Source organism: Hevea brasiliensis, chromosome 12 (genome assembly GCF_030052815.1).
Source record: "Hevea brasiliensis isolate MT/VB/25A 57/8 chromosome 12, ASM3005281v1, whole genome shotgun sequence".
NCBI classification, from domain to species: Eukaryota; Viridiplantae; Streptophyta; class Magnoliopsida; order Malpighiales; family Euphorbiaceae; genus Hevea; species Hevea brasiliensis.
Genome location: NC_079504.1, coordinates 31,715,537 through 31,787,625, shown reverse-complemented (window position 1 = coordinate 31,787,625; position 72,089 = coordinate 31,715,537). Strand labels below are relative to the sequence as shown.

At 33.3% G+C, this 72,089-nt stretch overlaps 2 protein-coding genes and 1 pseudogene across 3 annotated transcripts; 1 reads left to right on the top strand and 2 right to left on the bottom strand.

Annotated features, from left to right (window-relative positions):
- The first annotated feature begins 46,837 nt into the window (after positions 1-46,837).
- On the top strand, positions 46,838-53,395 carry LOC131168810 (uncharacterized). Of its 2 annotated transcripts, none has more exons than XM_058131457.1 (11): positions 46,838-46,973; positions 47,068-47,237; positions 48,501-48,579; positions 49,044-49,118; positions 49,214-49,250; positions 51,377-51,460; positions 51,571-51,631; positions 51,874-51,980; positions 52,097-52,162; positions 52,821-52,978; positions 53,072-53,395. In XM_058131457.1, exons 2-10 carry the CDS (start codon positions 47,162-47,164, stop codon positions 52,914-52,916), a joined length of 681 nt encoding a protein of 226 aa, XP_057987440.1. In that variant the 5' UTR covers positions 46,838-46,973; positions 47,068-47,161; the 3' UTR covers positions 52,917-52,978; positions 53,072-53,395. The 2 variants fall into 2 exon arrangements, with proteins under 2 accessions (XP_057987440.1, XP_057987441.1); XM_058131458.1 differs by having other exon boundaries at positions 46,848-46,973; positions 47,151-47,237.
- A 4,041-nt stretch (positions 53,396-57,436) lies between these two features.
- LOC110651197 (class V chitinase CHIT5b) lies at positions 57,437-59,084 on the bottom strand. Its single transcript, XM_021806458.2, has 2 exons — positions 57,946-59,084; positions 57,437-57,847 (listed from the first exon to the last, which is right to left on the bottom strand). Exons 1-2 carry the CDS (start codon positions 59,051-59,053, stop codon positions 57,825-57,827), a joined length of 1,131 nt encoding a protein of 376 aa, XP_021662150.2. The 5' UTR covers positions 59,054-59,084; the 3' UTR covers positions 57,437-57,824.
- A 5,050-nt stretch (positions 59,085-64,134) lies between these two features.
- LOC110651198 (class V chitinase CHIT5b-like) lies at positions 64,135-67,954 on the bottom strand (annotated as a pseudogene).
- Positions 67,955-72,089: the final 4,135 nt, after the last annotated feature.

The following is a 72,089-nucleotide window of genomic DNA, read 5'->3' as shown; positions in this document are numbered from 1 at the left end:
TGTCCGACAACACTGTCACCTAACAAGAGAACGCACTACCGAACATAGGGTGTTACAATTCTCCCCTTAAATAAATTTCGTCCACTAAATTTTACCCAATAGCTATCTTACAATAGTCATACGCTTATTTCCTCCTTTCTATATGATCGTATAATCTTCTTTTCTCAAATTTGTATAAGACTTTTAACAATCTAATACAATGTTTAATTTGTTTGGATAACACCAATCTCCTCTTACTATTATGCTGTCTAATATTTTGGTTCACGTTCCTTCTTGAATGACCCTTGAGGTCATGTTAGAATCATTCATCAGTCATTGGTCCTCTGACCATTCTAGTCCATAGTCTTCCTCACATTCGTAATATTTCTTTGTTATATATGAATCAACTGTTCAAATCTCTACTTCCATAACTCTTTTATCTCACAATATTTTATAACTTACTTCTTTTTGTAATCGAACTATAACCTTCGATATTCTAACTTTTAAGTTTTAGATCCCTAAGTAGGATTTTCAAACTTATTTCTAACAATTAAATTCTGTCCTGGCATAACTATACCAAAACAGATGCCGTTGGCAACTATTCTCATCTAGGTGTACTATCGGGTAGTACGTAGCTCTACACAATAATCTCAAGTCAGTACTGTAATCTGCAGCTTACAGTATAAACATCAAGAACATTGCATAGTTACTACGATACATCCCAATAGATCAAATTTTCCTATCTTTTATCCTTTCGAATTCACTAATATCCCGAACTTATTATGATTACAATATCCATTAACAATTACTAATATGACATCCTTGCTCTCATCTAGAGCAAGTCCATTACTGAATCTTACTTTTACGACCTCTAGCCTTACATTATGTAGGATCCCAAATTAGCTTTATAATTTATATTGTGTTAGAAAATACTTTTCTACGATAAACTCTTCCAAAACTAATTTCACTTATTATCACAATCCTTATCTTAAGGACTAATCACTAATGCATCAATATTTATTCCTCAGAAGGAATAACAACTGAAAATGTAGTTATAAAAATAACTTAAAAGTATGCAAACTCTGTGTCAAACAATACATATATATATCTTAGTTGTTAATTGAGAAGGTACAGTAATAATGTCAAAAGTCTAAGCCTCTTCTCTCTGACAAACAGCGTATATTCCAGCTGAAGCATCACCTTGTTCTGGCTGATTCACAATACTTTGACTTCTAGGTGTACTACCCCTACCTCTACCTTTGCCTCTACTAACTGATGGTGAACTCTTTGGGGTAGAAACTTGGGTTGATCCCTTTGGTGTAGTAAATGATCCGGAATGACCTGGATTTACACAATCCCTAGCAAAATGGCCAGTCTCTCCATAGTTAAAACATGCTCCTACGGCTCTATAACATACCCCACTATGTGGTTTACCACAAGTTTCACAAAGTCGATCCGACACGCATTCCTTGGTTTCGTTGAGTTCTGATCGGATCGAGGTGGTTTCGTCCCAAAAGATCTATCTCTACCTGACTTCTTACTATCTCTGTCGTATCCCCAAAGTTTTTCCTCTTTCCAGAGGACCACTAGAACTCTGTCACGACTTTCCTCTTTTTCTGTCTTCTCTGATTTCTTTTTCTCAAGAGCCGCTTCAGATTCAATTCTTTCTAATTCTAGTGCTTGAGAAATAAGTTCAGAGAAGTTGTTATGTTTGAATCCGACCACTTGTAATCTGATACTAGGCTTCAAGCCGGTTTCAAACCTCTTACATCTCTCCCTACTGGTAGAAAGTAGACTTATCTGCATAATGGCTCAAAGTGAAAAATTCTCTTTCATACTACCACCGATCCGCCTGTTTGGACTTAGGAATTCTTACACTGGTCTACATAAGCATCAGGGACATATTTTTGCTGAATTCTCGAGGAAGTCATTCCATGTTAGCACTGCAGTTCTACTGTGATCAGGGGAATGGTTTTCCACCAGTCATAAGCATCTCCCTGTAGCAAAGATACTGAGTATTCAAATCTAAGCTCCTCTGTGCAGTGCAGTTTCTTGAATACCCTATCCATCCTCTCTAACCACTGTTCAGCTTCTAGAGGATCTACTGTCCTCTTGAACTCTGTAGCCCCATACTTCATCAATTTGTCATATTGTCTTGCAGAAGACTGTGGTTGTACCACTGGTGTCTGTATTGGGACTTGAGTAGGCACATTACCAGCCATTTGTTGGAACATTGCAGCCGTCACGAGCGAATCGAAAGTAGAATCGCAGATCGCAGGGGTGTGCTTGAACCATCGACATTATGTAGGGTCGCATCCCCTTGCACCTCACCTCTATAGATTGATCGATCAACGATCACCCTCTTCCATAGTCAATGCGAGGATTTTAGATCTCCTAAACAAATAACACAAGGAGATTTCCTCCCGTTAGTGCATATTTATAATGTAATATACTGTATGTATCAAACAATGATATTGAGCAGTTGTACTATGAGGAAGGAATATTCAAATAACATGTGAAAACAGAATTTAAAAACTTTGCTCGATACCAAAACATGTCACACCCTACCCTCTGTAAGGCATAACATGATCCGTAGTATACCTAATGAATTACCAACTCCGCTTCATCGATAACCCATTAAATATACTACAAGGGATTTTAAAAACTTTTCTTACTTCTTTTACGATGGTGAGCACTATTTACAGTGTTAAAAACCTTTTGATCCAAGTGATAGAACTAACACATTTGAATTATTTGGAATTTCTCAGAAAATTTTGGTGTAATGCCATCCGTATTTTGGATAAAACAGTTCTTCTAAAACTCGCAAAAAGCACTTCAATTATTTTCCAAATCTCAACTCCAACATTTTTCTCAATACAACATATTTCTCAACTCAAATCCACAGTGATTTTTCAAAAGCTGAGATATAGGAAATATAATACAATTTTTTTACAAGTCAAAATAACTCATAATTATTTTACAACCTCAAGTTACAATTTGAATTTACAAATCGCTCAAACCAAAACAATATGTACATACGGTGGTCATACATTACAAGATAAAATGCAAAAAGCGGTATACTCGTTATACAAAAATCTCTCATTGGAGGTACTAGCGACCTTAGTCTCACGCTCTGTCTGTCTGCCTACCATGATAAAGAATAAGCTATCACGAGACAATGTCTCAGCAGTGCACAACATTAACCAAATACAACTTTAAATCACAACTCATAAACCGTATAAATAGTGGATACGAAACCATAGTTAAATTCAAGACAATGAATGTCATAAGGAATTTAAACTCCAATTCACAAATTATCAAAATTCATAATAACACAATTTAGTCAAATAGTTTAAGAATACCGTATTGCCAATTCATACACAATTTGATCAAATTATCGAATAACATGATGTTGCCGATCAATATCACAATTTAAGCAAATAATCAATAATACGCTTTGCCAATCAAAACACAATTTGATCAAATAACTGAACAATACAGTTTTGCCAATCAATAATATCATTTGATCAAATAACTGAAGAATACAGTGTTGCCAATCGATAATACAATTTAGGCCATGACACAATTTTTCCACACATGCCGTGTTGTACACCACGACAAGACATACTCACCCCAATAATCGAAATCAATGAGGGAGGACGCTAGCTATATAATGAGTACTCATCCACACTCACCTCGCATCGGGAAGTCAAAGAGGAGGAACATAATCATACTCACCCTGTGATAAGTCAAAGAGGGAGGAATAATCACACTCAACCCATTAATGGAGGAGGAACATAGTAACAGTGTCATGCCAATTGTGAATCAAAACAATTCCAAACATTTTATTCAAATGATCCGTAAGAATCCAATAAATTTCCAAAGTTACAATTTTATTCACAAAATGGCAACACAATTCGTAATTCCCTTCAATTTCCACAAAAACCATATACAGTGCTTTTCAATCAATAAGTATCCACCAAATACCATTCAAACAGTTTCTCACAGTTTCAAATCATTTACAATGCTTTTCAAGCAATAAATACCCATTCAAGTACGTTTCCACAATTTAAAACAATAATATACAAGTAGTCATAATTTATTTCAATTGAAAATAATTCAAAAGAAATAATTATTGTGCACAAACACAATTTAAAATAATAACATACAATTAATCATATGAAATATTATTCAGAACAAAATCAGTTGAAAACTAGTTGTGCACAAACCTCTGATGACTGTCTCCCGGTCTGGACTCATTGTTTCCTTCCCTTTTCCTGAGTCTTTGGTAACTGAGAAACACAATTTGAAGTGTTTCAGTGCTAAATTAATTTGTCTCTAATGATAATGTTCGATAAATAATTCACTGAAAGCTATTATTTGCTTAATCACCTAATATACCGACCCTCGATGCGTTCTAGGTAAATTAGGTTTTAGTGTCATTAATATGTCACATTCGATAGGGTTTTAGGTTTGGTACACGCTACCAATTTCATTTCCTTGTTTAGTGCATTTTAATGCAACTTGCTGGATTCCGGAATACTAGTTTGACCTAGCCGGACGACCTAGTTCCCTCGGTTTTCGGGTTTCGGTCAAAACTACAAACTTGTAGATTTATGTCTTATGGAATGTGGTGCAAAATTTCAGGTCATTCTGAGTTAAGTAGACCAAGTTATGGTCATTATACTATTGCTGGTCAAATGGTATCAAATTAGGTCAATTTGGTCAACTCTGGTTCGGCCAGTTTTTGGACCCGAACTTGTGCAAGATTTTTGACTTGCTTATGGTCATTTCTGGGCTTTGGTGTCTTCATAAGACTTGTAGGTATGGGTCTTAACTATTCATGGTTAAAATTTCAGGTCAATTGGACCTGTTTTGAGTGAGTTATGGCCTAAACACTCACTGCTGCCCAATTGGTCATCTTTCAGGTCCTAATTGCACCTAATCCGAATTGGTCATTTTCTTAGGTCACCTTGCAAGCAGAATTTTGGTATGTTTTCTCAATGAAAGTTGGCACATTTTGTGCCTAGTTTCACCTCCAATTGGTCTCACACCAATTGAGGTTACACATTTAAACTTATTGGCTAAAATGTACACTGCCCTTAGTTACCTTGCTTAACACACATCAATTACACATTTACCTTGCAATATGTTTACTTCCCTACCAAATCTGTTTTGGTACATTACCAAAACCATATCCCACTTCACATTAACATCTCTTTGGGCAGATTACAATTATCTTCAATACACCAAACATAACTCTAATTCCCAAAGTCCAAATACAATTACACATACACATAACATTACTAGTTTTTACATACACTTTACACAACAAATTCATATACATATCCATCAATCCTTAATGCTACAATTCTGCCTATATCTTCATGAACACATACACTTATCCAAGAGTTCTAAGGCTGCCGAAAATCTTCCTCAATACCCAAGTGTCCTACAATTCATCAATTTCCATTCCAAGTGCAAAATCACCATATATATGTGAAATAATTCACTAGCATATTAAATCACCATAATCAACATCATTTCTCATCAAATATATGTATAATAAATCATTAAATACATGACTACATGGCTGCCCAAAAATGGATATCTCAATAACTCTTCAAACTAAAAAATTTCCTTCACAAAACCAACACCCATAACATGTACACAAAGTTTAACAAAGAAATCTTCAAAAATGTAAACTTACCTTATGGTTGGAACTTGCCAAACCTTGATTAAACTTCTTAAATTTGGTATCAAGCTCTTCCTTATGATGTGTAGACAATCTTTAATGAAGCCACTTAGGTGATTGGAGGTGAAATGAAGGTGGTTAATGGAGCTTTTTCAATTTGCGGCCATGGAAGTTTTTGGAGAAATTCATTCGGCCATGGCAATTCCCAAGCTTGAAGATGAAATGGCAGATTGTATAATGGGTGTACACCTGCCCCTTTAGTCCTTAATTAAATCCCTAGTGGTCCACTCACCACATTTAAATCATTTTATAAGCTTAAAGTGCTAATTACACAATTTTCACTCCACTTTTGGTTATTTGCATTAGGTACCACTAAACTAATTTTTTTATTTTATTTTCTAAGTGTAATATTATTTATTTTTAATGGACATTTAGGTCAAAAGACAATTCGGAATGTCGATTGACCATAATGCCCCTGTTCGGGTTACATTCCCGATTTTTCGGTAACACCGGGTTTTGTCTGTTTTTCGATTTCTCACTTTTCTTTGTACTAATTATTTAATTTTTCTTTGATATTTCTAATGATATTTATACTTCAATAAATATTTATTAGAGTCCTAAAAATAGTTTCCAGGGTTCCCCGTAGTCCAGGGCTAGTCAACGGTCCACGCCGTGACTTCCCGGTGCGGTCACCCATCGCTAGGTTTCCCGGCTCACTTAACTTGGTTACATTTCTTTGCTATTATTTTTCCTTTGTTTTTCTTGTATTTCCTTTTCTTGTGTTTCATTATTTTATGTCTCCTCACTCATATTGAAGTGTGGTTCTAGGCATCCTAGCTGTCCGGACAACACTGGTCAACGGAACAGCAGAACGCACTACCGAACATAGGGGTGTTACAAAGATTTCAAAGGACATGATCGGATGCTTGAGAATTAAAGAGAATCAAAATGAACGGCCGAGATCATTCTCAGGAAACTTGTCCTTTTCTTCTTCTAATCTGACGGCCCGAAACTTCGTTGACCTGGGCGATCCAAGGGCTGGGAATAAAAGGCGCCGGTCATGTCGTCTTCTCCCTTGATCTAAAGGCTCTGGACTCATCCTTACAAGTGAGATCAACGGTGATGATTGGGATGTACAGGAGTGTCCTGACATACCCTGGCACTTGTCAGCATTGTGGGCGATTCTCAGGCGTGCGGTAGGGATTTCGTCTGCAACGCTTTAACTACCTTGGTTCTGATTCTGACGACGGTTATTGGGATTTGTCTTATTCTCTTTGCCTTCCGACCTCTCTTCTCTTTTTTTGATCTTCTTAACACGCTCCTTTTTCGATCTTTCGTACCGGTCTCCCCTCTTTCCGATCTCTATCGTTCCGATCCTTTCCTTAGTCAGGGCCGATCCGGTCAAAGCATTAATTTCCCCCGATTCTCGAAGCGTTTTCCCCTCGGTTCTCGAAGCGCCCGCTTCGTTTTCTGCTTAGCAATAAATGCCTGACTTTCCCCCTATATATACCCCTGACAGAAGAAGCCTTCCCCATTCGATTTTCCTCTTTCCCTTCTCCCTTTCTGCTTTATTGCTCGCTACAAAGTTCCGCCACAATCGTGGCTTTTGATCCCTTTCCGATGGACTTCTTTATTCCCCGACTGAAAATTTACGATCCCGGTGACCGAATGGTCGTGATAACCTTATCTGATGATGGTGAGAGAATTGCTAAAGTTCTGCCGACCCTTGGCGGTTGCTCTTCCAAATTTATTCGGCTTTTCATCACATTGAGTGTTCCGACAGCGGCTTTCCTCCACATTGGGTGTTCCGACAGCGGCTTAGTTCGCTGTCGGTTACATCCTTTGGATCAGTCACAATGTTGGCTGTGGCATAGACCCCCTTTAGATAGGATGTTCTGCAGATCTTTAGAGGTCGACCTTTTGATGTAATCAGATTTTTAATGTAAACCGATCTTTGAGATCGCCCAAATGATGTAATCTGATCTTTTGGAAATAAAAATCTTATTTTGTCAATTATCATTTTATTGATTATTTTTCCGATCTTTAATGTGTTCGTCCGATCTGGTTCCTGACTGAACGACTCTTAACTGATCCTTTATTCAAAATATTCATCTTAATATGCCGATCTTCAGTTAACTGATCTCTTTATGTAATTTGGAATGTTCGAGAGACGTGTCAGAACAGCTGGCGAATCCCATTAACCGATGCATTGCCTGGGACATCGTGAGCATTAAATGCTCGGACGAGTATAAATAGGGGTGGGGGTTAGCCAGTTTCTTACTTATGCCATCGCAAGCAATTCCAAAACTCTCCCGATTTTCAAGCTCTTCTGACTCCGTTCAAGCTCCGGTAAGGGTTTTAATCCTTCTTTTAGCTTTAAGTTCTTTGTTTTCCTTAAAAATGAGCGGCGCCAAAGGTCAGAGAGCGGCAAGCCCACCTTCCGTCCATGTTTCATGGTCGTCCGACGAAGCGGAGGTGGTCGGACCAAACACGCAACCTGAACCTCCTAGGGCCTCAGTTCCAGTTCGGGGGGAGCAGAATCTTCAAAGCAAGTACATTCTTCATGGAGGGAAAGTCTTCCTATAGACGAGCCGCCGATCCTTCAAGAACCGACCTACAATCGTTTAGCCAAGAATACAACATTCGCCCGATTCGTGCAGTGATTAAGTGCTATGGCGATCTTCGTGCCGATCACTTCTTCGAAGAGAATGATATGATCATGGTCTACGAAGAACAATTAAAAGCCGGTCTGCGATTCCCTTTAGACAATTTCTTCAAAGAGGTCTTAAAATTTCACCAAGTGTGCATCGCCCAAGTTCACCGGAACTCGTGGTGGATCCTGGTGGCTTTCAGGGGGCTCTACCGTGCCAAGGGACTCTATCCTACAGCCAAAGTATTTGCCGAACTTCATAGACTGACCTGCCGAAAGTGTAACACCCTCCCGATAGCAACTCCGTACATTCTACTGTTCCGGTGACCGGTGTCGGTCCGGACAGCTAGAACGTCCGGAAAAAATATTTAAACTAAAGTGAGGAACCATAATTAACTCAAATATTAATGATAAAAATTTAGTATAAATTTTAGAAATAAAATCTGATTAAGTCAAATGAGCGGTGCCCAAGCGAGGGGTAAACCAGAGGGAAGTTGCGGTTCTCGCAACGAGGAGCCCTAGACCAGGGAAAAAAATTCATAAAATAATTTTTGGGACTCCAAAGAAGGGTTATTGAGGTTCCCATGGCATTAGAATGCCAAGAAAATATTTAGAAAAATTTATCAATCTGTAAAGACAATTTTGACCCGTTAAGCCAAACGGAGGGCATTTTGGTCATTTCGCCTTCAGAGACGATTTTTGGCCGACTTGTCCAGTCGAGTAAATAATTATTATGATCTATATTATGAATAAATATTAGTAAATATTTAATTAGAAATGAGTTAAAGAAAGACGAAAGAAAAATCAAATAAAAAGGCATTAATGACATAAGCTTGATGTAATTAGAACCCCTTAGCCAATCAAATTAAAGGAAGACATTTATAATACATAAATAGGCAGAAAAAGAAGACCATTTTAGAGAATTTTCTGCAGCTACTCTTCTTCCCCAATAAAACGTTTCATGCTTCTCTTTTCCCTTCTCCATTTTCATGCTTACAAAGCTTGAATCCCCACCCTTTCTCACCTCAAAACCCTAAGTTATCTTCACTAAAACTTGTCCCCACATCCTAAGCAACCTCTAGGCAGCCAAAAGAAGAAGAAAGAAGGAGTTTGAGTAGCTTGAAAAATCTGCCACCTAAAGGTTAGTGCCTATTTACACTTAAATCTCTTTTAATTCATGTTAAAGACTTAAAGTGAGTAAGGTTTTGTAAATTAAATGAATGGAATCTATGTATATGGACCCTATGAATTTCGGCTGCCCTAAGGAAGGAACAAAGGTGGAGTGTTTTTGATGGTTTTAATGGACTTAAAATGAATTAGAGATTATGTTTAAGGTGTATATACACATAAATAATGAATGGAAGTGCTTAATTAGGTGTATGTGTGAATCATAAGGGAAAACTAGGGTTTTGAAAAGTGAAAAATTGACTTGGCTTAGGAAATTGTTAGAGCACATTTTAATGGTCAATTAGTGACCATTTTAGGTAAGTTTACCACAATTTGGACTGAAAAATAGTATGGCAAAGTAAAGGTGTAGGCTGCCCTAGGACAGCAGTAATGGTGACTGAGATTTCAGTCCAATTACACTGCCATAACTTGGGCTGTGTTAGTCCAATTGGTGTTTGGCCAATTGGACATGAAACTAGGCTTATAATGGCACATTTTTGCTGAAGAAACCATGCCCAAAAGACCAAAGCAAGAGGACCAAAACTTGGTCCCAATCCGGATACCCTGCAAACAGCCCCTGCAGAAATGACCAAATGAAAGTAACTGTTCATTTGGCCATAACTCACTGTAGATATGGTCAATTGACCTGAAATTTTTACAGCAACAAGATAAGATATAGACAAACAACTTTCATGAAGGACACCAATCTAAATTATGCCATTAACCTAATCAAATCATTGAGCAAAGTGAAGTTTACTGTACTGAGATTTCCAGAATTTTCATTTGAGTAGTAATGTTTGGATGACTATAACTCCCTCTAGAAAACTCGGATTTAGGCGATTCTTGAACCGATGAAAACCTAAGGCATAGTAGAACATTTCATATGAAGAAAGTTAGGCCAAATTATGAACTTAACTTGATCAAATTACTGACCAAAGTTGGACCAAAATCACAAACCCAAAAGTACAGCATGAATGCACGTGAACAGTAAACTTATTTTGGCCATAACTTGAGCTACAAAACTCCAAATGGAGTGATTCAAAAAAGGAAATTCAACTAGACAGAATAAGGAACAACTTTCATGTTTACCATTTCCTCAAATTCCCACTGTAAAAATAACAAATGGAATAGTAAAGATGAAGCACCAAATCTGAAAATTTTGTTCAATTAGCATTAAGCTTAGAAATGGTATTGGCAACCAATACCAACAAGTTTTAAATACAAAATGTGGTATGTTTGGGGTGTTAAAACCAATACACCTATTTTCTATCCAAAAGTCAACATTTTTGTTGACCAATGAGGTGAATAGTGACACCAAAACCAAAAATTGGCAATTTTGCGAAAATGACCTAAGCTTTGAGAAAGTGACCAAAACCAACAAGTTTTGAATACAAAATGTGGTATGTTGGGAGTATTAAAACCAATGTACCTATTGTTTATGCAAAAGTCAACATTTTAGTTGACTAATGAAATGAATAGTGACATGAAAACTTGAAATTCAAAAATTGTGAAACTTAAAAGTGCAAAATGCCCTAGTAGGCCTAATGTGATTGGTTTGGATAGGTTAGCATGCCAATAGGGTATTGTTTTAGCGATCGCGAAAGGCTTTATGCGTATTCATGGCTTTATGCCCGTATTCATGGCTTTTATGCCCGTATTCATGGCTTTTATGCCAATTATGTGATATCATGGCTTTTTAGCCATACCGATCTATACGTGGTTGACGCTCAAGGCCCCATGGTATGACGGCCCGAGGCACCGCGGTGTCGGTGCCAACGACCGTTATCGATCCAATCGCCCAAAGATAGGTTACTTGGGCATGGAAAAGTATAAGCGTGATTGAACCGATTATTAAAGAAAATACGAAAATTAAGTATCGTGAATGATTACAAAAATACAAAGAAGCTCAATATCATGAAGAAAATAATTAACAAAATGCATGAAGAAGTTAATATCATGAAACATGATTAGCCCTCGACTACACAATAAGTTAGTAATTATTCATTTCTTATGAACACAATAGCAAGGAAATTATTATTTTTATTTGCATATTGTATTTTCTTGTATTATTGGCACCACTAAGCTTTATGCTTAGCGCCGCTTTGCAACGCTGTAGGTAATCAAGATTTGGACAGAGGGCCCAGTAGACCACAGATTCGGTAAGGCAGTTCACAGTTCTGCATAGTGTCCGTGTCACCTCACCATCCACAGTGCATTGGTAGGACACTAGGTCCCATTTTGTATTTTGAGATTTTTGTAAATTTTGTAATTAAACTCTCATTTTATCATGTGTATTTGAAACAACTGTAATATAATTTTATATTAATGTAAGTACTTGTAATTTGTGATTATAAATCACATGTGAGAATTTATTTTTGATTTGAGTCTAATGATGATGTGAAATGACAAATAGAGGAATCGTTAAGAAATTGTTGTAAATTGATGTGCTACAAAATGTGAATTGTATATGAGTACCATGAGATGAATGATTGAGAAATGAATGGTGAAAAATGTTGAGATTTTGATATTGAAGTTTGAGAGTGATGAGATGATTGAATATGATCATAGGAAGTGTTTTTCACAGGTTCCGAAGAACTGTTTTCTCTATTTTTAGCCAGATCACGGATTTTCTATAAAATTCTCGGAACCTCAAATAAATTATAATTTCGATAAATGGCTTAAATAAATTATATTTCACAAGTTATATTCAAAAGGAAGAAAAAAAAATGAATTAAGATAAAATAGAGTGCTCAGCACACTGAATGGCATAACTTGCTCGGCTACACTGTAGTCGGGTAAGGGGTGTCACATTTAGTGGTATCAGAGCGCGGTTTAGGCGTTTCTGGACCTAGATAGATTGCATATCATGCATTGCATTCATAAGAGTCGAGGTGACACTATTGCATATCTATATTTCCTGTTTATTTTAGGTTAAGGTATGGAATAAGAGAGTGAAGAGACAATGAGATAGCGAATAGAGATGAGAAGGAGACTGTATTTAAGATGAAAAAGGATGAGTACATAATTGTTTGAGGATAGGATTGAGACTAAGGAGAAAGTGAAGTAGGATAATACGGAAAGGTGAAGAAATAAAGAGGTAGTAGCTCCTCGGCTATTTACACTGGGTAAATTTCGAGGACGAAATTTAAATTAGAGGGGAAGAGTTGTAACACCCTCCCGAGCAACACCGTACATTACTGCTCGGTGACCTGTGGTCGGATAGCTAGAACGTCCGAAAAAAATATTTAAACTAAAGTGAGGAACCATAATTAACTCAAATATTAATGAGAAAAATTTAGTAAAAATTTTAGAAATAAAATACAGTTAAGTCAAATGAGCCGGTGCCCAAGCGAGGGGTAAACCAGAGGGAAGTTGCGGTTCTCGCAACGAGGAGCCCTAGACCCAGGAAAAAAATTCATAAAATAATTTTTGGGACTCCAGAGAAGGGTTATTGAGGTTCCCATGGCATTAGAATGCCAAGAAAATATTTAGAAAAATTTATCAATCGGTACAGACAATTTTGACCCGTTAAGCCAAACGGAGGGCATTTTGGTCATTTCGCCTTCAGAGACGATTTTTGGCCGACTTGTCCAGTCGAGTAAATAATTATTATGATCTAAAATATGAATAAATATTAGTAAAAATTTAATTAGAAATGAGTTAAAGAAAGAAGAAAGAAAAATCAAATAAAAAGGCATTAATGACATAAGCTTGATGTAATTAGAACCCCTTAGCCAATCAAATTAAAGGAAGACATTTATAATACATAAATGGGCAGAAAAAGAAGACCATTTTAGAGAATTTTCTGCAGCTACTCTTCTTCCCCAATAAAACGTTTCATGCTTCTCTTTTCCCTTCTCCATTTTCATGCTTACAAAGCTTGAATCCACACCCTTTCTCACCTCAAAACCCTAAGTTATCTTCACTAAAACTTGTCCCCACATCCTAAGCAACCTCTAGGCAGCCAAAAGAAGAAGAAAGAAGGAGTTTGGGTAGCTTGAAAAATCTGCCACCTAAAGGTTAGTGCCTATTTACACTTAAATCTCTTTTAATTCATGTTAAAGACTTAAAGTGAGTAAGGTTTTGTAAATTAAATGAATGGAATCTATGTATATGGACCCTATGAATTTCGGCTGCCCTAAGGAAGGAACAAAGGTGGAGTGTTTTTTATGGTTTTAATGGACTTAGAATGAATTAGAGATTATGTTTAAGGTGTATATACACATAAATAATGAATGGAAGTGCTTAATTAGGTGTATGTGTGAATCATAAGGGAAAACTAGGGTTTTGAAAAGTGAAAAATTGACTTGGCTTAGGAAATTGTTAGAGCACATTTTAATGGTCAATTAGTGACCATTTTAGGTAAGTTTACCACAATTTGGACTGAAAAATAGTATGGCAAAGTAAAGGTGTAGGCTACCCTAGACAAAGAGAATGGTGACTGAGATTTCACCAATTACACTGCCATAACTTAGGCTGTGTTAGTCCAATTGGTGTTTGGCCAATTGGACATGAAACTAGGCTTATAATGGCACATTTTTGCTGAAGAAACCATGCCTAAAAGACCAAAGCAAGAGGACCAAAACTTGGCCCCAATCCGGATACCCTGCAAACAGCCCCTGCAGAAATGACCAAATGAAAGTAACTGTTCATTTGGCCATAACTCACTGTAGATATGGTCAATTGACCTGAAGTTTTTACAGCAACAAGATAAGATATAGACAAACAACTTTCATGAAGGACACCAATCTAAATTATGCCATTAACCTAATCAAATCATTGAGCAAAGTGAAGTTTATCAGATCGAGATTTCCAGAATTTTCATTTGAGGAGTAATGTTTGGATGACTATAACTCCCTCTAGAAAACTCGGATTTAGGCGATTCTTGAACCGATGAAAACCTAAGGCATAGTAGAACATTTCATATGAAGAAATTTAGGCCAAATTATGAACTTAACTTGATCAAATTACTGACCAAAGTTGGACCAAAATCTGCCAAAACCCAAAAGTGCAAAGATGAATGCACGTAAACAAGAAACTTATTTTGGCCATAACTTGAGCTACAAAACTCCAAATGGAGTGATTCAAAAGAGGAAATTCAACTAGACAGAATAAGGAACAACTTTCATGTTTACCATTTCCTCAAATTTCCACTGTAAAAATAACAAATGGAACAGTAAAGATGAAGCATCAAATCTGAAAATTTTGTTCAATTAGCATTAAGCTTAGAAATGGTATTGGCAATCAATACCAACAAGTTTTAAATACAAAATGTGGTATGTTTGGGGTGTTAAAACCAATACACCTATTTTCTATCCAAAAGTCAACATTTTTGTTGACCAATGAGGTGAATAGTGACACCAAAACCAAAAATTGGCAATTTTGCCAAAATGACCTAAGCTTTGAGAAAGTAACCAAAACCAACAAGTTTTGAATACAAAATGTGGTATGTTGGGAGTACTAAAACCAATGTACCTATTGTTTATGCAAAATTCAACATTTTAGTTGACTAATGAAATGAATAGTGACATGAAAACTTGAAATTCAAAAATTGTGAAACTTAAAAGTGCAAAATGCCCTAGTAGGCCTAATGTGATTGGTTTGGATAGGTTGGCATGCCAATAGGGTATTGTTTTAGCAGTACTGCGAAAGGCTTTATGCCGTATTCATGGCTTTATGCCCGTATTCATGGCTTTTATGCCCGTATTCATGGCTTTTATGCCAATTATGTGATATCATGGCTTTTTAGCCATACATTTCGCATACGTGGTTGACGTCGCCCCATGGTATGACGCCCGAGGCACCGTGTCGGTGCCAACGACCGTTATCCATCCGGCCCAAAGATAGGTTACTTGGGCATGGAAAAGTATAACTGTGATTGAACTTATTATTAAAGAAAATACGAAAATTAAGTATCAGGAATGATTACAAAAATACAAAGAAGCTCAATATCATGAAGAAAATAATTAACGAAATGCATGAAGAAGTTAATATCATGAAACATGATTAGCCCTCGACTACACAATAAGTTAGTAATTATTCATTTCTTATGAACACAATAGCAAGGAAATTATTATTTTTATTTGCATATTGTATTTTCTTGTATTATTGGCACCACTAAGCTTTATGCTTAGCGTCGCTTTGCAACGCTGTAGGTACTGAAGATTTGGACAGAGGGCCCAGTAGACCACAGATTCGGTAAGGCAGTTCACAGTTCTGCATAGTGTCCGTGTCACCTCACCATCCACAGTGCATTGGTAGGACACTAGGTCCCATTTTGTATTTTGAGAATTTTGTAATTAAACTTTTATTTTATCATGTGTATTTGAAACAAATGTAATATAATTTTGTATTAATGTAAGTACTTGTAATTTGTGATTATAAATCACATGTGAGAATTTATTTATGATTTGAGTCTAATGATGATGTGAAATGACAAATAGAGGAATCTGTAACACCCTCCCGGTAACCACTCCGTACATTCTACTGTTCCGGTGATCGGTGTCGGTCCGGACAGCTAGAACGTCCGGAAAAATAATTAAACTTAAGTGAGGGACCAAAATTAACTCAAATATTAATAAGAAAAATTTAGTAAAAATTTTAGAAATAAAATACAACCAAATTAAACGAGCCGGTACCCTAGCGAGGGGTAACCGGAGGGAAGTTGCGGTTCTCGCAACGAGGAGCCCTAGACCCTGGGGAAAAATTATAAAATAATTTTTGGGACTCCCGAGAAGGGTCATTGAGGTTCCTATGGCATTAGAATGCCAAGAAAATACCTAGAAAAATTTTTCAATCGGTACAGACAATTTTGACCCGTTAAGCCAAACGGAGGGCATTTTGGTCATTTCGCCTTTCGAGGTGATTTTTGGCCGACTTGCCCAGTTGAGTAAATAATTAATATGACATAAAATATGAAGAAATATTACTAGAAATGAAATTTGAAATGAGTAGTGAGAGAAAAGAAAAGAAAATGCAAAATAATGCAAAAATGACATCACATGATGTCACTCACTTACTCACCAACCAATCACAATTGAGCTATCCTTTGACTAACAAATAAAAAGACAAATGAAGACCAAAAGAAACAAAAATGCAGCTGCCTTCTTCCTTATCCCAAACCAGCCGAAATCCCTAACCCACCTTCCTCCATTGATGTGCCATCCAAAAGCTTAATTTCTCCTTTGTTTCCACCATAAAATCATAGCCTAGCTTCACTAAAATTTGTCCTAGCACCTTGCATAGTCTTTTAGCAGCCAAGAAAAGGAAGAAAATTGAAGTTTAGGGCTTGGAAAAATTCTGTCACTTGAGGTTAGTGCATATATACACTTAAAACTTTTAATTTCTATGTTAAGGACTTGAAACCAACAAGTATTTGTGAATGAAATGAACCAAACTCATGTGTATATCCATTATAGAATTCGGCAGCCCTAATAGAGGAATGGTTTTGAATGTTTTTAATGGACTTAGCATGTATTGGAGATTATGCTTAAGTTATATATCTATATAGATGTTGAATTAGGGTGTTAATAGAGGTTTAGGGGTAAAATGGCATTGGACATTAGGGTTTTGGGCATGAAAAATTGACTTGGCTGACCAACCTATTAAAGAACACTCTAATGGTCAATAAGTGACCATTTTGGATATGTTGACCATAAATGGGACTGAAAAATGGTAGGGCAAAGTCAAGGTATAAACTGCCCTAGGACAGCAGCATAGGGACTAAAAATTCAGTCTCTTTGCACTGCCATAACTTGGGCTGTGTTAGTCCAATTGGTGTTTGGTCAATTGGACATGAAACTAGGCTTATAATGGCACATTTTTGCTGAAGAAACCATGCCCAAAAGACCAAAGCAAGATGACCAAAACTTGGCCCCAATCCGGATACCCTGCACTGAATTCTGCAGAATTGACCAAATGAACAGTAACTGTTCATTTGGCCATAACTCACAGTAGATTTGGTCAATTGGCCTGAAATTTTTACAGCAACAAGTTAAGACACAGACAAACAACTTTCATGAAGGAACCTACCCCAAATTATGGCCAGAACCCATCCAACCAAGTGACTCTAGTTACTGTTCATGCACTGTAGATATGGTAAATCTGCAGATTTGGCAATCCGGCCAGCTTGGGTTTTTGGGCCATATCTGGAGCTACAAAACTCCAAATGGAGTGATTCAAAAAAGGAAATTCAACTAGACAAAATAAGGAACAACTTTCATGTTTTACATTTCTTCAAATTCCAACAGTAACAGTGTCCAATGGAACAGTGAAGTTGACTCACCAAAACTGAAAATTCTGCTTGTGTGGGTTACACTTTGAAATGGTATTAACACTTAATGCCAACAACTTTTAAACACCAAATGTGGTATGTTGGGAGTGCCAAAGTCAATGTACACATTTTTATTCTAAAAGTCAACATTTTTGTTGACCAATGATGAATAGTGACACCAAAAAAGTTGAAATTCACAAATTGAAGAATTTAAAAGTTCCAAATGCCCTAGTATACCTAACAAGATTGGTTTGGATAGTTTGGCATGTCAATAGGGTTCGATTAGCGATCGCACATGGCAAAAACGCCATTCTGTGATTTCATGGCTTTTAGCCATTCTGACTTTGCATTGAGACTTGGCCTTGTGCCTGGGATTAATTATAGCTTAGTAGCTGTTCTGTTGCACACCGGGTGATGCATATGCGACCGATGGTGTGACGGCCCGAGGTATTAGATACCCAGTGCCAGTTTACCCGTTATCCAGTCCAGTCGTCTAATGTAGGTTACTTGGGGCAACCAGATGAATAAAAGTGAACAAAGTTAATGAATTAATGAATATACCAAGATCAAACAAAGAAAGCATACACATTGTATACACATTTATTTTCTTGCTATTTTCTTCTATTATATTATTGCACCACTAAGCATTATTGCTTAGCGCATTGCTTTGCCACGTAGGTACCGGAGATCCCGATCGTGAGCCCGTGAGACCACAGATCGGGTGAGTCCATCCGACGCTCGCTGTCCGTGTCACCTCACTACTGCAGTGCATTGGTAGGGGCACTAGGTGTCATTTTGTCATTTTGATATTTTGTAGCGATTTTTACTTTTCATATGTATTTGAACTCATGTAATAAATTTTGATGTTCATGTAAATAATGAAAGTTATGACTTTGAATGCAAAAATTTGAGCATGTATTTATTGCTTGTATATGAGAAATGGATGTTGAGAAATGAAAAGATTATTGAGAATTTGCTATTGAGAAATATTGTTGAGATATTGGATATTGGAGTTTGAGATGATGGAATAAAAATATTGGGAGTGTTTTTAACAGGTTCCGAAGAACGGTTTTCTCCATTTTTAGCCAGTACTCCGCCGGATTTTCTTTAAAATTTTCGGAACCTTATATGAATGATACTTTTGATAAATGGTTTAAATAAATTGTATTTCATAAATTATATGCAAAAGCATTGTCTAAATTAATTGAGGAATATTAGAGTGTGCCAGTACACCAGGTGGCATTACTTACTCGAGTATACTGTACACGGGTAAGGGGTGTCACATTTAGTGGTATCAGAGCACGGTTTAGGCGTTTCTGGGCCTAGATTGAGTCCATACCATGCATTGCATTTGTAAGAGTCGAGGTGACACTAACGCAGATCTGTTTATCTTTCTTATTTGAATAGGATATGGACCCTTCATCTCGGAGAGCCATTGAGGAGGAAGTGGAGAGTCATGCTCCACCTGCAGCAGCTGAGACTAGGGGCATGAGAGAATCTGCTCCACCAGCTCAAGCAGAGCCCGCCACCTCCACAGCCATGTTCCAACAAATGGCCGACTTCTTTAGACAAATGGTCGGGTAATGCCAAGACCACCACCACCACCACCACCACTCCACCAGTAAATCATACCTGGAAAGGCTAAGAAAGTTTGGAGCTGTGGACTTCTATGGCAAGAGAGAAGATGATTCTGTGGCAGCTGAGAATTGGTTGAACAGAACAGGCAGAGTTCTAAAACAACTCCACTGCACCCCAGAGCAAAATTTAGAAGCTGCCATCTCTTTGCTGCAAGACGATGCATATGAGTGGTGGGACACTGTGTCCAGTGAAGTGCAGATAGAAACTGTAACTTGGGACTTCTTTCTCTTTGAATTCAAGAAGAAGTATGTGGGTACTGTATATCTGGAAGAGAGAAGAAGAGAGTTTATTAACCTGAGGCAGAGACAGCTGTCAGTGGCCGAATATGAGAAGGAGTTTGTCCGATTGAGCCGTTATGGAAGGGAGATAGTCCCTAATGAAGCTGAAAGATGCAAGAGATTCGAAGAGGGACTAAATGACAACATCAAAATCCAGCTCACTGCCTTGGGAATCACAGAATTTACCAAGTTAGTGGAAGCTGCCATAAAGGTTGAAAAAGTGAGAATTAGTGAGTGGACTAGAAGAGAGAGGCAGCAGAAGAGGGGACCGGTCACGAGTTCAGCTCTGCATCGTGGAAGAAGTTCAAGGGTCCTCCCGCACAAAGTTCAGCTCACCACAGGCTGGTCACCTCAGGGGCCCAGGCCACAGTTTACCCCTAGGAGAGGTCAGTCCACACCATCAGTGGGCAGCTCTCCAGGGATGGGGTTCAGGGGACCAGCCCCAGCAACTTCTGCATGTCCACACTGTCAGAAATGGCATAAGGGGGAGTGTTGGAGAGTAACTGGTGCCTGCTTGAGGTGTGGGTCAACAGAGCATCAGTTGAGAAACTGTCCACGCAGAACTACTACAGCTACTCCAACACAAGCGCATGCACTGCTCCGCACTACGAGAGGTAGAAAATCGCAAGTCCGAGGTCGTAGGACCATCACGCAGGCTCGCATCTCGAGCCAGAGAGGCCCGACAGAGACCACCAGCAAGGGCTTATGCCATGAGAGCTCGGGAGGAGCAAGATGCCCTGCACGCCATCGTGGGTACGTTCTCCTCTACACCGCACTGTGCATGCATTGGTGGATCCAGATCCACTCACTCATACATCTGCATCAATCTACCGTAGAAAGGGGGATATCGGTAGGGAGAGTGACCAAGACATTCGGTCACTAATCCATTGGGCCACGGTGGTAGTGAATAAAGTGTACAAGGGTTGCGTTAAGGATTCAGAGTATGAATTCTTGGCAGACTGATTGAGTTGCCCTTCCATGAGTTTGACGTGATTTTGGGAATGGACTGTCACACGTCATCAGCAATAGTTGATTGCAAATTGAAGAGAATTTCTTTGAAAACTCCCGAGGGTAATGAAATTACAGTTGTGGTGAAAGGATGATTTCTTGTCCAATGTCATCTCACCATCATTGCAAGAAGAATGATGAGAAAGGCCGTGAAGCCTACCTAGCACATGTGGTGGATACTAGGCAGGTGCTAAGCCAAACTCGAGTGACATACCCACGTGAGAGACTTCCAGGTATTTCCTGAAGAGTTGCCTGGTTTGCCACCAGAAAGAGAAGTTTAATTTGCTATTGAGACAATGTAGTTTACAGCACCAATTTCCATTACTCCTTATAGGATTGCACCCATAGAATTGAGGGAGTTGAAAACTCGCTGCAAGAGTTGTTGGATAAGGGGTTCATACGCCCATGTGTCACCATGGGGAGCTCCGGTCTTTGTTGTGAAAAAGAAGGATGGGACCTTGAGGCTTTGTATTGATTCTGGCATTGAATAAAGTGACTGTGAATAACAAATATCCGTTGCCTATAATTGATGATCTGTTTGATCAGTTGAAGGGAGCAGGAGTATTTTCTAAGATTGATCTCAGATCAGGGTATCATCAGTTGAGGGTGAAGGATGCAGATGTGCCAAAGGCTGCATTCATGACCCGATATGGGCATTATGAGTTTCTGGTGATGCCCTTTGGCTTAACAAATGCACCAGCGGCATTCATGGACCTTATGAACCGTATCTTCCATCCACACTTAGATCGGTTCGTAGTGGTCTTTATTGATGATATTTTGGTGTATTCTAAGACCAGGGAAGAACATGATGAGCATTTGAGGATTGTTCTGCAAACCCTGAGAGAAAAGAAGCTGTATGCTAAGTTGTCCAAGTGTGACTTTTGGCTGAATGAGATTGCATTCCTTGGACACATAGTGTCAGCTGATGGGATTAGGGTGGATCCCAAGAAAATAGAAGCAGTGATGGAATGGAAGCCTCCCAGAAATACAACTGAGGTCAGAAGCTTCTTGGGGCTAGCTGGGTATTACAGGAGATTTGTGAAGGGATTTTCCCTAATAGCTGCTCCAATGACCAAGTTGTTACACAAGAATGTCAGATTTGACTGGAATGACAAGTGTCAGACCAGTTTTGAGAAGTTGAAGGCTATGTTGACAGAGGCACCAGCAGCACACAAACAAGGTCGTGGAAGGACTTTGTGGTCTACAAAGTGATGCCTCTCATAATGGGTTAGGGTGTGTGTTGATGCAAGAGGGGAAAGTGATTGCCTATGCTTCTAGACAGCTAAGGCCACATGAGCAGAACTACCCTACCCATGATCTAGAGCTTGTAGCAATTATCTTCGCACTGAAGATATGGAGGCACTACTTGTATGGTGAAAAGTGCTACATTTACACAGACCACAAAAGCCTGAAATACTTGCAACCCGTAAGGAGCTCAACCTGCAGAGGCGATGGATTGAGTTCTGAAGGATTATGACTGTAATTGACTACCATCCCGGGAAGGCAAATGTAGTTCTTGCGATGCTTTGAGCAGAAAGTCCATCACAGCTTTGAGATCATTGAATGCCCGTCTATCCTTGGTTCGAGATGGAGCTATTTTGGCTGAGTTGCAAGTGAGGCCAAACCTGCTATAGCAGATATTAGATGGGCAGAAGGCAGATGAGAAGCTAATGGCTATTATGAGCAAGATCTCAGAGGGAAAAGCAACTGACTATGAGGTGAAGACAGATGGGTGTTTGTATTACAAAGGAAGACTGTGTGTACCAGATGATAGGGAATTGAAAGCCAATATTCTAAAAGAGGCACACACCAGTGTATATGCTATGCACCCAGGACGTACAAAGATGTATCATGACCAAGCTTGTGATTGGTGGCTGGTATGAAGAAGGACATAGTGACTATGTGACTAAATGCTTGACATGTCGCAAGTCAAGGCAGAACATCAAGTTCCATCAGTTTGCTACACCTATACGCATACACGAATGGAAATGTTATCCGGTCACCATGGATTTTGTAATTGGTCTACCTATCACCCGTAAGAAACATGATGCAAAGATGGGTGATAGTTGATAGATTGACAAAGTCAAGACACACTTTCTCGCCGATTAGACCGACTACTCACCGGAGAAGTTAGCGTAATTGTATATCAATGAGATAGTTAGATCGCATGGAATTCCACTTTCCATCATATCTGATCGAGACCCAAGGTTTACATCGAGATTCTGGAAGAAGTTGCATGAATCCTTGGGTACACAACTCCATTTCAGCACAACTTTCCATCCTCAGACGGATGGACAATCAGAAAGAGTAATCCAGGTAAACAATTGAAACCAACGAAATTGATACAAATATTGAATTGAAATGATAACAATAACGTGAAATACTTGTCAGGTCCTTGAGGATATCTTTGAGGAGTTGTGTCATTGAGTTTGAGGAAGTTGGGATAGATATCTCCCACGCGTAACTCAGATACAACAATAGCTATCAAGCTAGCATCCAAATGGCCCCATATGAAGCAATCGTATGGGAGAAAATGTAGAACTCCAGCAGTCTGGACTGAATTGGGCGAAGACAACCGGTGGGGCTGACCGTGAAACAGACTGAGGAGAAAGTGAAACTAATCAAAGCAAATCTGAAGGTTGCCTCAGACAGATAGAAATCTTATGCCAACCTGAAGAGAAAAGAAATAGAATATGTGGTTGGCGACAAAGTGTTCCTCAAGGTGTCACCATGGAAGAAAGTGTTGAGGTTTGGAAGGAAAGGTAAGTTAAGCCCTAGGTTCATTGGCCCATATGAAGTCATTGAACGTGTGGGTCCAGTAGCCTATAGGCTAGCTTTACCTCCAGAGCTGGACAAGATTCACAATGTGTTCCACGTGTCCATGCTCAGAAGATACCGCTCAGATCCTTCACATGTCATCTCCAGAGAAGAAATTGAAATACAGCCGGATTTGACATATGAAGAAGAACCTCTACGGATCCTAGCTCGGGAAGTGAAAGAGTTGAGGAACAAGCAGATTCCACTGGTGAAAGTGCTTTGGAGGCACCACAACACCGAAGAGGCAACTTGGGAAGGTGAAGAGACGATGAGGCAACAGTTCCCTCAACTGTTTGCATCAGGTAAATTTCGAGGACGAAATTTAAATTAGAGGGGAAGAGTTGTAACACCCTCCCGGTAACCACTCCGTACATTCTACTGTTCCGGTGACCGGTGTCGGTCCGGACAGCTAGAACGTCCGGAAAAATAATTAAACTTAAGTGAGGGACCAAAATTAACTCAAATATTAATAAGAAAAATTTAGTAAAAATTTTAGAAATAAAATACAACCAATTCAAACGAGCTGCATTCTAGCGAGGGGTAACAGGAGGGAAGTTGCTTTCGCAACGAGGAGCCCTAGACTCGGGAAAAATTATAAAATAATTTTGGGACTCCAGAAGGGTCATTGAGGTTCCTATGGCATTAGAATGCCAAGAAAATACCTAGAAAAATTTTTCAATCGGTGCATAATTTTGACCGTTTAAGCGAATCGGAGGGGATTTTGGTCAGTTGGCCGTCCGTGGGGATTTTTGGCCGACTTGCGCAGTTGAGTAAATAATTAATATGACATAAAATATGAAGAAATATTACTAGAAATGAAATTTGAAATGAGTAGTGAGAGAAAAGAAAAGAAAATGCAAAATAATGCAAAAATGACATCACATGATGCCACTCACTTACTCACCAACCAATCACAATTGAGCTATCCTTTGACTAACAAATAAAAAGACAAATTAATACCAAAAGAAAAAAAAATGCAGATGCATTCTTACTTATCCCAAACCAGCCGAAATCCCTAACCCACCTTCCTCCATTGATGTTCCATCAAAAAGCTTAATTTCTCCTTTGTTTCCACCATAAAATCATAACCTATCTTCACTAACATTTGTCCTAGCACCTTGCATAGTCTTTTGGCAGCCAAGAAAAGGAAGAAAATTGAAGTTTAGGGCTTGGAAAAATTCTGCCACTTGAGGTTAGTGCATATATACACTTAAAACTTTTAATTTCTATGTTAAGGACTTGAAACCAACAAGTATTTGTGAATGAAATGAACCAAACTCATGTGTATATCCATTATAGAATTCGGCAGCCCTAATAGAGGAATGGTTTTGTATGTTTTTAATGGACTTAGCATGTATTGGAGATTATGCTTAAGTTATATATCTATATAGATGTTGAATTAGGGTGTTAATAGAGGTTTAGGGGTAAAATGGCATTGGACATTAGGGTTTTGGGCATGAAAAATTGACTTGGCTGACCAACCTATTAAAGAACACTCTAATGGTCAATAAGTGACCATTTTGGATATGTTGACCATAAATGGGACTGAAAAATGGTTGGGCAAAGTCAAGGTATAAACTGCCCTAGGACAGCAGCATAGGGACTGAAAATTCAGTCCCTTTGCACTGCCATAACTTGGGCTGTGTTAGTCCAATTTGGTGTTTGGCCAATTGGACATGAAACTAGGCTTATAATGGCACATTTTTGCTGAAGAAACCATGCCCAAAAGACCAAAGCAAGATGACCAAAACTTGGCCCCAATCCGGATACCCTGCACTGAATTCTGCAGAATTGACCAAATGAACAGTAACTGTTCATTTGGCCATAACTCACAGTAGATTTGGTCAATTGGCCTGAAATTTTTACAGCAATAAGTTAAGACATAGACAAACAACTTTCATGAAGGAACCTATCCCAAATTATGGCCAGAACCCATCCAACCAAGTGACTCTAGTTACTGTTCATGCACTGTAGATATGGTAAATCTGCAGATTTGGCAATCCGGCCAGCTTGGGTTTTTGGGCCATATCTGGAGCTACAAAACTCCAAATGGAGTGATTCAAAAAAGGAAATTCAACTAGACAAAATAAGGAACAACTTTCATGTTTTACATTTCTTCAAATGCTAACAGTAACAGTGTCCAATGGAACAGTGAAGTTGACTCACCAAAACTGAAAATTCTGCTTGTGTGGGTTGCACTTTGAAATGGTATTAACACTTAATGCCAACAAGTTTTAAACACCAAATGTGGTATGTTGGGAGTGCCAAAGTCAATGTACACATTTTTATTCTAAAAGTCAACATTTTTGTTGACCAATGATGAATAGTGACACCAAAAAAGTTGAAATTCACAAATTGAAGAATTTAAAAGTTCCAAATGCCCTAGTATACCTAACAAGATTGGTTTGGATAGTTTGGCATGCCAATAGGGTTCAGTTAGCAGTACTGGACATGGCAAAAATGCCATTCTGTGATTTCATGGCTTTTAGCCATTCTGACTTTGCATTGAAACTTGGCCTTGTGCTCGAGATTAATTACACTAGTAGTCGCTCGCTGCACACCGGTGATGCATATGCGATCGATGGTGTGACGGCCCGAGGTATTAGATACCCAGTGCGCTTTACCGTTATCCAAATTACTGCGTCTAGTGTAGGTTACTTGGGGCAACCAGATGAATAAAAGTGAACAAAGTTAATGAATTAATGAATATACCAAGATCAAACAAAGAAAGCATACACAATGTATACACATTTATTTTCTTGCTATTTTCTTCTATTATATTATTGCACCACTAAGCATTATTGCTTAGCGCGTTGCTTTGCCACGCTGAGGTACCGGAGATCCCGATCGTGAGCCCAGAGACCATAGATCGGGTGAGTCCATCCGGCGCTTCTGCTCGATGTCCGTGTCACCTCACTACTGCGCAGCATTGGTAGGGCACTAGGTGTCATTTTGTCATTTTGATATTTTGTAGCAGATTTTTACTTTTTCATATGTATTTGAACTCATGTAATATATTTTGATGTTCATGTAAATAATGAAAGTTATGACTATGAATGCAAAAATTTGAGCATGTATTTATTGCTTGTATATGAGAAATGGATGTTGAGAAATGAAAAGATTATTGAGAATTTGCTATTGAGAAATATTGTTGAGATATTGGATCTTGGAGTTTGAGATGATGGACTAAAAATATTGGGAGTGTTTTTAACAGTTCAAGAACAGTTTTCCATTTTTAGCCAGACTCACGGATTTTCTTTAAAATTTTTGGAACCTTAAATGAATGATACTTTTGATAAATGGTTTAAATAAATTGTATTTCATAAATTATATGCAAATGCATTGTCTAAATTAATTGAGGAATATTAGAGTGTGCCGGTACACCGGGTGGCATTACTTACTCGGGTATACTGTACACGGGTAAGGGGTGTCACAGAATCGTTAAGAAATTGCTGTAAATTGATGTGCTACAAAATGTGAATTGTATATGAGTACCATGAGATGAATGATTGAGAAATGAATGGTGAAAAATGTTGAGATTTTGATATTGAAGTTTGAGAGTGATGAGATGATTGAATATGATCATAGGAAGTGTTTTTCCACAGTTCCAAGAACTGCTTTTCTCTATTTTTAGCTTTGTACTACGGATTTTCTATAAAATTCTCGGAACCTCAAATAAATTATAATTTCGATAAATGGCTTAAATAAATTATATTTCACAAGTTATATGCACAAATTGAAGAATAAAAATGAATTAAGATAAAATAGAGTGCTCGGCACACTGAGTGGCATAACTTGCTCGGCTACACTGTAGTCGGGTAAGGGGTGTCACAGAAAGGACGATGAGTACTGGTTCTTTCAGGCGAAGCCTCATTGTGGGCTCTTTACCGATCTGCCCTCCTCCCTAAAGAATTGGAAGAACCGCTTCTTTATTCTGAGGAGCAAAATTCCGAACGGCTTCGAGGGCTTCCCTCGAAGCTGGCTACATCTGGGCCCCTCGCGTCCGAAGCATCTCGCCCTAAATAGAGAAGAGGGAGCCGTGGTGATGGAATTGAAAGATCAAGCGGCTAGGGAGAAGTTTTCTTGTTTGGATGCGGATGTGAATCGCATCATTGACGATGCACCGATCATCGCCAAGATCGCGAGCTTCCGCTTCGCCTTCGTTGGTATTTTCTAAATCTTAGATCTTGGGACCTTAGCGATCTCACTGACCTCTCTTTTGTGCAGGTATGGCAAGGGACGAAGCCTCCAAGGAGAGTCGGAAGCGAAAGAGGGAGATCTCCCGGAAGGTACGGGAGATGAAGCGGGCTGAAGAAATGCAGACACCCAGGCATGAGCCCGGGGAAATACAAGAAGGCCCACCTCAACCTTCGGGACCGCCGATCGTAGAAGCTGTCCGATCTCCTCCTCGCCGAGAAGAGCCGCCTCCACCTCCTCCAGCTGGTCCAAGCACAGAAGGGGATCCTTCTCAACCTACTGCGAGGCCCCTTCTTCGTGGCGCTCAAGTGCTGGCCGCTTCCTTAGAAAAGAACCGGACTGTTCGGGAGAACCCCGATTTTGCAAAGGTCCTGGCGTCTTCTATCTGCCTCCGGAAGACTGGATAGGCCGCTCTGATTCTCTTGATAACATTTTGACCAGATCCATGAGCCTGAATGTGGAGTGTTTGGTGAACCAGCACATAGTGCGAGAAAAGGCTCACCGCCTGAGTAAGGAGGTCGAGCTGAAGAGTCATGAAGTGTCTTCCCTTCGATCCCAGATTTTATCCGCTCAAAACTATATATCCGATATCGAGGGGCAGATGAAACTTTATGAGGATAAACTAGCCGAGCAGACTCGTGTTCTGGAAGAAGTTCAAGCACTTCGGGCCGATGAAGCCGCTCACCTCACTGAGGAGCTCAAGGCGAAAGAAGAAGAGATAGTGACTGGAGTGGCCGGCACTTATGTGAACGCCCACAGAGATCTCCTGGCTGAGCTCAAGAAGCGTTACCCTGAGGAGGACTTCTCCTGGATGGCCAACCTGGCTCCCGAGGATGAAGGTGAGGAGAGTGAGGAGGAGGCTGAGGGTGAGAGGGGGCACGGACAAAATGTAGATCAGGCTGGGGGTGATCCCCCAGCTGAGTAACTTGTACAAATTTTGAAATGAAATGAAACGGAATGCCTCTTTTGTTCGATGAATGGTTGTGATCGGAACACTTAATTGCCTGAGTATGTTGAGATAACTGAAAGTGATTATTAACCCAAGTGTGAGAGATCGGAAAACACAATGAGCATGAGATCGGTAGAGAACCAACGCTAAACAGAACTTAATTAAAATTGAAAATCTGGCTTGAACATTTAAGATCGGGGCATCATTAAACCGAAACGGAACCTTTGTTCTTAAACTTTTGAAATGGGAGATCGGCAATAAAACTGGTAACAAAGATTTAGTGTCAGTTCGATTTCATTTGTCAAAAAAAAATCAGGAACATACTTGACTGGTCAGGAGATTGGACAATGAGTTCGAGAGGTCGGTGAGTGATTTAATAGACCGGTGAGGCTTCATTGGATACGAGGGCTTAGCATTGATTCAACTCTCTCTGTGAAGAGAGGTCGGAAATGTGGTTAAATGGCAAAGAGAGATCGGAAATATAATTGGCTGGCAAAGGGAGACTTAGTGCTGGGGATCGGTTTCGAAGTTTATTGATTCTGGGGATCGGCCAAAATATGGTGTCGACAACCCTAATTCTCAAATGTCCATTTCATACAACCCATGCAAAATTAACATTCTAATCATATATACACACTAAACAACTCCAATAATCACAATTTATTACATTCAAATTCATCAACTCCCTTAACTCATAAGCTGGCCAAAATTTCTCTTGAATTAAACATGAATAATTTCTCTTGAATTTCTTTCCATTTTCCTACTCAAGTTCAAGTTTAAAGAAGAGAAAAGGAAAAAGGTAGCACTAATCTTTAAGCAGAATTTTTCCCAAGCTTAAACTTCACTTTTCTTGATTTTTTTGGCTGCCAAACACCTTCCCAAGAGGTAAGGACAATTTTTAATGAAGAGAACTTAGGGTTTAGTGGTGAAAAATCAAGGTTTGGAAAAGAGAGAGATGAAAGCTTCTTCAATGAAGGTGAGGAAAAGGGAGGCTGCTGGAAATGGGAAAGAAGATGAGTAGATATTTTGTCATTTTTATCTCAATTTATTGGTATTTATCTCCTTTTAAGTTGCTTGGTTAATTTCCATTGGTTAGAAATTTAATTTTATTCATTTATGACATCATGCTTATGTCATAAATCAAATTAAACTTCATTTTCTTTTCTCCTTTCCTTTATTCTTTTTTAATTATTTTCTCACCAATATTAATTCATATTTTAAGTCATATAAGTCACCCACTTAAATGGACAAGTCGATCAAAAATTATCTCTGAAGGCGAAATGACCAAAATGCCTTCCGTTTGGCTTAAGGAGCAAAAACTGTCTGTACCGATCTTAAAAATTCTCCTAACATTTTCTTAGCATTTTAATGCTACCTAGGGTACCGTAACTCTTCTCTGGCATCCCAAAAATTATTTCACAGAATTTCCCTCAAGTTTAGGGTTACTAGCTGTCTTCACCGCTACTTTCCGTTAGGTCACCCATCGCTAGGGCACTGGCTCATTTAACTTTGTTGTATTTCATTTCTAATATTTTTTATTAATTTTTCTTACTATTTTTTTGTCTATATATGACTCCTTACTCTAGTTTAATTATAGTTCTAGACATTCTGGCTCTCGGATGATACCATTGGTTACCTGGAATAGTAGAATGTACGTTACTACCGAAAGTAAGGGCGTTTCTTGTTATTTCATATTTTTAAATATTAATATTTATGTCTTCATGCTTATGTCACCTTGATGATGTCATAATGTTTTATTTTCATTTTCTTCTCTTTTCTTTCCATGACCTCTTCATTTTGAGTTTAATTTTCAATATTTTAATTTCCTATATTTTATTGGACATTTAGGCCAAGAGTCACCTCTAAGGGTGAATTGACCAAATTACCCCTCGCCGGTCTGATCCAATTTATCAATAATTCTGTATTTCTTCCGAAACCCTGATCTACTTATTTGATCTGGTTTTCTACCTTTTTCTGTGATTTTCACATTTCCCCTAGCTTCGCAATAATTCTGAGGTCTGCGGTGTCATAATGCCCCATACAAAAATAGAGTTATAACTGACCTCGCAGTCACTTCTCGATGCGATCACCCATCGCTGTGACCCCCAACTCATTTAACCCATCATGCTTTGTTTTCTTTATTTCCTTTTTACCTTCATGTAATTGCTATTTATTTTTGTTCAGGGCTTGTCTATATGACTTCAATATGGTTCTAATCCTCTTAATTGTCTGGACCGACACCGGTCACCGAAACAGTGAAATGCACAGAACTATGCATATAGGGGTGTTACATTTGAAGATCATCTCAAGCATCTAAGGGCTATTTTTGAAGTTCTACGCTAAGAAAAGTTGTATGCAAACATCAAGAAGTGCACTTTTTGTCATGATCAAGTCACATTCCTTAGCTTTGTGATATCCAAACATGGCATGGAGGTGGACAAAGGGAAGGTGCAAGTAATACAAGAATGGCTAGTACCAATTACAATCTCAGAGGTGAGAAGCTTTCATAGCCTAGTCTCTTTCTACCAGAGGCTTATAAAGAATTTCAGCACCATCATGGCCCCTATAACTGAATGCTTAAAAAAGGAAGGGAAATTTAATTGGAGTGAAGCTGCCCAAAAGAGCTTTAAACTCACAAAAGCAAAACTGACCTCTACTCTAATACTTGCATTGTTAGATTTTTTTAAGACCTTTGAAGTAAAATGTGATGTTTCCAGAGTGGGAATCAAGGTTATTCTAATGCAAGAAGGACGTCGCATTGCTTATTCCAGTGAAAAGCTGAATGGAGCTAGTTTGAGCTACTCAACCAATGACAAAGAGTTTTATGCTCTTGTTCGTGCCGTGGAGACTTAGCAACATTGCCTTTTGCCAAGAGAGTTTGTTATCCACACAGACCATGAGTCCTTGAAGTACCTAAAAGAATAAAGTAAGCTAAACAAGCGGCATGCCAAATGGGTGGAGTTTCTTGAATCATTCCCATATGTGATCAAGTATAAGAGGGGATAATCCAACATTGTTTCTGATGCATTATCCAGGAGATATGCCTTGATCTCTTTGCTAAATACTAAGCTATTGGGATTTGAATTGATGATTGCGTAATATAAGTTAGTTAGAGACTTTTCTTCTATCTCTGATTTTTGCAAAGAGAAAGCCTTTCAGGAATTCTACCAACATGATGGCTACCTCTTTAAAATGGAAAAGTTGTGTATTCCCAACTGTTCTATTAGAGAATCATTGGTAAGGGAGGCACATGGAGGGGGTCATGTTGGCCATTTCGGTGAAAAGAAGACTTTGGAAGTTTTAAAGAACTAATGGAAAAATAAATACAAAAGAAAAAGAAAATTGAAAAAGTTTATTACCTGATGCTTACCTCATTGGATGACATCATCATGATGTCAAAATACAATTTTAATTTGCCTACCTAAATTGACCAAGTCATAAGTATTTTTAAAGACTTAAAAATACATAAAATTGAAAAATTAAACCATTCTTCTTCTTCTTTTTTCAAGTGTGCCGGCTCCCATTTTCTTCTCTCTCTTTTTTCTCTCATCTCTTCCATCTTTCCACTATGAAAGCTTATTTTAAAGCTTTCTAAACTAAAAATTCAGCTATAGATTTTGATGTTTCCTTGGTTAAAACTTGTCCTGGGTCTTGATTTGAAGATTGAAAGTGAAAAAGAAAGGAAAATTGAAGAGTTGAGAAGATAGAAAAAGCTTCATTTGAGGTAAACTTTCTTTTAAGTTAATTTAGTTATGTATGCATGGAAGTGAACTTGAAGATGAGGATTTAAATTTAGGAATTACAAAAATTATGCATGTCTTGGTAAACCATGGAATTTTGGCCAGCCATGGTATTTAGGGTTTTGATTGTCACACCTTACCCCTCTATAAGGCATAACATGATCCCGTAGAATACCTAATGAACTACCGAACTTCACCTACCGATAACTCATTAAGTACCCTACAAGGGATTTTAAAACAATTTTCTTACTTTTGACAAGTGGTGAGCATTTTCTAATAGGTATTTAAAACATTTGATTAAAAGTAAATCTAGTTAATATTTTTTGTCCATTTTAGTTTTTCGCAAATTTTATAAAAATTTTGACAGAGTTCTGTCTGTATTTTGAGAAACCAGTTCTTCAAATACCTGTAAAAAAAACACTTCTAAAAATTTTTCTCAACAACTACTTCAATTTCACAATCAAACTCAATCCATTTCAACAACTCCACAATCATTTCAATCAATTTCTCAAGTTCAAAATTCAATAATCCTCAAAATACTAGCAATACATTTCATTCAGATTAAATAAAATAGTTCCACTCATATTTCATTAGAGACAAAACAATTTATATTCATCATACTAGAAATTTACATTAAGAAAATCCAAACTAAATTTATTACAACTTTATACAAACTTTGTACAAACTACTCAAGATCGATTTTACAAGTCCATACAATTACGTGCAATACATACATCAAAATGAATATTTACAGTTAGGGTATAAATTATACTTGATAACTTCTAATAGGTAGCTCCCCTGTCCTCAACAGCTCAATCTGCTGCTCCTCTAGTCTCTATATCTGCGACAGCATACAAAGCTATCGCTGAGTGGTGAACTCAGTGGTGTACAAACTAATAATTTAAAACTTAATACAAATTATGCTTGACAATTTATAACAAATAGAATTTTAAAATTTCTAAATTCTTCAAAATCCATGACCTTCAGAAATTAACATTATCATTCATGCAAATTATTCATTTGAATAACATTTTGATCAAATAGTAACTATTTATTTACATTTCTTTTAAATTCCGAAACAATACAAAAATTTTTGAATCACTGACAAATTATATATTTCAATCACAATTTATCAAATCATGCATAATTTAAAGGGCGTTGCTAACAATACACACAGTCGAACCCATGACCCAAAATTCAAATAGATGCCGTGTTGTACACCACGACATTTCACATTCTCCCAATAACCGAGGCTAAAAGGGAGAAACAAAGACTAGCTAGTATATATGAGTACTCATTCACATCATTCCCCAACTGGCAAGCCAGAGAGGAAGAAACTCGCCCCATCAAGTGGAGGAGTTATCTCACTAGACAAGCTAATGAGAATTCACAACATATTTTGTCATGTCAACTGTGGTTTCAAATCATATTCAAAACAATTTCTATTTACAAAGTGTTTACAAATCATTAACATATTTAATCATCATAAATTCATGCTCAAGGTTGGCAACACATCAAACTTAAAATTTACAATCCTCAAAATAATGCAATAAATCCTTAAATGCATAAGAAAATTTATATTCAAATTATACAATTTCATTCAATAAGTTAAAATTCTCAACATAACAAAAATCATAAATCATACAATAAATTTATTTCAAATCAATTTGGAATTGAAAAATAACAAAAGAGTTAGTTGTGCACAAACCTCAAGCGAGTCGCCTCTTGACCTTGACTCGGTTTCTCGAGTTCTTTCCCGGTATTCTTTCCAACTGAAACACACAATTTCACAATGTTTCAGTACTAGAACTTAACATAAATCCAAAATAAATTTAGCTTCACTTTTACCTAGCTCTAACGTGCTAATCGACGTTCTTGAAATTTTGTGTTTCGGGGTTACTATTCATTACACTATTCAAGTCAAATTGTTGACTTTCTAAGGCTTAATAGGTATGGGAATTCCAACTTCACCCACATACCACATTTTGGTCACCAAACTTGTTGGTTTTGGTTGTTTACTCAAATTCTAAGTCTTTTAGGCAAATTTGGTAAATTTCAGTTTTGGAGTCCTAACTTTTACTATTCCATTGGTCACTTTATTGTTGGAATTTGGCAAAACTTTCTTCATAGAAAATGTTTCCCATTGTCTTAAGTTTATTCTCCTTTTTGAATCACCCCAATTGGAGTTTTTTAGCTCAAGTTATAGCCAAAATACAGTTACTGTTCATGCTGCAGAATTTATTTCTGGTAGATTTATTACTCCAACTTCATTCAGTAATTTGATTAAGTTAAGTCCATAATTTGGTATAATTTTCTTCATATGAAATGTTCTACTATGTCTTAGGTTTCCATCAGTTCAAGAATCACCTAAATCGGAGTTTTCTAGAGAGAGTTATAGCCATTGAAACTTTACTGTTCATATGGTAAATCTGCAGTCTACAGATTCAGTGATCCAAATTGGCTTAGTAATTTGATTGGGTTAATGGCATAATTTGAGTTGGTGTTCTTCATAAAAGTTTTAGGTATATATCTCATCTAAACACTGGTAACATTTCAGGTCATTTTGACCTGCCTAGCTCTAGTAATGACCAAATGAACAAACACTGTTCATTTGGTCAGTTTGTGCAGGGCAGCCTGCAATTTTTCAACTTTGGTCACTTTGTTCACTAGGTTTTAGTCACTTTTTGGGCATGCTTCCTAAATGAAAATTGTGTCATTTAGTGCCTATTTTCAGTCCCAATTGGTCCCATACCAATTGGACTTGTAAAATTTCATTTTTGATCCTTCAAAGTTGACTTTTGGTCATGCTGCATACCCAATCCAAATTTGGCTTTGATTTAAACACTTCTAACACACTTAATTAGGTCACAAATGACCATTTCTTCCCTTAAACTATGTCAAAGACATCATTTAGCACTTCTTCACATTTTTGGTCTCTAAACCCTAATGTTCAAAACCCTAATTCATGTCATTTGTTGCATTTAGCTAATTAAACACTTATAACCATGCTCCCTTAACTCAATTAAGCTTCCTAACATGATTAGCTCAAACAAATTTATACTTTGTCCAACCAAACCCTAGCTGTCCAAAATTCTATATAATCCCTCAATAAATTTTCTTTTCATTTTAAGTTTATTTACAAGCTCAATAAGTTAGAAATGTAAGAATCAAACTCAAATTATCAAATTTGATTACTAACCTTTTATGTAGAATTTCTTTTTCTTCAAAACTTCTTCCTTTCTTTTTCTTTTTGTTGTCAAGCTCCTTCCCAAGTGACTAGAACAAGTTTTTGTGAAGCAAGTATGGGAGAAGTTGAGGTTTAGTGAGGGTTTCAAAGCTTGAAGTCAAGCTTTAATGGAGGTTTGCAATGGAGAGGGAGAGAGTGAGAGAGAGACGGAAATGGTGAGGAAGATGAGGCTTTTTACTTTTTTTTTTTTCTTTCCTTTTGTTTTGTTTTTATCCTTATGGAAGACCCAAAAATCCCAATTAAATAAATATATTAAGTATTGTTTTTATGGCATCATGCATGAGGTCATGCATGATGTCATCACCTTTTGACTTTTCCATTTTCTTTTTTTTTCTATTTATTTTTCTATTAGTTCTTTAATTTAATTCTCGATTCCGAAATTTTTTTTTGTCTGATTTTATTTGACAATTAGGTCGAGTCACTCGAGGTCAATTGACCAAATTGCCCTCGCGGCTTCATCCGGTTGCAATTAATTTCATATTTCTTCCAAACCTCGACCTAATTATTTGACTGGCTTAACAGTTCTTTTTCATGATTTTCTCTTTTCCACTGTGTTTATAAGGGTCCTAAGGACCGCAGCGTCACATTTTACGGTTCGAAATTTGAGTTTAAATCGACTTCGCAGTCGTTCCCGAGACGGTCACCCATCACTGTGACTCTCGGCTCGTTTAACTTCCTATGTTCAATTTTTCTTGTTTATACTTAACTAATTGGACATTACTAATTATTTGTGTTTATGGTTTATCTAGTTGTCTTAAGTATGATTCTAATCCCCTTAATTGTCCGGATCGACACCGATCACCGAAACAGTGAAATATACTAGGCTATACAAATAGGGGTGTTACATTGATGGTGTTTATTTAAATTAAACATGAATTGTGATGTGTTAAGAGGTGTTGAGCATGGTTAGTAAAGTGAATTGGAAAGAATGATGTTAATTGGAAAATTAGGTTCTTGACTTAGGGTTTGGAAGAAAAATGTGAGAATTGGCCAAATGATGTTATTGACCTTATTTGAGTTGAGAAATGGTCAATTGTGACCATTTGTGGTGTATATGAATTGTTGGAAACAAGTTTAAATTCGGATTGGTGAGGGTCAATCTGCAGGCAGCTTGACCTAGGTCTCTTTCAAGGACCAAAACTGAAAATTTACTAACCCAATTGGTGTGAGGCCAATTGGGAATGAAACTAGACACAAAATGGCACATTTTTCATTTAGGAATCATGCCCAGAAAGTGACCATAACTTAGTGAACAATTAGGCCAAATCCGGAATTGGCAAACTGACCTATACAAAAATGATCAAATGAATAGTAGTTACATAAATGATCATAACTTAGTCTAGGAAGGTCCAAATGATTTGAAATTTTACTGGTAGAAAGCTAAGACATAGCCCTACAACTTTCATGAAGAAACAAAACCCAAAATTTGACCATAAGCTATCCAAGAACTCACCTGCAATCAACCCACAAAAACTACCATTATCTAGAATTTGCCCAGAATTCTGGGTAAATCCAAATCCGGCCAGCCATGTTCAAATGGCTATAACTTAGGCTACAAAACTCCAAATGGAGTGATTCAAAAAGAGAAATAAAGTTAAGACAATAAGGAACAACTTCTATGAAGAAAACTTAGCCAAATTTCTACAGCAACATGACCAATGGAACAGTACAAAACAGGACATCAAATCTAGAAAATTAAAATTTGTACTTAGGAGACCTAAAATTTGAAGGAACAACTAAAACCAACAAAATTGGTAATCAAAATGTGGTATGTGGGTATAATTGGATTTTCCATACCTATTAAGCATTAGAAAGTCAACAAATTGACTTGAATAGTACTCTGAATAGTAACTCCGACATGAAAATTTCCAAGAACGTAAGTTTAAGCATATTGGGGCGATAATTGAGCATATATGAATTTAATTATTGGATTTATTGTGAGACAAGATACTAAAACACTATCAATTGTGTGTTTCAATTGAAAAAGATCTGGAAAATTTAAGGGACTGAGTCAAGGCTTAGAGGCGACTCACGTCAGGTTTGTGCACAATAATTATGTAATTATTTTCTAAGTGAAAATTTGACTTGTTATGCTTTTATGGAAAAGCTGTATTATTTATAAATTGTGTTGCCATTTTGTAACTATAAAAATGACTTTAGAAATTGTTTGGGATCTTTCCTAAATTATTTGAGTACTTTGTTTTGAATTGATTTTATGTTCACACTTAGCATGACAGTACCACATTATTCCTCCTCTATTTATGGGGTTGAGATCATTTATTTTCCTCCCTCTCTGGCTTACCAGTTGAGGTTGTAGATCGGATGAGTACTCATTAGCTAGCTAGCCACCCCCCTCATTGATTTCGTGTCACACCTTACCCCTCTGTAAGGCATAACATAATCCTGTAGAATACCTAATGAACTACCGAACTTCACCTACCGATAACTCATTAAGTACTATTTTCTTACTTTTTGGAAGTGGTGAGCGTTTGGTAGAAATTAAAATTATTTAATTGAAGTTTGAAAACTAGTTAAGATTTTTGTCCATATTTATTTTTTCACAAATTTTATAAAAATTTCGGTAGAGTGCCGTCTATATTTGGAGAAAATAGTTCTTCAAAGGCCTGAAAAAAAACACTTCCAAATAATTTCATTTCACAGCCTCAATCTCCAATAATATCCCAACAATACAGTCAACCACAATTTAAATCAAAATTCACTTTTCAAAATATTGTTAAAATAATTTCATTCATAAACGTGGCATTAAAATTAATTTTACATACACAATCTTAATATACAGAAAGAAAATCCAAAATAATATTATTACAATTTTATCTGTACAACTGCTCAAATTACAGAGATACATATGCATACTATCATATTTACATCAAACTAAACTACCAGGGTATAGACAAATACCCGTACAAAAATTCTTCAACTGTGCTCCTCTCTGACTGTAGCAGCTCACTCTGCTGCTATGTCCTTTTCTCTATCTGCGACAGCAAGTTAAAGCTATCGCTGAGTATAAAAATACTCAGTGGTACATAATAAAGTATAAAATGCATAATATAAAACATTTATGAACAATTCATAATTCAAAAATCTCACAATCACATTTCACAATATTTTTTTCAAATCACATTTATAGCAAATCATAATTTTTAAAGCTTAATATAACACAAATTTGATCAAATAATTTAATAATCATAGTGTTGCCAATCAATAACACAACTTAGGCCATGACACAAAATTTCCAAACATGCCGTGTTGTACACCACGATAAGGCAAACTCACCCTACTAATCGAAATCAATGAGGGAGGTGGCTAGCTAGCTAATGAGTACTCATCCAAACTCACCCCTCAGACTGGGAAGCCAGAGAGGGAGGAAAGTGATCAAATATCAAACTCACCCCACAAGTGGAGGAGGAACATATTATTATTGACATGCCAAGTGTGAATTAAAAACAATTTAAATCAAGTTATTCAAATATTTTATGAAAAACACAATTGATTTCCAAAGTCAAATTTCCATTCCCAAAGTGGCATCACAATAGTTCTCAAAACCCATAATTAACACAATAATTTCACAATGCATAACTAAACAAATTTTTTATGAGAAAATGATAAATTAAGGTTTATTGTGCACAAACTTGACGTGAGTCGCCTCTAGGCCTTGACTCAGTTTACCCTATCCTTTTCCAGGTCTTTTTCAGCTGAAACACAAAATTTATAGTGTTTCAGTATCTTATCTCACAATAATTCTAATAATTAATTTATATATGTTCAATTCTAGCTCCAATATGCTTAAACTTACATTCTTGAAAATTTTCATGTTAAGGTTACTATTCATGATACTATTCAAGTCAAAATATTGACTTTCTTATGCTTAATAGGTATGGGAAATCCAATTATACCCACATACCACATTTTGATTACCTAACTTGCTGGTTTTGGTCATTTTCTTAAAACTTAAGTCTTTTTGGTAAACTTTCAAATTTTCAGTTTTGGTAACCTATTTTGCACTATTCCATTGGTCATGTTGCTGTTAGAATTTGGCCAAGTTTTCTTCATAGAAATTGTTCCTTATTGTCTTAACTTTATTTCCCTTTTTGAATCACTCCATTTGGAGTTTTGTAGCTCAAGTTATAGCCATTTGAACATGGCTAGCCAGATTGGCCTAACCCAGATTTTCTGGGCACCAAAACTGGTTCTGGCAGTTTTAAGTCATCAAATTTAGGTGGATAAATGACTTAGTTAAGGGCATAATTTGAGTTTGTGTTCTTCATGAAAGTTGTAGGTCTATATCTCAGCTTTCTACTGATAAAATTTCAGGTCATTTGGACCTACCTAACCCAAGATATGGCCAAATGAACAAATACTGTTTATTTGGTCATTTTTGTACAGGTCAGAACACTCATTTCCAGATTTGGTCAATTTGTTTACTATGTTATGGTCACTTTTTGGGTATGATTCCTAAATGAAAAATGTGTCATTTTATGTCTAGTTTCATTCCCAATTGGCTTCATACCAATTGGGTTGGTAAATTTTTAGTTTTGGTCCCTGAAAGGGACCTTGGTCCTGCTGCCTATAGAATGCCTATAATCAATCCGAATTTAAACTCAATTCCAACCCTTCTCACACACCACAATTGGTCACATATGACCATTTTTCAGCTCAAACAAGGTCAAACACACCATTTGACCATTTCTCCAAATTTTGTCTCCTAAACCCTAGGTCCAAACCCTAACTCACTTGATTTGTTACATTTAATTAGTTCCAAGCATACAAGCACCATTTCTCAACTCATTCAAGCTCTCTAACATGTTTAATTCAATCAAACTCATGCATTCTCAACTCAAACCCTAGCTGGCCTAAATTTCATATAGTCCTCCAAAGATGTTTTCATTTCATTTTAAGTATATTTCTAAGTTTATCCAACTATAAACACAATTAATTCAACTAGAAATTCAAGTTTAGCTTACTAACCTTGGTGTAGCTTTCCAATCTTCACTTCCTTCAATTTTCCTTCAAATTTTCTCTTTTCAATCTTCTTAACAAGACTCAACTACAAGTTTTAACTAAGAAATCTATAAATTTTATAGCTCAATTTTTGGGTTTAAGAAGCTTTTTAATGAGCTTCAATGGAGGAAGATAAAACAAGTGAGAGAGATGAGAGAAAGAAGTGGAACGGCAATGAAGAAAAAGACCCACAAAAATGATTTTTGTTTTAATTTAATTCCTTTTTTTTTTAATTGGTCACTTAAATAGATAATTATCCCACTTTTCAAAATTTAAAATTAGATTTATTATGTCATGCATTATGTCATGCATGATGATGTCACTTTATTATTTTTTTTATTTTCTTTTTATTTTTCTTTAGTTCTTTAATTTAATTCCCAATTCTGAAATTTTCTTTTCTTCGATTTTATTTGACAGTTAGGTCTGGAGTCAGCTCTAGGGGTCAATTGACCAAATTGTCCCCCGCCGGTTCGATCCGATTTGCAAATAATTCAATATTTCTTCTAGATCCCTGACCTAATTATGTGACCTGCTTAACAATTCTTTTTCGTGATTTTCTCTTTTCTATTGTGTTCGTAATAGTCCTAAGGACCGCAGCGTCACATTTTACGGTTTGAAATTTGAGTTTAAGTCGACCTCGCAGTCCTTCCCGAGAAGGTCACCCATCGCTGTGACTCTCGGCTCATTTAACTTCTCGTATTCTGTTTTTCTTATTTATACTTAACTAATTGACAATTACTAATTATTTGTGTTCAAAGCTTATCTAATTGTCTTAGACGTGGTTCTAATCCCTATAATTATCTGGACTGACACCGGTTACCGGAATAGTGAAATATACCAGACTATGTAAATAGGGGTGTTACATTTCGATTAGTGGGGTTGTAGATTATTTTGTCGTGGTGTACAACGCGGCATTGATCGAAAATTTTGTGTCATGGCTTAAGTTGTGTATGAATTGGCAACACTATGTTTATTAAATTATTTGATCAAAATTGTGCTATAATGAGTTTTGATAATTTGTGAAATATTTAGATTGTGATTTATCAATGAATGTTTTATGTACTGCATTTCGAATTTTTATTATGCACCACTGAGTATTTTTATACTCAGCAATAGCTTATTTTGCTGTCGCAGATAAGGGCAAGGAGAAAGCAGCAGAGTGAGCTGCTATTGAGATAGAGGACTACATTGACCTTTTGGGTACGGGTATTTATTTATACCCTTGTAGTTATTTTGATGTAAATATTGTAATGTCATATGTATTAATGTAAAGTTGAACAGTTGTACAGTAAATTGTAATAATATTATTTTGAATTTTCTTTTTATAAATTAAGACCTGTATATGTAAATTAAATTTTAAATGCAATGTAAATGAAATTATGAAGTATTGTGAGATGACAAACTTTGATTGAATTGTTGAATTGATTTGAATTATGTTGAACTGAGCCATTTTAGTAGTTGGGAGTTGTGGAAACAATTATTGGAAGTGTTTTTACAGATTTTTTAAGAACTGTTTTCTCAAAATACAGACAGTACTTTGCCGAAATTTTTCCAAAAATTACGGACAAATAAAAATGGACAAAAATTTTTACTAGTTTTGAAACTTCAATTAAATGTTCTTAATTCCTACTAAAATGCTCACCACTTCCAAAATGTAAGAAAATAGTTTTAAAATCCCTTGTAGTGTACTTAATGATTTATCGGTAGGTGAAATTCGCTAGTTCATTAGATATTATACGGGATCATGTTATGCCTTACAGAGAGGTAAGGTATGACAGATAATATTTGAAGGCACTAATTATTAGCGACATAGCTTTTTGTCACTAAATAATATTAGCAATGAATTTATATAATTAACTACATGTTATTATCTTTAATATGCATTATTGTTGATGAATCATTTATCTGTCATTATAAATACTTTTTTATATTTTTTAAATAATAGAAAAATTAATAATATTTTTATTTTTTACTTATTAATTTCTTGTTTTAGTTAATTACTTCTTATAAAATTTTATATTTAATTGAAACTAAGTATAAGTAGGATTAAAAATTTTAAAATTATATGAACTCTAAAATTAAGAATTTTAAATTTATAGAAACATTACAATTACTTTAAATAATAAAAATATAATTATAATTAATTTTAAGAATGAAGGATTTTTTTTCTAAATTTTATATTTAATTGAAATTAAGTATAAGTAAGATTAGTAATTTAATATTTATATAAATTCTAAAATTAAAAAATAAAAATATGATTGTAATTAACTTTAAAAATGCTGGGCAATTTTGGCAAAGCTAATGTTCCCCCTCATACATTTATATATAATATAGATTTATTAAATAATAAATAACAATTTTAAATTATTGAGAGGTGAAATTGTGTTTATATAATATTTTAATTTTATTAAATATTAATTTCATATTTATTTTAGATATTTACAAAAATTAGATAAACTATTCACAATGTATAGAACTATAATGTATAAAAAATGTAAAATATGAAAGGACTTTTAAATGGAAAAAATATGGTTATAATTATAATGATCAATCAATAAACAAAGTAAAATTAATTAATTATAATTAATTGATTGTTTTATAGAATTATAATTAATCGATCAATTTTTTTAAAAAAATTAAATTGTTGTAATTAAAATTTATTGAGAATTATATTTTTATTTTATTTATATTTTACAGATTTTTATAATAAATAAAATAATTATTAATCATATTTTTGTGTACATATCTATCTATCTATCTATATTTGCGATATATAAATGTAAGAGAGGGAATTTGACTTTGTTAAAAATGCCATTTATTTTTCAAATTAATTATAACTATATTTATATTATTTAAATTAATTTTAATGTTTGAATAAATTTAAATTTTTTAATTCTACTTATACTATAATTTTAATTAAATATAAAATTCTATAAAAAAATTAACTAAAATAAAAAATTAATAAGTAAAAAAAAAAAAATATATATATATATATATATATATATATATATATAAGGGGAAAATATTGTTATTTCCAAAAACACTCTTCCTTATTTTTATTATTTGTAAAAATATCATAAACATATTTATAATGATAGGCAGATAATTCATCATTAATAATGTATATTAGCAGCAATAAACTGTCACTAATCCAAATAGTTTTGTCGCTAATGCCATTTAGCAACAAAAAAACATAATGCTAATGTTTTAGTAAAAGCTTTATATGCATTATTGTAGTTAATAACTTTTAGCAATGTAAAATTTATTGCTAAATCCCCCAATGATGCCTACTTTCACAATATAATATATCGTCACTAATAAATTTAAACGACAGAACATTTATTGTTAAGTACCTAATAATTTCAATTTTTAATATTACAATAATTAATATGAAATAAAATTTTAATACTATTTTAATAACAATTGTACTTATATTAGAAAAATGCATTATAATTCTTAATATAGTAATTGTATAATTTTAATTTTATAAGTATTTTAATTTATTAAATTTTAGTTAATTTATTTTAATGAAATAAATAAAGAAAATTAAAAACTGAATTTTACTCTTATTAATTTTAATTATTTTAAATATTTATAAACTTATAATATTTAAATTTTAATTGAATTTTTGAATAAAAAGTGCTTTAATTATATATATATATATATATATATATATATATATATATATATATATATATATATATATAAGTGAAAAAGAGGAGAAATAATAGGAGAAACAAAAATATCCTTCACATAATTATAAAATTATTATTAAAAAAGTTAAATATTAAATTAAATAAAAATTTACATTTATATCAAGATATGCAAATCTAATCATATTTAATTACAACTATTTTATTTATTACAAATTTCTAATTGTTTTAAAAAATATAAATATTAGTAATGGATTAATTTTAACAAAACATTAAAATTACAATTTTGAATTTTTAATTGAGTAGAATAACCATTTTATTGGTAAAAAATTTATAGCTTTTTTTAAAATTATTGGTATTGATAAAAATATAATTTTAATTAAATTTAAATTTATTTTTATATATAAATAAAATTTCTTTTATTTTATTTTCATTAAAAATAAATATAAAAAAATATTTTTACATTCTCAAATTATTTTTCAATATAACAAATTAAAAATATTTTATATTGAAATCTTTAAAAAATTATTATAATTACAGTTGAATTTTTACTAATTTAGGTAAATAAAATAAAATTAAAACTAATTTTTCAATTTTTATAAAATTAAAAAAAATAAAATTTTGTTTGAAATTTTTTTTATTAAATAGTATTATTTTAAATAATTTTTTTATGCCAATAAATATTATATAAATTTATTAAAATTTTTTTCCAAAAAGCTATTCATAAAAATTATTTGAACTTTATTTAGTTAATTAGTCATTTGAAATAAAAATAAATTTTCATTTTTTATTAAAATATGATAAAAAAATTATAATATGAAATTTAAATGATCATTTATTTCTAATTTTTACTTATTTATATTATTATTTAATGACTAAATTAAAAAATAAAAACTTTTATAAGTTTTTTTTTTTAATTTTAGGCAAACCTTTTAATTTTATCAATTTAATATCAAACTATCAAACTTTCACGTTAGTTTTAACTTTAATGATTAACCTGATTTAAATATTTACTTATATTGTTAATATTAGCCTATATCTTTTTTAAATATTTTATTTTTTTTAATTTTTTAATTTACATTACTTAAAATTGTATACATAAATAAGTAAATTATAAAATTCATTCATTCAATAACTTACTTTTTTTTTTACTTATAGTCTTATATTATTTTTTAAAAATTAATTAATAAATATAAAAATATAAATGAAAAAATTTATGAATTGATCAAATTATTTTTACAATTTTTTGTTTTTAATAAATAATGATTAACATATTAAAATTTTAGTCTTATTATAAATCTTATTTCAAAAAATACTTATATAGATAGAAGTTATAACTCATAAATAATTTTATTAATAGTAAATAATAATATGCAATTTAATGGCTTAATATTAAAAAATATATTTTTTCAAATTTTATGATTATAATTAATTTTAACTATTCGTTTCTCTTTTAATTAATTGACATATTATAATTTTAACCATTGATTTATTTCAATTTTAACTACTTATTAAAAATAATAAGTTAAAATTCTCAATAATTAAAGAATTCACTATAATAGCAAAAAGTTAAAAAAAAATTAAAAAATGGAAAGGAAGAACATTAAGATTTTTAAAAACATCCTTCATTATTTTTATTATTTACAAAAATAATAAATTAAAGTGTATTTATAAAAAATTATTAGTTCTAAAATTTTTATTTAATTAAAATAAAGTCAAACAATAAAACAAATATGTTTACCTTACAATTTCTATTTTAAATGGATTATAATAACTTTATTAAAAAATTGAAATTATTTTAAAAGTAATTTTTAGTAAATAATAAATTTTAATTTATAAAATTAAAATATTAATATTTTCATATTATATTTATGTTATTCTATTCATAATATTTTAATAACTAAAGTAGTGTATTAAAAAATTTATTTTATATGTTTTTATTTATAATATTTTAATTGATTAAAATAATATAACTTATTAATTTTATTTTTTTATATTTTTTAATTAACTTTAATTAGAGATAAAATAAGTCATACTAATGAATAATTAAATTTAATTAGATATTAAAAATAATACATTATGATAATATTATATCATATAAAATATATATATATATATATATATATATATATATATATATATATATATATATATATATATATATATATATATATATATATATATATATAAGTTTATATAACGAAAAATCATGGGCAACACATGTTAATGTAAAGATTAGTATAAATAAAATAATTACGAGTTATGGACATTTACACGAGATTAAAAACATAGTTAAAAATTTAAAATTACGTAGTTAAATTAAATATTTTTTTAATTATATATTTAAATTATTTAAAATTTAATTTTAAATAATTTTATTGAATAAATATTTATTTATTTATTTATTCATTTATTTTTTAATTTTAAAATATATTTTAAGTCAAAATAAATACTCGTGTGATTATAATTCTTTAAATAGTAAATTTTTGAATTCGATATATATATATATATATATATATATATATATATATATATATATACAAAACAGATGGTAGCCACCCAGGCAACGGCGAGCTATAGCCTTGTGTGCCAGCAAGCCACGCGCAGTAGAACTCTATAAAGGGTCCCTGTGAGCGGCACCACTGGCATTCGTCCCGACTTCAGGTTTCGCTCACAGAACGAATTTTTTTTGTTTTTGTATGGAAAAAAATCCGAAAAAATCCCAAAAAAAACTTTTTTTTTTTAATTTAAATTTTAGGGTTTTAGGTTTTGGACTTTAATCCAAGATTGGTGGTGATCAAATCCAACGGTGGTGGTTTATCGTCTTTCACAATTGAACAGGAAGAAAGAAAATGCCTCGCGCATCAAAGAGAAAAGCGGCCCCACTCAATTCCTCCTCCGTCACATCAGCTTCTGACTATCGTGCTGGTACGGCGGTGCCTTCTTTCACCTTGCACTCTCATTGTCTCTCTGTGGCCCTTTTTCTTCAAAAAAAATAATTTTTTTATCTATCTCGAAAAAGAGAAAAAGAAGATCCATTTCGTTGTTTGGTTTCCAAGAAATTGCTCAGTAATTTAATAAGACAATTTAAGGAATATGGCTGCCCAATGTGAACGACATAAAATTCAAGAATTAAATTTGGAAGATTGAAACCTGAAAATTATTCACAGAGATGGGCGATGATGGATTTATGAGAATTTCGGGATTTGCTTGGAAAGGCTAATTGAATTTGAAAAGATTACTTTTTTTCCCCCTTTGATTTGTCTAGTTTTGGAAATTTGTTATTGGAAGATTGTCTGGTATTTGCAACTTTTGTAATGGGTCTTATCTTATTATTTATTTTAATTTGTAGCGTAACTGAGAGGTTTGATTTGATTGTTTAGTTAGGTTTGGTATATTGGAGGCTTAATTTATTGATAGATAATGGATTTTGCTTAATTTATATATTTTGATGATCAATGAATTTTTCATTTATGTCCTTAATTATTTTATGGAGAGATTATAATCATTAAATTACTCAAGAATTAGTCTTTATTTATTTGTAAATTTTTTACAAGTATACTCATCTGTTTATTTATCAAAACTCTTAGTTATTACCTTTTAAAATTTGTACCTTTCTACAGCCAATGGATAAATTGAATTATGAAATTAAACCAAGGGCTTTTTGGGTAATTCCGTTCATCAATTTACACTGCATTCCTGAGATTTTTTTATTGGGTTACAAAAATTGTAGAACATATTATGAAGTAATGGATGGCATGGATGTTAATCTGTATGATTTGAACATATGGATAGGGTAAAATGCTCTTGAGTTGAGTTTATGTAGGATTCTCATTGTCAATATTTTTTATTGGCAATAGGGTCCTCTCAAAATTATTTGAAAATGTCAATTATTGTCAGATCTTTAATTGCAGCTTATAATTAAAAATTACGCTACAATTAGCTATTTTTGTAGCTCAAGCCATAATTTATAGTTGACATAAATTTCAGAACTTTTTTTTAGTTATCAAGCAGGTGCTACTTGTTAGCAAAATGCTCATATGGAAGTGTTCTAAAACAGCTTTTGCTGGTTGGCAACATACATAGCTATGTTTGGTATACATAGTTATGTTTGGTATGCTTAAATTGGTGGAGGGAAACCATACATTCCCTAGTTTCTAAACATATGCTATGATCTTTATTGAGTTTCAGGTAAGGCCAAATCAAAGGAGATAGAACGGATTGATCGCCTATTTAATTTGTATGCAAATACCTCATTAGGCATGATTGAGTAAGTCTTCTCTTGTAATTGCTTTACATTACAGATTTAGCTATTTGGTGTTAATATTTCATTGACAATTTACTTGCCTTTATGGGGAGCATGTTTTTATCTGATTTTTTTTCCTCTGTTGGATGGTTCTGTTTTATGTTTGCAGTTATAGTGTTATACTGATGTTAGCATTTCAAAGTTGTTTTTGTTACCATCTGACAATGTCTAAACATTAAACTGCATGAATCATGATTCTAGAAAAAAACTTGTTCAATTAATGCTAAAACTTTGATTTGTAGATTTTCCATGTTGAAAAGGAGGAATTTTCTAAGAATGCTTAGCTTTATCATTTTCTTTTTTCCTTCATTTTTATTAATTTTACGTAGAAATTCTGCCTTGTTGTGTTTGTATATAGATATATGCTTTGATTTGGCATAATAAACCTGAATATTAAATTTCTCACTGCTCTTATTTTGCTCAAACAGCCCGGAAGGAATCGAGTCTTTGTGTTCAGACATGAAAGTCCGACATACTGATGTTAGGATTCTGATGCTTGCATGGTATGTCATTTTATTGTGGGTATGTTAAGGAGTCAACTTTCATTGTCAATTACTTCTAAATCACTACCCAATATTTGGTGCTCTGTGTATTTCAGGAAGATGAAAGCTCAAAAGCAGGGTTATTTTACTCAAGTAAGCATCAACATGGCCCGTGTATAACCTTGTACATAAATATTCTGTTTGCTTCTCCTGTATTTAAAATTTGTTATTCAAGTATCATATTATGTCTTGGTTATCATGTGTATTGTATTGTCCATTGCATTGAGCGAGTTAAAGAGGGTGAGTGATGCGGTCAAGGAATAGTAGATTTAGGAATTATTTTGTGTTACGATCCCACATCGCTAAGGAACAACTTTGGTGAGAGGTTAATAAGTTCCTAGGCACCCTCCCCTTGCAAGCCGATTTTTAAGGGTGAGTTTACCTGGGTGGCCTATTCCTCACAGGGATTACTAGCAATCACTCTCCTCTTGTTCTCAGTACAAAACTGAAATACATCCACAATTCCAAACCAGAGAAACAAATTAAGAATAGAACTCTAAGGAATTCCAAAGGAATTCTCTTAGCCCAAGCAAGACTGCCAGTAACTAACTGGAAGAATTCACATGCCATTCCTCTATTTCTATTCCTCTTTTATAATTATGCTTGCACATGCCAGCTCACCAATTTTGTTACATTTGCTTAGCCGTTATTCTCTAGAACCTTCCAGTACCTTCTACCAACTCTTGGCCACTTGACTCTTCCATTCTTCTAGTTCATCCCCTGGTTCTATCCCTGTCAGATTTTATGTGGACTGAAGTTCAATGACTACAAATTGAAATTGATTACTATAAGGTACAATTAGATGAGATATGTCATTTGAGGGATGGTTATGGTAATGCTGAATACTGTCCTCCTTATATTATGAATATCAAACTGTCAAACAACTTTGACGAGTTAGGTCAAGGAAACTTGAAGTATGGAAGGAGGAATGTGCAAGCATATTGGAAACTTCTTTTATTCAGCCACAGGCAAGTTATAATTATTTTACTTACGATGCTTGCCCAAATATTCAATTTCAAGAAAAATATCAAGAAAAAAAAAGGTGAGGAACACCTAGAAGAAACTTTGTTTAGGGTGAAAGCAAAGTTGGGAAAGTTGTAATTACAACTTAAAAAGATTCAAGGGAAGAAATTCATAATGAAAGAGCAAGAATTGCAGTTTGAAGAATAAGAAGTTTTGGTTATTGAGATTTCACCTTTTGAAATCCAAGATTATAAGAGTGAGTTGGAAAATTTTGAAGAACTTATTCTAGATAAAGAAGCTGATGAGAATGAGCAAGAAAAGTTTGAGGAATCAATCCTAGATAAAGAAGAAAAACATGCTATAGAGAAGACAGGGAAAGAAGAAAAACATAACAAAGAGAAGACAATGAAATTTGAAGATTTAGCTGGTTCCCTTGTTCCCAGTAAATTGAAAAGCCTTTCTACTATAGTTGTGGTTGATTTTTAGATGTTTCTACATATGTGAAGGAAAGAATCAAGTTCATTGTTTCAATCTTATTGCCACCATACAAAAAGTTTGTGTGTTCTCCAAATTGAATTCTTGATTCTTCAACACTACGTAACTCAAGGTCAAATTTTCTCCAACCAAGGGAGGATGATGTAGTCAAGGAAGACTAGATTTAGGAATTATTCTAATTTAATTTTTCATTATAAGTTTAGGAAGTTTAGGTTTTTATTATTTGGGAAATTTCATTAGAGAGTAGTATTTTTATTATTTAGGATTAGGAATTCTATTGTTATTTAGGAATATTTAAAGAGTTTTATCATCTTTGGTATTGTCCTAGTTATTGTTAGATTTTATATTCCTAGTTAGATTGATTAGTATTTTCTTTTTTTTTGGGATTCCTATTCCTAATAATAATATGACTAGTTATTATAATATAAAAACTTATGTCCTATAGGTATTTTAGTAGTGCTTTTATATTGACAATTGAATTTTGAGAATTAATAGAAAATTTGATTTTTGTTTCTCTTCCCTTTGAGTGTTCAATGAGGCATCATGAAAAGATTCATTTTATAAAGATGGTGCAAGCAATAATGTGAGAGGAATGACAACTTGAGGAGATTAAAAATGGCCTTATTATCTATTTATTTTTAAAGTAAAGTCACACTGTCCTTATCATCAAACAGTTAACTATTTGGCCAAATTGCATTATTTCATGTGGTAATGTTTTTATTTCTTGAACTTGTCATGATCCATTTCCATTTATTTATCAGGAAGAGTGGCGGACAGGGTTGAAGGCTCTTCAAGCTGATACTCTTAACAAATTAAAGAAAGCACTACCTGAATTAGAGAAAGAGGTATTTATGCATGTCTGAAAACTGGAAAAGTTACTGAAAGTCTTCTATGTTTGATGCTGACTGCTAGAAACTGGGTGTGTTACTCTTTTTGCACTTTTTATCCTTGAAAGGTGGGTATACAAGCAAACTTCGAGGATTTCTATTCTTATGCATTTCGGTATTGCCTAGCAGGTGAGCTTAGTATTGGCAAGGATGTGCTTTAGTTCAATGTATTTGCTTTGTGCCATTGGGCTAGTAGCTCAATGGTCAATCGCCTACTTCATAATGCAGGAGATTAGGGGTTTAAACACTGACAACCCTTTTCCTTCAAGGAAATTATGATGTATCAAAGAAAAAAAAAAAAGCATTTGCTTTGTGTCTTTTAATCTGTCTTTTCTTTCATCATGATAATTTCTGTCTTTTTATTATTTCAGAAGAGAAGCAAAAAAGTGTAGACATTGAGACCATTTGTGAATTGTTGGATCTTGTACTTCGTTCCCAATTCTGTTCCAAGGTTGATTTATTAATTGAGTATCTAAAGGTAAGTGGTTGATGCCTCTGCTATAATTTGTTAGCTTTAGGCATATCTTGTTATCTGAAATTCTGAATATCCATCCATGATATGTCTTATGACTTACCAACCTGGTTTTCTGACAGATCCAAAGTGATTACAAAGTGATAAACTGGGACCAATGGATGAATTTTCTTCGTTTTTGCAAGGAGGTATTTGATTATATTTGCTGTTATATTCTTCAGAATTCTTCTTGCATGTATCTTCCTCCTCCTAAAGCTGATTCCCTGGCCCACCACCACCCCCTCCCCCCGTCCCCTACTCTTTTAGATTTATAGGGTTTCTCAGGAAACTATATGCTTATATTCCCATAGCTGTATTTAGTCAGAAGTCCTATGCAATAGTTTTACATTATTACTTTAAGTTATGAAGCTTTGGGGACATTGACTCTTGCTAATGTTGAACTCATAACCATGCATATATTGATAAATCCAAAAATTGCAAGAAATTTTTCCAGGGTTTACGGCTTTACTTTTTCTTTCTGTAAGGTACTTTTGGAAATGATCTTAATTATTGCTTCTGTCTTGTATGAATCAATGAGTAGCAACTTCCAAGAGTCATGCAGTTTTGCAATGCCTAGTTATGGATTTAACAGACATGCAATAAATATTTGGGGAAGTATTATCTATGCTAGAAACTCATGTTTATATAGTTCCATCATGGTTCGTTGGCACAATCTTTTCGGTTGTAAATGTCAATTTTCAGTAGAGTAGTTTGTAAATACCAGACTGTATGCTAAAATTCTACTGGGCTTCTTGTCTATCAATTCTTAAGCATGTTTTAAAATTTAATACCATTTTCTTTGTGCAGATTAGCTTTCCAGATTTTGAGAACTATGATGCAAATCAAGCTTGGCCCTTGATCCTAGACAATTTTGTTGATTGGATGAAAGAAAAGCATGGGTAGTTTCAACAATTCTTTGGCCATTACCGTCCCCTACCTTAAGAGTAAAATTCTGATACAGTAAGGTAATATTAACTTCGTTTATGTTATGTGGGTTTGTATACTTGTATTCAGTTGTTTGCTTTCTATTAACCAGAATTTGATTGATCTTTATGCAGGGATTTGCCATAAAACTAATGAACAGAGTTTTTTTTTTTTTTCTTTTTCTTTTCTATAAAACCATTGATACCAAGAATATGCTGGGCTCTCAGGACATTCACAAAATATGATTGTTTGTTTTTGCAAATTTTCATGTTATTGTTCTACCATTTGCTTCTTGTAGCCAAAATGTAGTAGCGAAGGGCATTTCTAGTGTAGCCGCCTGTCGTACATTAATTTGAAAGAGTATTATCAACTTCAGATGGAAAAAGAAAAGCTGATTGTGCCTATTGATGCAATGTGTTAAACAGCCAAGAGGCTCAGTGGCTGACTGTTTTGTACTAGTCCTGTTTTGATAGTTGGAATCAGGCCCCAAAACCTTGTGAGTAGGGACTCACCTGCATCATGTTGGGCGAAAACATGGAGTCTTTGAATTGCCTAGAAAGCTATTCCATCCTAGGACAATAAGATGAGATCAGCGTTCACATTCAATTAACAACAAATTATAAGTATCATTGGGCTGTCTCCTAAATGAGATTAAGTAAGCACATTCAATTCCTTATTCCATATGCACTTAGCCATATTCTTCTTCCCTTTGTTATTTCGTTAAGTTCTATTAATTAATGAAAAGGATAACTTTAGACAAAATTAGCGAAGTTTACATAAAACAGGCTGTTCCAAATTTGACAAGTGAATGTGTTAAGATTTTGACGGTTGGAGCGCGAAAGGTATTTTTTAAAAAATATATATATTAGTTAGAAAGTGTTAAAAAATAATTTAAATTTAAATTTGATAAATTTTAATTATAAAAATATTAAAATAATAAATTTTTTTTTTCAAATTGTTTTTTGTAAAATCTAAAATGATGATTTTTCTTTTTTCCAGGAAAATAGTTTTGGGTTGGAAGCTCTATTCCAAATAGGCATTTCATCCCCATTCAATTTAAATATCCTCTAAGAGTCTGTCGTGTCTATATTCTGTCATCTTGGCAACGCCTGTGTTCTGGAAAGGACCAAGGACAATTAATTGTAACTTGACATGGTGAAGTATTGCATTTTCTCTACATAACCCTTAATTGTTGGTTGGGTTTTGACTAGGGATCAATTCCAAGCCTTCATTTTAAGGATGACTCTAATATGATCGGATTAAAACTCATTTGTTCTCTAGGCTATATTAATTGTTTGTGTGAATTATCTTATTGACAACCACCTAAAACCAAGCAAGACTTCAAGTAGGAACTGCTATCCTCATTCTTACCAGAAATCTTTCACCCAACGGATAGACTTGGATGATAAGAGAGGTTTGAGACGAATGTTTTTAAGCAACATCTTCATCAATTTGTTAAGAAACATGTAAGGATGCCAACATGAATCTTAAAACTTAGTAAAAAAGAAGTCAGGCACTTAATCATCTCTCTTCGACAACTATGAATCCAAATCAGGTATCTTTATCATCTTAGAAAGTTAGGCAAAGTTTAATAATCATTCTGCGACAACTATGGATATGAAATTAGTTACCTTTATCAATTAACATTATTTTGTATTCTAAGCTCGCAATGATCTGATCTGGAGCAGTAAAGTCTACCTTATTTTAACAGTTGGAACACTTCAGCCAAAGTTGAACATGCTTTGATTATAAGCCTATCAGCCTGGATTGGAGCTGGGGAACCTCCAAAGAAAAGCTTGTGACGGGCCTGCCTTCATATGAAAGAACATGGCAATTGCAACATCCTGATGTGAATGAAATTGGAACTCCTGCTGTGGGAGTCATGCCTGCAAATGGTTTTATGCCTTATAGTGATATATTAGATTTCAGTTCATCAAATGCTGGTACAGAGGTGTATGATGAGGACATGGTATCAACTCACTTACGTGGAGAAAATAACTGGACAAGGTATGATGGAAACAAATCTATTAGAGAGAAGGTTAAGTTTGCTAAGGAGCAAGGTCTTGGTGGGTATGACAAGAACTGGAACCTCTCAATTGAAGTCATCGCTTTTTTGCTGCCTACAATTCCTAAGTTCTTACTAACATAATTAAAATTGATGTTTGATCAATTTCATCTGATGACCAGCTTGTTATCTCATTCTCTAATCTACAGTGCTGCAAGTCTCCCTTTTCCTATAGATGGGCGCTACCGGCTAACCCCCTTCCCTCCCAACCCCACTTTGAATATATGTTTGTTTATTTTGCTCGATAGGATTTCATGTAAGATCAATGAACTCTGTTGTGTTATGACAATCTGTTTCTAGTTTGGTCTTTTAGGAGAGGGATCTGCCCTCCCTAAATTATTGTATTAATTATTTGAATTTGATGAATGAAATTCTTATATATTTTATACAAAAAAAATTAACATAATTAATAGGCAACAGTAGACATAGCCTAATGGTAATTACATATATGTTGAATCTTAGAGACCTAAATTCGATTTTATCATCCCCCACATGTGATAAAAAAAAACTACTATAATTAAACGCTACATCGATGATTTTTTTTATTATTTTATGAAACAGTGAAGTTATAAGTTTAAAGTCTAATGGAGTGAAATAAAACAATATATATATATATATAAAACCTTACCATTATATTTTCTTTTTTGTTTTTTTTGGTGAAGAAGATTTGTTATTGATTAGATCTGAATACAACACTCATGTATATAATTATCATTAATTATTACCCTCATGAGAATTAATAAGATTACAATTAGTTTCCTTAAATAATGATTAATGATGCGTCCTAAGAGCCAAAAGACATTTAAGAATGTTAGTTAAGGTGCTAAACGTTGTTGTCAAATAATTTTAAATTCTTATCTAGATTTGGTTTATTATGAATTTAATATATAAATATATGAGATCCATATATTTAATAAATAAATCTCATCATATATTTTATATCTTAGGTCGGTTTAGCAATAAAAATCAGTTCCTTTAAACCAGTTTTTGATATCACTTTTGACTGATTCTAAAAGGTTTTGCAGGTTTTCTGGCAGCTTAAAGTGCATGGGACAACAACAACTAGCTAGTTTCTGCAAAATTTGAGATGGGTTGAGTGATGATGCTGGGGAAATAAAAATTAATATTTGGGGACTAAAAATAAATATTAAAAAGAAATTAAATGAAATTTTAAAATAAAAAATATAAGAACTAAAATAAAAATATAAATATTAAGATATCAAAATTGAATAATATGAATCAAATTTACTTAGAAACGCAAAGGGCAAAACAAAAGTAAATTTATTGGAGGGGTAAATAGTAATTTTTTGAAAAGAATACACAAAATGTTATAAATAAATTTTAAATTTAAAAATTTTAGGGGACAAACAATATTTTTTTTCAGAAAATTATTAAATTTTATGGGAAAAATATAATTTTAAAACTTTTGGGGAGCCACAACCCCTTAACTAGTTTTGCCTCTACTGATGATCTACCTCTCAAGTCTTCTCTTTAAGTGTTTGTTTTATAATTTTTTAGGCAATGAGTTATGATGAATACTTGAATTTAAGACTTTATAATTTTTTTAATATTTTATTAATATATTAGAAATAACTATTAATTAAAATTTGACGTGAATAAGGAAATGATGGGCTTTTTTTAAATGTAACTTTTCTAACTCTTCTAACAGCCTCTATACAGAAATTGAGGTGAATTGCCAAATAAGAAAATGGTGGTTTACTTTTGGTCCTTATAAGCTAATTATACAAAGTATTTTAGTATGTTTCTCTCATTTAATTTCTAAAATTTTAATATATATTTTATTTAATATTCTTTTTAAGTTATTTTAATAATAAATATGATTATAATACTAAATACATTAATTACTTATCAGTTATTTATAAGCATTTTAATAAAATATACAATTATTTAAAATTTTAAATACTTATAAGCTCAAATTAACTTATAAGTATAGATGTTTATTAGGTAATTCTTATAAGCAAAGTCAAATACCCTCCAATGGCATAAATCTAATAGATCATTCTAATTTTAAAACTAAAATGACATTTATCTTAACTTATATGTTGATTAAAACAGCTTATAAAATTTAAAAATAAGTTAATCTATTTGTTTAAAGTATTTTTTGAGCTTATAAATTAAAAAAAAAATCAAATGGGATTAAGTTTGTATTTTGATTTTTATAAGTAAGTTTGACTAAATACTTGACCATATTACCCTTATTTAACTTTAAAATTTCACTATTAGCTACTTATAAATGCTTTAACCAAACATGTAATTGTTTAAAATTTTAAATGCTTATAAACTTAAATCAACTTATTAACTTATAAGCACAAGTGTTTATAAGCTAATTTTTATATATTAAATCAAACCCCCAATAACTGAGTTATTTATCTTTAGAGGGAGCCAAAGTAACATGATACATATATATATATACTTGTAACAAATTTTCAATCATAAAAATACATGTGTAATTTTATTTTTCACAAAGTTAGGGGGCCATGGCAACTCCCAGCCCCCTCCCCCTATCAGTGCAAACACCATCTAAATAATAGAAAGATTGAAAGATTTGAGTCTCACCCTCTATATAAAATAGTGGTGTTTGAGTAATTTACACAATCTTTCCCCAGGAAAACACTTTACTAATACTAATTTATCAACGTTGTAGACTTTTATGAGAGTAAATTTAACAATTGCACACAATTAAAAAAAAAAAAAAAAGATGATATTTAAATTTCCATTCATAACCATTTGCTTGAATTAATCTCTAATCAACCCTTAGGAAACTTGAAATTATACCATCTCCCAATCTTCAATATAATTCATCAAATAGTCCATGCCCTTGAAGCTGCAAAAAATGCTTTGTCAACATCACCATAATGAAAGCTATATAAAAAAAAAAAATTACTGAACAAGAAGGGAAATGAAGTAGGATTCTGAATTTACCTTGTGTTGAGATTTCCCACTCATCATCAAAGCTAATGGCCCAAAAAAAATACCCACGAAGCCCATGAGCCTTAGCAAATCCTATTTTAGTAGTGGTGGACACGGTATCATCATACCCAATCCATGTTGATCCAGCATATGAATATGTAGATACAGTTTCCGCATCATACACCACTGTTGCTCTATTCTTCTTGTTGAACTTCACCACCTCGGAAAAAATCAGCACACCGTCGTCTCCCGGGCCAACCCCGACCGCCGGGGCTCCGATTCCATTTACATTTGGGTCTTTGAGCTTCCAAGTCTTCCCATATAATGGCAGGCCCATAACAACCATGTGCTTAGGCATTCCGGCCCTTGTCCATGACGTAAGCCCATAGCTTGTGCTTATATTACTCTTTGGATCATACAATAAAGCTTGGGCTCCTGTGGCTGTTGTATCCCACGAACCGCGATAATCATAACACATTACATTAATCCAGTCCAAATTGTTTTTCATTGGTTCCACTGGAAACTTTCGGTATATCTCATCCCATAAGAACTCGACGGAAAAGTAAACGGCCGCCGTGAGCAGCAGAGGAGGCTTTTTTGTGGACTTAGCCTCCTTTTGGATAGCATCACGCCAATCTTTAAACAAATGGCCCAAGTCTTGCATCTCTTTTGGATCTTTAGGGAATTCCCAGTCAAGATCTAGCCCATCAAACCCAAATTTTCTTGCTACTTCGATAGCTGAATTTACGAACACCTGACGTGACTTTGCCTCTGATGCCATCCTAGCAAACATAGGAGGATCAGCTCCTCCTCCGCCAATAGAGATGAGGGTTTTCACCGGCGGATTTTTATGGTGAAGTGTGGTTGCAAAATTGAGAAGGAGAGCAGCAGTCGAATCGGGTATTTCGAACTTGAACGTAACATTATTTGGCATGAGAAAAGCATAGTAGATATGAGTGAATAAGCTTGTGTCTATGGCAGATGGTGGAAATGTTTCAGACCATGAAGGCCAATAAGCACCTTTGACTGCTGGCAGCGACGCCATGGCGCATCCTGAACCAGCGGTGATGGTCAAGAGGATAATAATTGAAAGGAAGTGTATAAATTTAAGGCTAGCCATTGCCAAGGATTCATCTAATGCAAAGTTCACGTGAGAATATATATAGGAAAAAATATCTAGATATTTATTTAAAGTGTATGTTGACATTTTTTTATAGACATGACATACATGGAGGTCTGCTGTTGGAATTAAAGTGCGTTTACTTTTTATTTTGCCTATTGATCACTATGATATCGAGTTATAATGTTGAATAAAACAATGATTTGGTCAGTAGTGGATTAGGTAAAGGATTAGTTTATCCAGAAACCATCACCTGCAGAGGCTGTGACCTATTCAAAGTTTGTGCCATAAAATATTAAAGATGGGTTTTTTATAATAATAATAATAATAATAATAATAATAATAATAATAATAAAATTTTAATCCTAAATAAATTCAAATTTAATATTTGCTTGCCATAGCTTTGAATATAAGAAAAAATGGAGCCTGTTTGTTTTGAAGAAGTTAGGTTTAGGTGAAAAATGATAATGATGAAAGAAAAAAAAGGAAAGAAAATTCAAAGAGAAATGGGAATTCTCTTGTACCATTCCAATTGTCTCAACACTAAATTCAACATGCTAAGTGAAAATATGAAATGAAATTTTCTAGAATAATTCAGGATTTTTAAAAACAAGTTCATGTTCAAATATTGAATTATATTTTCAATATATTTCCAACAAAGAAAGTGAAAAAAAAAATACACTTTAAAAAAAAAAACAATTTGCTGGAAAATTCTTAATAAGTAATTTTTGAATAAATTAATAATATATGTAAGAAATAGAGAAGTAGCCATCATGGACTAATTGTTTAGGCCAATTTGTTTAAGATAATCTTGACATTATATGCGATAATGCATAAGATAGAAACTTTCAAAACTAGTTAACATAGATGATATGAGACACAAGGAAACTTCCAAAAAATTGTTCTTAGGCCATTATTATTTATAATCATAATTAATAATATTATATGCATATCATGTGGAAGCTCTTAGCTTATGTCTTTTTGTGCTTGTCCTCCATCAGTGTTTGCTTGTGGAGAAACACTATGGAAAGTGAAGGGACAAGTGGAAGCTCCATCCATCAAATAAAATATTGGATGCTACATTATTCTTGCAAGTTGATAGAATCAATTTTAATTTTTATTATTTTAAAGAATAATTTTTTTAATATAATTGATTGCGATGGAAACTTGAACTAACTATAGACAACGATTTCTGTGCCACTTAACTAAAAATTATTGATTTTAAAGTTAAAATTTTAGTCTTTTATGTAATATTTGGAGAGGTTAAAGTATTCTGTAATATATTAATTTAGGAAGTAAAATGTAACTAAATTTTAAAATCTTATAAAATACCAATTTGCATCACAAATACACCTGTTGTTCTCAAGGAAAAATAGAAATGCAATATTTTACTTTGTGAGAAATTGTGAGAAAAGAATTTGGTAGGTGCATATTGGAGAAAAAATTACTTTTAATCACGTCCAACAGCAAAAAATTAGTGTTATTGCTGGTTCAACTATCAACAATAAGAGCGTTAAACCCACGAGAAAGAAACCGATAAGCTTTACTTCAGTGATATTGAACTCCTTTTCAGCGCTGTGAAGTTTAAGTTAAAAACGCAATTAGAGCCAAATGTACAAAAAAAATAATAAAAGAAAAAACAGTGATGTTAATATATGCTTAGAGAAGTATTATTAGTTCATTAGCCAAGCTTGAATTTATAACCGCCTCTATTATAATTAAAAAGTAAAAACTCTGCGGCTAAGTTACTAATCTAATGCTAAAATGATACAAGAATAACACTGTTAAATGATTTTTATGTGAACCATTTCTAATTTCTTCTTAAATCAATTCATATGATTGGTTCTTTTCTGCTCTTAATGTTGGAAATCTATAAAATGATGGAAATCAAAGTGGAGCTGAGCTTGACAGAGTTGTTAAAACTCTGAGCAAGAAAGGCATAAGAGAGCTCCTATAGTCAGATAACGCCATAAAGATTTGGTTATTGAGCAGAAAGCAATCACAACTCAGACCCCTCAGCTAAAGAAAGTGAATAGGTAGGACATGAATTCCACATCAATTACTTTGAAATAATCCTCATGAAGCATATCAATTCATGAGACAACACTAAGCCCATAGCAAAATAGCACTAATCCATTCCTCTTGCCTGACTAGAAAATTCAACTACTCATTTCAATCTAATGAAAAAGAAGAAATATCTGAAACAAGAACTAGTGAGATTCAGAGGAAAAAGGAACGAAATGATTTACCTGAATTCAAGAGTGAGTTGCATGTTCAATTTTTCTGCACAAGATGAAAACCCTAGATTGATGGAGGAGTGAAATCACACCACTTCCTCCCCAAAATCCTATGTTCATGGCCTCTGTCAGTTGCCACATTGCAAATTATCTCTAGTCCTAGGTTTTATTTACATTAAACTGAAATTATCTAGTTCATCCAATTTTAAGGCGAACCCTTTTTTCCTCTTTAAGACGGAAACCATTTTTTTCTAAAAAATTAACTATTATATTTGATCGAAACATAAACTGAAACCAAAATTCTATAGTTAGGTCTTAGTTCTCTAATACTGTTTAATTGCACATCCTCCAAGCCTTACTGCACGTTTGGCATCAACCAAAACTGTTTTTCAAGAAAAAAAAAAAAAACTTTTAGATATGCAGTTATAAAAAATAATTTAAAAAAAACTATTTTGTTATTTTAATATTCTAATAACTAAAATTTATCAAATTTAATTTTAAATTATTTTTTAATATTATCAAATGATATATTTTAAAAAAATATTTTTCTCAACATCAACTTCAACAGCAATATTAAACAAACAAATTGATTGATCTAACCCACCCAATAAGTTAATGTTAACCAAAGAAATCCACCAAACTAGGAATTAGAGTGAGAACAACCATATGCTTGGCTGAGCCAAAACTGAAATTGATAGTGCATTACATATAATTTCTTTAATATGAAAAGTTGCAAAAGAAAAGAAATATTGTTAGTAATTAGATTAATAATATTTAATTTCGATTAGAGCTCGAACTCAAAATCTTGTAATGTTAAAGATGACTCTAATACCATTGAATCAAAGATAATTGCTTTTAAAGTTAATAGTTTTAATCTTTATTGTATTATAATTGAAATGTATAATATTTTGAGAGATTAAAGTATTTATAATACATCAATTTAGGAAGTAAAATGTAATTAAGTTTAAAATCTTATAAAGTATAAATTTGCATCACAAATATACCTGTTCCTCTCAAGAAAAATAGATATGCAATATCTTACTTTCCATGTGAAAAGAATTTGGCAAGTGCATAAAGGAGAGAAAATGAATTTCAGTGATGTCTAAGAGAAGAAAATTAGTATTCTTGTTGGTCCAACTAGCAACAGCAAGAGTGTTAAAACCACAGGAAAGGGCAATGTTAATATATGCTTAAAGCAATATCACTAGTTCATTAGCCAAGTTTGATTAACCTCCTCTATTATAATTAAAAAGTAAAAACTCCACTGCTAAGTTGCTAATCTAATGCTAATATGATACAATAATAAAATTCTTAAATGACTTTTATGTGAACCATTTTTAATTTCTCCTGAGTTGGTAAAACTCTAAGCAGGAAAGCCATCCCCTAGCAGCTATAGCTCCAAAGAGAGATGTAGGATATTAACACTTGCTCTTCATGCTAAGGAGTTAAAAATTTATGGGAGTTTCAACCTCGGTTGAGGAGACTCTAATACAATCTTAGGCTGAGTCTAACCTAACATTAAAAGCTAATTCAAGTGCAGGGGCATGCTCAAGGTTTTATAAGATTTATATTACCCTTTTTCAAATTAATATGGAATATTAACAATATCTCAATTACCAATTAAGAAAGCTTCAATCCATAGCACCCAAAAGTTTTGGTAACCAAATTTTCAATATTTTCAAGTGATATACATTTAACTTTTTGCTAAAGAATTTTGGGGATTCAAGAGTGAGGTTTAAGATTTAGCATCGATACAGAAGAGCAGGTGTTAATATGTGATTATATTCCAAACACATTCTTTTATGCATCCATTTATAGTAAACAAGTGAAAGTGGAAAATTGTTATGTATCTCTAGTCCTAGGTTTTATTTAAATTAAACTAAAATTATCTAGTTCATCCAATTTTAACTCAAACCTTTTTTCTTCCTTTTAAGGGGGGAAACAAATTCTTTATAAAAAAATCATTGATGTTTTAATGTGTGTTTGGCATTCTGTTTTGAGGACCGAAACTGCTTTTCATGAAAAAAAATTTTAGATGCTGTTAAAAATAATTTTTGAAAAATTATTTTATTATTTTAGTATTTTAATATCTCAAACTTATTAAATTTAATTTTATTTTTTTAATATTATCTATTAATATATTTTAAAAATATTTTTTTAATCACAACTTTAACAACAATGGGTGATTATCTGACCTACCCAATAAGTTGGTGTTAACCAAAGAAATTAGGAATTAGAGTGAGGATGACCATATGCTGCGTTGAGCCAAAACTGAAATTGATATTGCATTAGATATAATTTCTTTAATATGAAAAGTTGCAAAAGAAAAGAAATAATGTTAGTCATTAGATTAATGATATTTAGTTTTCACTTAAACTCAAACTCAGGATCTCGTAATTTTAGAGATAACTCAAATACCATTGAATTAAATATAATTGATTTTAAGGTTAATAATTTTAGTCTTTATTGTATTATAATTGAAATATATAATATTTTAAGAGATTAAAGTATTTTATAATACATCAATTTGGGAAGTAAAATGTGATTAAGTTTTAAAATCTTATAAAATGCCAATTTGCATCACAAATATACCTTTTTTTTTTTGTAACATACATCTTGCATAAAAATGCCAAAAGGCCAAGAAAATTATTTTGGATCTAAAGAATACAACAGGATAGAAAGGAGGACCAAACTGTGAAGTTGGTAACAAGCCCAAAGAAACAATTCAACCCAAACCTAGCCAAAACCCTACCCACTAATTAGAACCTTTCTCAACATAGAAACCTTATGTATACAAGAGAGATCTAATCCAAAACTACATGCTACAGGCCACCACCAGGAGGCTTACCACCAATAGAAGATGAACAATGATCGAAGCCAACCAACGACTCTAGCATTGCAAGGAGCAACCCAAAGTCCACCATCATCGCGCAACAACCCAAACAACATCAGTCTCCCATCATTCCTGACAGACCACAAAGCACAGCTATACAGTGACAAGAGGAAGATGCCACAAAGTTCTTTGGCATTCAAATGCCATTAGGAAGACCTTTCTAGTTGTAGTGTAGAAGCAAAATCCAGAGATGCGTAACAGCCAACACAAATGAGCCCTCTCGTCACTCAGAGCAATCCTTTAGACTTATATGACCACAAATATACCTGTTGCTCTTAGGAAAAATAGGTATGCAACATCTTGCTTTCCATAATCCATTTATGTGAAAAGAATTTGGCAAGTGCATGATGGAGAGAAAATGATTTTTACTCATGTCCAAGAGAAGAAAATTAGTGTTATTACTGGTCCAACTAGTGATAACAAAAGTGTTAAAACTACAAGAAAGAGCAATGTTAATATATGCTTAAAGCAGTATTATTAGTTCATTAGCCAAGTTTGAATTTATAGCATCCTCTGTTATAATTAAAAAGTAAAAACTCCACTTCTAAGTTGCTAATCTAATGCTAATACGATACATTAATAACATTCTTAAATGATTTTTATGTGAACCATTTTTAATTTCTCCATACAATTCATATGATTGGTTCTTTTCTGCTCTTGGTGTTAGAAGTCTAAAAAAAAATTTTGATGGAAAATCTAAGTGGAGATGAGCTTGATGGAGTTGCTAAAATCCCAAGCAGGAAAGGCATCCCCAAGCAGCCACAGCTTCAAAGAGAGATGTGAGATATTAACACAACCTCCTCTTGCTAGAGGAGTTAAACACTTATGGGAGGTCCAACCTCGGTTGGAGAGGCTCTGATACAATCTTAGGCCAAGCCTAACTCAACATCAAAAACTAATTCAAGGGCAGAGGTGTGCTCAAGACTTTATAAGAGACACGTTACTCCTATTCCAAATCAATGTGTAATATTAATGAAAACTGAATTACCAAATAGGAAAGCTTCAATCCGTAGCACCCAATAGTTTTGGTAACCAAATTTTCAATATTTTCAAGTGATATACATTTAACCTTTTGCTAAGAATTTTGGGGATTCAAGAGTGAGGTTTAAGATTGAGCATCAACACAGAAAAGCAGGTGTTGATATATGATTCTATTCCAAACTCATTTTTTTATGCTTCCACTTATAATAAACAAGTGAAAGTGGCAAATACATAGAAGAAAAAGAAAAGCCAAGTATGAATTTCAACTAACAAAGATTATAGTATGATGCTCCATCTTCCTGGTTTTCAATTGTAAATGCAACATAGTGATCAATTTTTCTTAACAGGTTTTTATTGTTGGTGATAATAAAACACAAATTTCTTTGGAAAATGCAGGCACAGGATTTGTTGTAATTTGTCATCAAGTAGCTTAAAAGTTTCATTTCAAAAGAATTGACTTTCTTACCTTCTCCTTGGTCTCATAATTCAAAGGAGAGGATAATAAACACTCCAAAGGTTTCAATTCAATTTTCAAATTGTTAAATTTGTGTTCCAGTTTCTCATAATTCAATTATAACAGGCTGAAGATTTTTTTTATTTTTATTTTTATTTTTATTTTTTTTACAATATGCTCTAATTGGGACTCAAATTCAAGATCTCTCAGCTTTGACTCTAGTACTACTGAGCTAAATAGATAAATTAATTTATCCATTAATACTGAGATTTTCCACTCATCATCATAGCTAAGAGCCCAAAAGATATACCCACGAATTCAAGGGCCTGAGCAAACCCTATTTTAGTAGTGGTGGACAAGGCATCATCATACCCAATCCATGATGATCGAGCATATGAATATGTGGATACAGTTTCCACATCATATATCATTGTTGCTCAATTCTCTACTTCACCACCTCGGCAAAAGTCAGCACACCTTTGTCTCCGGGGCCAACTCCGACCACCGGTGCTCCAATTCCGTTTACATTTTGGTCTTCGAGCTTCCAAGTCATCCCAAACAATGGCAAACCCATAACAACCATGTGTCAAGGCATTCCGGCCCTAATCCATGACTTAAGACCATAGCTTGTAGTCAGAGCCAGAAATTTAATTTAGGGGAGTTCAATTAAAATATGTTATTTGTTAAATAAATTAAAATTGACAAGAAAATTTTTCATAAAACTTAATACGTTATTACAATTAATTTATAATAACAAAATTAAACACTTTAATTTTTTTTTTAACAAAATTGACTTACTAAAAATTAAATAGAACTGTTGTTAATTCAAAAATATAATAAATATTTTATATTATGAATTACTACAACAGCCTAAAATTGAAAAATTTATCTAATTTATCTCAAATCTATTTTTTTCAAAATAATAATGAAAAGCAAATTTAATAAAAAAAATATAAAAAGTTATTTTAACCATCCTAATTTTAGATATGTTTTATCACACACTCTCTCTCTCTCACACACACAAACAGATATGGAATTAGGAATCTATCATTTGAGGGGAGGGAATAAATATTAATAAGAAACAAATGAAATTTTTATAAAAATATAGGAACTAAAATAAAAATATAAAATATTAAGATATCAAAATTAAACTATGGATGGAATTTACACAAGGATAAAAATATTGGGGGGACGAACAATAATTTTGTAAAAAACCCCTAAAATCTTAATTTTAAAAATTGTAGAGGGTGTACAGTCTTTTTATTTTTGAAAAAAATACATCAAATTTATGGGTAATTTTTTAATTTTAGAAACTTGAGAGGGGCATGGCCCCTTATTTCCAAGTAGTTCTGCCCTTAAATTAAAACTTACTTTAACGACATGGTATGAACTATTTTGTTGATAGATTATAAAGTGAGAAACTAATTTGTTTGATTTTGATAATATATGGATTAAATTATATACTTCATAAAATATTAAGTATTAAAATGTAAATTATCCTATAAAATATTTATTTTTAAAAAATTATCACTATACCCCTAAAAATTTTTTAAATTTCAGGGGGGCATTGGGCCCCCCTTCGCTTGAACCTCCCTCTGTCCCTGCTTGTACTTATATTAGTCTTTGGAACATACAATGCAGCTTGGGCCCCCGGGGATGTAGTGTCCCATGAACCATGATAATCACAACACATTGCATTAATCCAGTCCAAGTTTTCCCTTATCGGTACCATTGGGAATTTCCGTTACGTTTCAGCCCATAAGAACTCGACGGAAAAGTACACAATAGCCGTGAGCAATAGTGGAGGCCTTTTTTTGTGAACTTAGCCTCCTTTTGGATGGCATCAGGCCATTCTTTAAACAAAAACCCAGGTCTTGCATCTCTTTTGGGTCCTTAGGGGATTCCCAGTCAAGATCCAGCCCATCAAACCCAAATTTTCTTGCTACTTCAATAGCTGAATTTATGAACACCTTACATGACTTTGCCTTTGATGCCATCCTAGCAAACCGCCGAGGATCAGTGCCTCCTCCGCCAATAGAGATGAGGGTTTTCATTGGATGATTTTTACGATGAAGGGTAGTTGCAAAATCAAGGAGGAGAGCGGCAGTCGAATCGGGTATTTCAAACTTGAACGTGACATTATTTGGCATGAGAAAAGCATAGTATATATGAGTGAACAAACTTGTGTCTATGGCAGAAGGTGGAAAAGTTTCAGATGACGAAGGCTAATAAGCACCTTTGATTGCCCATGGCGACGCCGTGACGCATCCTGATCCGGTGGTGATGGTCAAGAGGACAATAAATGAAAGGAAGTGTATAAATTTATGGCCAGCCATTGCCTAAGATTTGTTAAATGCATAGTTTGTATGAGAATATATATAAGAAAAAAATATCTAGATGTTTATTAAAGTAGATGTTGACATTTTCTTTTGGACATACATATATGGAGTTGAAGTGAGTTTAGTTTTATTTTGGCTATTGACCGGGGACGGAGGGAGGTTAGAGCCAAGGGGGCATTTGGACCCTTGAAATTTTAAAAATTTTTAGGGGTATAGTAATAATTTTTTAAAAATAAATATTTTATAAGATAATTTACATTTTAATATTTAATATTTTATGAAGTATATAATTTAATTTTTATATTATCAAAATTAAACAAATTAGTTTTTTACTTTATAGTTCATTAACAAAATAGTTTATACCATATCATTAAAGAAAGTTTTAATTCAATGACAGAACTACTTGGAGATAAGAGGCATTCTCCCTAGAAGTTTATAAAATTAAAAAATTACCCATAAATTTAATGTATTTTTTTCAAAAAAAAAAAAACTATTTACCCTTGACAATTTTTAAAATCAAAATTTTAGTGTTTTTTTACAAAATTATTATTTGTCCCTCCAATATTTTTATCTTTGTGTAAATTCCATACATAGTTTAATTTTGATATCTTAATATTTTATATTTTTATATTAGTACCTATATTTTTATAAAAATTTCATTTGTTTCTTATTAATATTTATTCCCTCCCCTCAAATGATAGATTCCTAGTTCCACATCTATTTCAATTGAAATAATTAAATTTCTATCATTTTAATGAAGCTGACAACTTAATCATTGTATTTTCAAAAACAAATAGTTTCTCACTTTTTAAATTATATATTTACATATATCCACTAGACATATGTAAGTGTGATAAAACATATCTAAAATTAGGATGGTTAAAATAACTTTTTATATTTTTTTAATTAAATTTGCTTTTCATTATTGTTTTGAAAAAAAAAAGATTTGAGATAAATTAGATAAGCTTTTCAATTTTAGGCTATCGTAGTAATTCATAATATAAAGCATTTATTATATTTTTGAATTAACAACAGTTCTATTTAATTTTTAGCAAGTTAATTTTGTTAAAAAAAATAAAGGTGTTTAATTTTGTTATTATAGATTAATTGTAATAACGTATTAACTTTTATGAAAAATTTTCTTGTCAATTTTAATTTATTTAACAAATAACATATTTTAATTGGACCCCTAAACTAAATTTCTGGCTCCGTCACTAGCTATTGATTACTATGGTTAACATTTTTTTTTAAATTATTAGCTAATAAATTAATTTAGCAGTATTGAAATTTTATTTAAAATTATCGAGTTGAGTTCAAATGTTGAATAAAAAAAAAAAAACAAATTAGATTGTCTAGAAGCTGTCCCCTGTAGAAGCTGTCCCCTGTAGAGGCTGTGATCTATTCAAAGTTTGTGCTGTAAGATATTAAAAATGGGGTATTTTCTTTTACAATAATAATTAAGTTTTAATCCTAAATAAATTGAAAAATTAATATTTGCTTCCATAAAACTAATATGTGGTATAAGACTGCTGCTTGATTAAAGTATTGCACTGTCGATATCTCATTCAATGTGCTCGAGCATAGGAAGTTATGTGAAAGAAAGATATATATTCAATTAGCAGAATACCCATGCTCTGCATGGTAGTGTGTGTGTGTATATATATATATATATATATAGAGAGAGAGAGAGAGAGAGAGAGAGAGAGAGAGAGAGAGAGAGAGAGAGAGAGAACTCATATTATATTTAATTAAGCTATTAAATCAATGTTAATTCAAAAAAGTTAATTTTAATTAAAAAATTTTAATATTGCTATTTAAAATATTAAAAATTTAAAATATTAGTAATAAATTTTGATCAAATAAGTTGACAGTTACTCTCAAATAAGTGGTTTTAATGGCCATAAGTTACTATTTTTTTATAATAATAATAATAATAATTATTATTATTATTATTATTATTATTATTATTATTATTATTTTAAAACATTTAAAATAATAAAAATAAAATAATATTAAAGTAAATTAAAATTTATTAAATATATTAAAAAGAGAGAAAAAACTTTTAAATATTGATTTTTCTTTAAAGTAAACATTATATTGATTTTACTATTTTCAAATTAAAAAATTAAAAAAATATGATAATGTGTAATAATTATATTTATTAATTATATATTACAGCTATTTACGAAATACAAAAAAAAAAATTAAGTTGCCTTTTTAAAAAAAAAATAAAAAAATTAATGATTGGTATTACCTTTAATAATTAAACATGTTTAAAAGAAAATTCAATTATTAATTTTTTACAAAAATTAAAACATCTCCTAATTTTAATTTGGAGAAGATATTTTAAAGAAAATTAAATTTTTAGTTGTAGCAATAATTGGAGAGTCATGGGAATATTCATTGAATTTTGAAATTAATGCCAATTATCAGCAATTAAATACTAAATTTAATTGTAATAAATGTGCTTAAAAATATTTCATTAAATAGTTTTGATTTTTCTTTAAAATAATCGTGGGTCTTGATTTTACTACTATTGATGTAATTAATACTTTTCCATATTTATATAATAATTGTATATTACAACTATTTGGGAAATACAGAAAAAATTATCATCAATAAATTCAATTAAAAATTGTCACTTGGTATAAATGTGATAGATTTAAAATTCTATCTCCACTTGAATTTGTTTGACAAAAATCTAGACCACTTTTTCATCAGGAAGTAAAAATGGAACATATGTAAAATAAGTATATGTATTTGTTAGTTATAATTAATAAAATAGTCTAATTAACTCTTGTTTTTCCCATTTCTAATTAAATTGAGCTTTCCACGTATTTGTAATAATTAAATAATAATAATAATAGCTACTAATTATAGTACTAAAGTGTCATAATTAAATAATTTATAACTTAGATATATATAATTAGAGAATTAATAACTTAATCATAATTTAAAGAAATTATATAATTAATTAATAAAAATAAAGAGAATTCAATGATATATATATATGTGTGTGTGTGTGTGTGTGTGTGTGTGTGTGTGTGTCACGACCTAATTTCTTGGTTGGATCGGCACTAGGACTTGAGTCAGAATAAAGCTTCCGAAGCCTATAGTAAGCCTAACTATTTTTAATCCAATCAAAAAGCCCATTAAAGTAGCCCAATTTCAAGAAAACAAATAGACAGAGTCCGGCCATAAATTGAACTATCCAACAGGGAGCATTAAATTACCCGATCTGTAAACAAATAATATCAATAATATGGGAAGTTCAGCTCACCCTCACAATCCTCGAATCATATATATTGACATGTGGGAGCTCAGCTCCCTCCATCAATAATAATAAACATCTAATACATTCATGTAATCTCACATAATTAATTTGTATAACTCTAGTACTAAGTTAATACAATCCAAATAAAAATACAACTATCGATCCATGGAGAGTTCTAGATTTAAATAAAAGACAATAAAAGTAAATCAAAATATTTTCTGTTTTCAACCTGGGGGAAAGCAAACAAGTTAATCACAAATAAAGCCACCTGTCGCCAGAGGAAAAATAGTTGAACATGGGTGAGCGTTTAACTCAGAGAGTAAGATATTGATTGTAAATATAATTTCTATAACTGTCTAAATCTAATGCATTCTTATGTATGAAATGCAACACATTAACATAGTTCAAACAATTTAACCAATATTCGCATAAAAGATAATTTGAAGCATGCACGCACTTATTTGTCACATCAATACATATATGGAAGCTAATTCCCTATACAGTTCTCTTAATCCAATACCTGTCAGTGAGGTCAACTCAAGCCGGACGTTCGATTAATAATCCAAGTGTGGGGGCTAGAGAGATCAACTTAAAGCCATGCTCACCTCGACTTATCTACATATAAGGATCAGGTCCCAGCGAGTCAAGCTCCAGTTGCGACTATTTGTACTAACCATATCCATATCCACATCATACTCACGCCAACTCACACACATAGCTCCAAGTTATCTTAAGGTGATATCCACAAATTCAATAACATATGCAGCAAAGGGACATGCTTAGCATTTAACTAATTACATAAATACATATAAGTGAATGTATGAGCATGCCTTGAATATAAATTAATAATATTAAAAT

Bases quoted from the DNA above. Each gene is read 5' to 3' on its own strand.
- LOC110651197 (XM_021806458.2), bottom strand. From the start codon at position 59,053: ATGGCTAGCCTTAAATTTATACACTTCCTTTCAATTATTATCCTCTTG. The intron at 57,848-57,945 runs GTAAATTCAGAA...CATTTTTTGCAG, and splicing joins GTGGGAAATCTCAACACAAG to CTTCAAGGGCATGGACTATT.
- LOC131168810 (XM_058131457.1), top strand. From the start codon at position 47,162: ATGCCTCGCGCATCAAAGAGAAAAGCGGCCCCACTCAATTCCTCCTCC. The intron at 48,580-49,043 runs GTAAGTCTTCTC...TTGCTCAAACAG, and splicing joins ACCTCATTAGGCATGATTGA to CCCGGAAGGAATCGAGTCTT. The intron at 52,163-52,820 runs GTATTTGATTAT...TTCTTTGTGCAG, and splicing joins TTCTTCGTTTTTGCAAGGAG to ATTAGCTTTCCAGATTTTGA.